This window comes from Calonectris borealis, chromosome 1, assembly GCF_964195595.1.
Source record: "Calonectris borealis chromosome 1, bCalBor7.hap1.2, whole genome shotgun sequence".
Classification (NCBI taxonomy): Eukaryota; Metazoa; Chordata; class Aves; order Procellariiformes; family Procellariidae; genus Calonectris; species Calonectris borealis.
Window position 1 is genome coordinate 102,370,030 of NC_134312.1, and position 70,183 is coordinate 102,440,212.

General features: G+C 47.3%; 2 protein-coding genes and 1 long non-coding RNA gene across 6 annotated transcripts in view; 2 read left to right on the forward strand and 1 right to left on the reverse strand.

Annotated features, from left to right (window-relative positions):
• Positions 1-258: 258 nt before the first annotated feature.
• Positions 259-42,215, forward strand: ILDR2 (immunoglobulin like domain containing receptor 2). Its single transcript, XM_075169714.1, has 9 exons — positions 259-399; positions 11,840-12,172; positions 13,228-13,347; positions 27,526-27,672; positions 28,415-28,591; positions 33,743-33,856; positions 35,646-35,856; positions 36,782-37,472; positions 38,332-42,215. The coding sequence occupies exons 1-9, from the start codon at positions 354-356 to the stop codon at positions 38,365-38,367; spliced, it is 1,875 nt and encodes a 624-aa protein (XP_075025815.1). The 5' UTR covers positions 259-353; the 3' UTR covers positions 38,368-42,215.
• Positions 42,216-51,057: 8,842 nt separating this feature from the next.
• LOC142091020 (uncharacterized) lies at positions 51,058-56,888 on the reverse strand. 2 transcript variants are annotated; one of them, XM_075169749.1, is made up of 4 exons: positions 56,831-56,888; positions 55,804-56,023; positions 53,364-53,450; positions 51,058-52,910 (listed from the first exon to the last, which is right to left on the reverse strand). In XM_075169749.1, the coding sequence occupies exons 3-4, from the start codon at positions 53,413-53,415 to the stop codon at positions 51,991-51,993; spliced, it is 972 nt and encodes a 323-aa protein (XP_075025850.1). In that variant the 5' UTR covers positions 53,416-53,450; positions 55,804-56,023; positions 56,831-56,888; the 3' UTR covers positions 51,058-51,990. The 2 variants fall into 2 exon arrangements, with proteins under 2 accessions (XP_075025850.1, XP_075025841.1); XM_075169740.1 differs by having other exon boundaries at positions 53,364-53,453.
• A 12,006-nt stretch (positions 56,889-68,894) lies between these two features.
• Positions 68,895-70,183, forward strand: part of LOC142091088 (uncharacterized) — a 9,998-nt gene continuing 8,709 nt past the window's right edge. For 2 of the 3 annotated variants that reach the window (XR_012676706.1, XR_012676709.1), the window contains exon 1: positions 69,810-70,126. This is a non-coding gene — a long non-coding RNA (uncharacterized LOC142091088). Of the gene's footprint in view, positions 69,072-69,809; positions 70,127-70,183 lie in introns of those variants that run through there. The other variant, XR_012676708.1, reaches the window with a different exon arrangement.

Sequence of the window (70,183 nt, forward strand, 5' to 3'; positions counted from 1 at the left end):
CTCCCGGCGGCGGCCCCCCCGCCCGCGTCCCGCCGCCGCGCTGTCCCCGCCTGCCGCCGCGCCCGGACAGCCGCGGGGGCGGCCTTGCGAGGCGGCCCCCCAGCCGCCGCGGGAGCCGGCAGCGGGGGAGGAGCAGAGCGGAGCGAAGCGCAGCAGAGCCACACGGCGCGGCCCCTCGCCACCAGCCCGGCCGGCTCTGCGGGGAGGCGGCTACCGGAGCGGGTTGCGGGCGCGCCGGGCGGGGCCGCCCCCGGGCCTCTCCCGCCGCCCCGCGGCATGGTCGCGCCCGCCCCGCGGCGCCCCCGCCCCGCGCCTGCCGCCCGCCCGCCCGCGCCGCCTGGGCCAGCGGGAAGATGGATGGGCACGTCCTGGGCTGGATCGTCCTCCTGTGGCTCGCAGGTAGGGCCGCGGGCGGGGGCACGGGCGTCCCGGCGGCCCCGACGTGCCTGAGCCGTGCCATACCCCGCGGGCTCTACGTCTTTCTTTAGGGCGAAAACGGGAGGTTTGGGGAAATGCCCCGGCAGGCTGCGGGAGGGCAGCTGCGGAGGGAGCCAGCGTGGGGTGGGGGTCTTTTCGGGGGCGTCCCGCGGTGCAGGAGACTTCGCGGAGACGGCTGGTCCCGCTGGGGCCGGGGGCAGGCAGCCGGCGCCTCCTGCCTGCCCGGGCCCGGCCGGGGGGCCGTGGGGGCAGGTCCGAGGGGCCCCCGGCGCTTCTGTCTGCGGGGGGCGCTTGGGCCACGGTTTACCGCGGCGCGGGGAGGGGGAGAGGAGCGCGCCTATAGCGGGGGAGGTGGGAGCCGGCCCGGGGAGGCAGCAGGAGCGCGGGGGCGCCGGAGTGTCCTTGGACGCGGCGCAGGGGGGATGGCGACAACCCTCGGCTCCCCCCGCCCGCCCACGCCGGGCCGGGAACAATTGCAGGAACTTCTCTTTTCCCGGTGTCCTGGCCGCACACGCCGTCTAACAGAGGTGTGAGAGGAGGGGGCTGCCCTGCGTCTGCCCCGGCTTCCAGGGGGGCATCACCGGCCTTCCCGGTGATGGTGCAGCTGTGCCCACGCCTTTGTGAGCGCAGGACGGGACTGCCTCCCCCAGAGCAACTCGCCAACCACCTCTTGCCCGGCCGGCTCCCAAAGAGGTCGGGCAAGCCCTCCCTAAGCAAGGGGGAGGGGAGCCGGAGTTGAGAGCAGAGAGGGCTCTGCAATGGGGAGAGGGCAGGGGGAACAAGCTGAAAAGGGGCTGGGTCTGAGAGCTGGACAGTGAGGGAAGGAGAGCGTAGGGATTACAGCGGAATGAGAGCGGCAGGGCAGCCGGCAATCAGGGAGAAAGAGGGAACCCTGTCAGGTCAGCGGGAGGCTTTAGGAAAAGCTGCAGCAGGCTGACTTCGCCAGGCAGGCTGGTTACAGGCTGAAAAAAGAAACAGGCACCCTTGGATTAAGTGGCATATATTTCCCACCACCACCAATGTATCCCACAAAAACGACCTCAGGCTCATCCCTCTTCCTATTCAGATTTAGGATTCTCAAGCAGTAAATTCGGCTTTTAGTCATAACACCTCTCTCCCACCACCCACCCACCCCTTTCCTTGCTTTTTCACTCTGAGTCATCTTCAACACCGGTGCCTGCCTACTGCTCCCTTCCAGGGTTTCACGGCCTCATCTGGGGCTTTGGCAGCTTCCAGCTCATCCTCTCTCCCTGCCTCTCTCCCTGCCTCCCTCCCTGCCATTTGGCTGCTTCTGAACGTATCCTGCTTCACTGAGTTGGTCTGGAGTGCCAGCGCAGCCACAACTACCACTCCTTTCCTACTAGCCATAGTAGTGTGCTGCTAAATAGCATCCAGGGACTGGTAAAGGAGTACAGGGTGTAGATAAACATGGCATTACATTCCTCCCTCTTTTTAAAGAGCTTCATTATCTGGACATGTCTGGCTAGGTCAGGACTTTTCCATCAAGCTAAAAGGCTGGGCTGTTGACATCTTTGTCCGTCCGTTAAAGGTAGTTCACGATTACTGGCAGCGACCGCCGTTTGGAGAATGCAAGGTCTATGCAGAGAGAGAGGTACCGCTGCAGTAGGAAGACCTTCCAGTCTCCTCTAGTCCTGAGCTTTTGAGGCAGGACTGCCTGCCGCTGGTGCTGTCGACCGCCGGCAGGCAAAGGCTTCCGGCGGGCAACAGGTTAGCCGTAGCTGTGTACTGAGAGATGGAGGCAGCCGGTGTCAGCTTGCTCCCCTCCAGCCTCCCGGCCGCTGCCGCCCAGTGATAGAGCAGGCGCTGCTGTCCTTTTTCATGGCTGAGAGAAAGCAAATAAGCAAAGGTGTGTGTGTGAGTGAGTGTGAGCATGTACTTGTGTGCACAGAAAAGGGAGAGAGGCTAGCAAACATGGATTCAAGCTTTTCCTCTCCCCAGTGGCTGTGCAAAGGAACGAAAGGTCCACACCAAGGTAAGGAGCCCTAATCCAGCCAGAGTGGTACACTCCACTCTGGGAAAGAGAAGTGGGGGTTGGGAGGTGGAGGGGCCAGGGTAAGAGACAGAGTGCAAGATGGGGAGGAAGCAGGGAGACAAAAGGGAGCAAGAAAGAGAGAGAGGCTCTCGCCCCCTTCTCTTCCCCTCCTCCTTCCTTGAGGTGGGCTGAGGAATTTCTAATCAGCACTTGCAGTTCTTTTCCTCCCAGCAATAATTCCTCTCTGCCTTTGTTTGTCTTTAATTTTTGGCTCTTGCATTTATCTTTTGTTTGGTTTTGTGCATTGTGACTTCTTACTGCAATTTCAGAAAATCCTGTGTGAGGTACAATGGATTTGGTTTGGCTTCTCTTCCTCCTGCCCTGATCTCCCACGTGCCTAAAGCCAGTGTTTTAATAACAACAGCAAAAGGATGAAGAGCAGTTCGTCCGTTATTCCTTCCTGTGAAGTGACACGGGTTAGGATATGTGTGGGACTGGGTTCTTCCCATTCTAGAAAAAGAAGGTACAATTTGTCAAGTATCCTTAAGCCCCTGTGTAAAGCTGGTTCTTGTAAACTACCAAGTGCAGCTTGATTCAGGAATGAATCCTCCCTTTGTGTTTACCATTATTCTTATTAATGGTGTAATTCCTAATGCATTTAAAACTAGAGAGAACTGTTGCACTGGAGACTGAAATCCAGTTTTACCTACAGAACAAGCAGAGCAAATTTTTTTCCGCCTCACGACTCAGGCTAAGCTTGGAAAGATTATAGTTAGAAGACTGTCCACATTAAAATGTGATCTTCTCTCCCTGTTAAGTAATTTTTCCACCGATAATTTAGCACTCTTTACCTGTTTACCCTCCCTATGCAGAGCCACTGCAATGCAATGGTATGGTACAAAGGTGGGTAGATTTACTACCTCTGCTTTCCCAGCCACAGTTTAGGAGAGGGGGCATGCTGGAGCACAGTTGTGCTTTGCTGTTTCCTGGCCAACTGAGCAGACTTCTTGGGAAGGCAAGGAAATGGATGGACTGTTTTATCTGCCTTGATTTAAAGTATTCATCTGACTTCCCTTGACTGGCTACACACAGTATAAGCGTAGTGTAACTGGGAAGAAATCTCACATTTTTCTTACTTTTTATTCCTGTGAGATCAGCTTGAGTGGGACTGGCACCAGTGGAAATCCCAATGCCATCCTGAGGACAGGTGTTATGGCTTGGTGTTATAAGGCTTGGAGAGACTCTTCCCATTTATTTTCCTTTGTTCTCAGGCTTCTGGTGGCAACTGCTTGCTGAGTGATAATTCTGGGAATGATTTCTGGGATGCTGAATCAAGACTGTAAACGAGGAGCCCTCTGACAATTGTAACAGCTTTCAGACAGTGATAAAACAGAGCGGATTTGATCTGGTGGCCAAAGCTGAGATAATTCACCTGAAAACATCCAGCGTGACTTTTGTGAGTGTGTGAAAGGGGCAAGTCGTAATAGAGTGTAATGAGTGCAGGGAAGCTGCTGAAGAGAGACCAATACCTAGAAAAGCCCGTGAAATGTCCTGAGCTCTTGTGAAAACCCTTACACAGTCCTTGCCATTTCAGGGCTGTGTACTTCCCTGGAGAAGTCAGGAGCATGGGGCAGCTGTGGGACAGCATCACAGAGAATGGGGAAGAGCAAGGAATAGTCCAATGTCTGCTGCAGTCAGTTTGCAGAGTCTGGGCTGTGTCCTCCATGGAGTGTTTTCGTATTGAGGTTCTGTGCTGCGAGTGCTGGGTGTGCAAGGCCATGCTTTTCTCGGACTGCCTTGGTTTTGCCCTTTTCCAGGTTAAGCCGTTAGGGAGCTGAAATTCTGAGTTTCGCTATGGAGCTGTAAAAAGCAGTACCATGCTTTCACCTGAGCTGCAGCTGACCTATTTAGGTACTGGTTTCTCGCTGGCTAAAAAAGCTGACAATTAGTGGCCACGGAGCTAAGAACACGAGTCTAATAGGAACCAGACCAAGACATCCAATTAATTTCCCATAAGCCACTCAATACAATCTGATGGTGATGGCTTTTGCTGATTAATTGCGTGGATTGGATTTAGTCCAGCATGAGTAGGCAGGAATCTGTACAACACAATCTCAGTGATCCCACTGGCTCTTTTTACACATCTATTTATCATCTCTGACTTTTCAGTCTCAAAGCCCAGATCTTGCACTTCCTGATTCAGGCTTGATCCACATTTGAGAGCGTGGATGGTGTGCCTGTATTCAGCAGTGGGGGAAAGAACACTTTTAATTGATGCAAAGTAGCCAAGACACAAAAAAGAAAGATACAGCATCCTTTTGCCCAACAGTTTAGTTTGCGGAAGTGATATAAACTACCCTAGGAGCACTATCTCTTACCAATGAACATACGCTTTTCTGCCAGAGCCCTTAGGTATAGTCTAGGAGTCTATAGTTTTTCTGAGGTGCCTGGTTCAGGGCCCAAGGGCTTCCACTCTCCTATGTGCACAACTGCCACTCCTGTCAATAAAGGTGCATAAAATCGGGGGATGTAATTTTTGTAGTTTCATAGCATCAGCTGTACTGCCTCAGGCAAGTGGTAGTGTAGGCCAAATAATTGCAAAGAAAGAGATGTGATGCATGCACAGATAGGGAGACCCATGCTGACTTGAAGAATAACGTGTACTGCCTTCTCTTGGACTCAAATCTTACCTTACGCGCTAGAAGAATTCAGTCTGAGACCTATTACGCTGAACTATAGTATTTGGCTTTGCCATTATTTACAGGGATTAGTGCTTCAGATCAACTTTATTCTAATTAGACGATCTTTAAGGTCCCTTCCAACCCAAACCATTCTATGATTCTATTCGTAAAGGCTAACTTAAGGCTGTGTAGTGAAGCTAAATCTTCCTGGGATTCTTCTAGCCTCAGGGAGGCATAGACTCCTCTGGAGAGCAACTGAAAAGCAAAAGCCCAAGTTATCACCTCTCAATTGCCTTCTCTCTTTTACTCATGGAAGGCGCTTATGAAGATCAGGCTCACAAGGCTCAAATGCGCCCTTACAAATATCCCCCTCTATAATCACTTCCTGGAATTTTCTTTAATCACCATTAAAATGTATTAGTGATAGCTTTGTGTAATATTGATTGCATAGTTTGAATGCATACTCTGAGGATAGTTCAGGAAAAGAATCTGAGAAAGGAGACAAATGCACATTGCCAATGAGAAACAGACAAAACCCATACAATTACGTTTCTGAAGTGTGATTATTTTTAAGCTCTTTCTCTGGAAGTGTATATATACACGTACAGACACACAAAAGGCTTCTTTTTATTTTCTGAGAGTAAGGATATCTGTGTTTTTAAGATGCACTTGATTAATATTTGCAGACCTTTTTCTGGGGATTTAGGAGAACAAGAAAGAAGGAAAGCAAAATTGTCACATAGTCATGAGACTCCCACGAGCTAGATTTTTCTTGTGAAAATTCAAACATTGTGAAATTCACAATGAACAGGTTGCTTCTCTGGAGTGCAGAAATTACATTTCCATGACGATTGTGAAATAAGGGCTAATCTTGCCCTGTCTGCATTAGTCAAAACATAGCAGAGCACAATTCAGTTTCTTTTTAGTCCTACTTGTATTAAACTAGACAAAGAGCTACCACGGTAGCTAAGCTTGTCATCGTTTTTCACATCTTTCACTCTTTTTTGCTCTGCTGTATAAACAGCCCAGAGTTCTGTCCTGTGATACAGCTTTTCTTATCTTGGCTCGTCTCTTGAAGATTTTTGAAGTCAGCAGTTTCTTCTTGAAGTTGAGGAAGTCCTAAGCAGACCCGTATAGTTCATGTGCGTGGACATAACTGATAGGTGTAAAGCCACCATCTTGTCTTCAGGCAGTCGAACATCCTGTTGGTCTTTCTGATGGACGCTGTTACAGCAGTGACGTATTACATGAATCAATTCGGATCATTTTGTTTTGGCAGAGGAAATAACAGGTGTATAATTTCCCAGTTCAGCCATATATAATTATATATAATTTGACGTAAATAGATCTAGAGTTTCCACTGCTCCAGTCTCTCAATTTGAGGCACTGTGTTGCTCTTAAAAGTTATTTCTGGAAAGGATCTGAAAAGAATACTTTAGAAGTTAATAAAGAGCTTGGGATAGGATATAGAAGATGCCAGATAATTGCCATCTCCCAAATGCTTTTGGGTAGAAAAAGAGTTCCTGTGTTTTCCCGAAGCTGCTTTTCTTTTCTTTTCTTGATAGAGACATTCACATGGGGGTGGGGTGCGGAAAGTTAGTCAGATGAGAATTTGCTAAAGCTCAGCTAATAATTTATTAAAGCATTCCCTGGCTTGCCAAACTCATTAATCTCATTAACAGGGAAGGAGGGCTATAGTGCGTGGTTAGCTGAAAGCACTGTGTTTACTAAGCAGTGTACTTCGTTCACAAGGGAAAGATTTAAATATTCACTGTGTCACTGTTTTATCCCTGAAGCTGAAGTAACGTGATGAGTCACTTGACCAGCCTGTGTCACGTGCTGGCTTTGGCCAGAGACTGCGTGGGGTCAGGCACAGAGTTGCCAGATACAGGTCTGACCTGGACCCATTAATTTTTCAAGGTGTTTGTCATATTTCTTGCATTCAGATGCAACCTGGGAAGCTTGGGTCTCTGGCGAGAAGAGAATAAGACAATGTCGCCACTTGGTTCACCTTAAGAAGCAAGTGGTGACATTTTCTTAGTGCCGCATGGCCCCTCTTGTCCTTGGGAACAGGAGGCCTGGCAGAAACGTCCCAGCTGCCACTTCTTGAGTTATCTCTCTGCCTATGCCTTGGGAAAGTGGAGGAGCTGCGTCATGCCCCTGCCTCTCCTGTGGGAGCATCTTGTTGGTACCTCAGCTGTGTTTCGTGGTACTCTGGAGTGTTTGGGTCTGGGTCCAGGCAGTTCTGGCGAAGCTAATGACATCTCCTGTGCAACTTCCACATGGCACAAATACGATACGCATAATGTCATGCATTCATTATATGCATAATACAGCATTCCTGTGCAAAAGCCATAGCACCCTTGTGCGCTGCAAGCCTTCACATAGTAGTCCCCAGGATCAAATCCTGCCTAGATCAGTAACTCTTTATTAGTATCAGTCACTGTCTTGCCTCTCTGAAATATGCTTTCCCCTAGGTTCTGTCCATACTGTGTTTTTATCCCGCGGCTGGTGTTTATAGACTTCTTTGTGATTTATAGTTTGGACATTGATAACTTGTTGAAATGAATGTTCTGTGTTGGTCCAACCTCTCCAGTTTCCTTTGGTTCTGGGTCCTGATAGTGAGATCTTTGCTTGCTTTTGCTTTTCAGGTCTGCAGCTGTCTCCAACTTGACCTTGTCCCTTCATGCCTGCTGTTGTCATACTGTTGATGCAGTTATTGCTCTCTGTCTGCTTTAAGCTCCAGTGCTTTAGACTATGCCTTTTTTTTCCCCATCCTAAAGATATCTCCTGTCATTTCACTTTCTTTTGCCAGCTTCCATCTCCTTTTCATCGCTAGTTTCTGGAGTCGGTGGTTTATTTTTGCTGACTCCATTTCCTCTCATCTCTACATCATTTCTTAATCTCCTGCAACCTGGCTCCAGCCCTTTGAAATTATTTTGACCTAGGCTGAGACACCTTCTTCAGCTTCTTCCAGCTGAATGTATGCTTCCATGATTGTCATCCCGCTTTTCCTTCTCCTTCTTATACTTACCTTGATACTTTATCCTTACTCTGTCTGTTTTCTTCTTTCTTGGCATTTGCCCTTCTCTCCTACTGCTTCCCGACATCAGGAAGCCTTTCTTTGTCCTCAGTCTTTCATTCCTCCTTAAGCTTCCCCTAAGAATGTCCCTCCTGATGTTGTGTAAACATCCACTTCTGCTTTATTCTCTTGAATGTTTCTGTGTGTCTTTTCCTCTTTTTCACTGTGTGCTGCTCTGGGCCTTGGAGTGTATGGTAACTGAGTGTAGAGAGCTGCCATCATCAACATTTCCCATACTGAAACTGGTTCCCTTTTCTGATACGAACTGCCACCGTCAGGCCCTGCTGCCCCTTAGCTGCAGAGGGTGTCCCTGGTTACAAACGCCCTCTTTCTTACATGTCCCCCCGCTTGCTCCCGAGCTGTTTCTGTGCCTCCACAGGCTGCACGTCCCTCCTTGGGAAAGTGTCAGTGTGTGTTTCCAGTGTTGTGTAAGTGCGCTCCGTCATTGCTGCTTGCAGCGCAAGAAGGAGGGAAGCAATGAAGGGCATACTGTGCTGGTTTTGGCCGGGATAGAGTTAATTATCTTCATAGTAGCTAATATGGGGCTGTGTTTTGGATTTGTACTGGAAACAGTGTTGATAACACAGGGATGTTTTTGTTAGTGCTGAGCAGTGCTTACACAGAGCCAAGGCCTTTTCTGCTCCTCACCCCACCCCACCAGCGAGGAGGCTGGGGGTGCACAAGAAGCTGGGATGCGACACAGCCGGGACAGTTGACCCCAACTGACCAAAGGAATGTCCCATACCATATGACGTCATGCTCAGCATATAAAGCTGGAGGAAGAAGAAGGAAGCAGGGGACGTACAGAGTGATGGCGTTTGTCTTCCCAAGTAACCGTTTATGCGTGATGGAGCTCTGCTTTCTTGGAGGTGGCTGAACACCTGCCTGCCCATGGGAAGTAGTGAATGAATTCCTTCTTTTGCTTTGCTTGCATGCGTGGCTTTTGCTTTACTTATTAAACTGTCTTTATCTCAATCCATGAGTTTTCTCACTTCTACTCTTCCGATTCTTTCCAAAAAGGACTGTTGTGGTTTAACCCCCAGCCGACAACTAAGCACCACACAGCCGCTCGCTCAGGTCTTGGTTCTTCAGGGAGAGATAAGAAGTGTGCTAAAGCCTCATGCTAGGATTCAGTTCTCCCACTTCAACACGTGTGGATTCAGCCTCAAACTAGCTCAACCTTCTCCTTGTCCTTTATGACCAGGTTCCCATTCCCATTCAGATGCACCCACAGAAGTCCTTCTTGTTGCCCTTCATGTGCTTCACCAGATTTAGCTTTGGGTGGGCTTTGGCTTTCCTAACCCCACACCTGCACACTCACACAGCATCTCTGTATTTCTCCCAGATCACTCATCCCTGCTTCTACCTCCTGTATGTTTCCTTTTTATGTCTGAGTTTTGTCAGGAGCAATTTGGTCAACCTCTGCTTGTTTTCCTGTTTATCTTGGAGGTGGTGATACTTGAAAAATCAACAAGCTCACCTGGACCTCTCTTCTCTTCTGGACCATATGCCACGAGGTTCTTCCAAGCAGATCTCTGAACAGGCCAAAGACTGCTCTCCTGAGGTCCAGGGTTATGATCCTGCTTTTTGCCTTTTTCCTTCCTCTTAGGATCCCAAACTCCACTATCTCACGGTTACTGAAGCGAAGTTTGCCCCCCAGCCTTCACATCCCTGACCAGTGCTTTCTTGTTTGTAACTATGAGGTCCAGCAGAGAGTGCCTGCCCTGCTTGACTCCTCAGTCACTTGTATCAGGAGTGTCAGGCTTCTTGCAGTTGCTGAAGAAGGCTTCATGTACTTCTTCCTGATAAGGCTGTCTACAGCAGACACCCACTAGAATGTCACCCGTGTCGGTCTGCCCTCTATTCCTGTCCTGGGAGCTCCCGACTGGCTCGTTGTCCCTCCCCAGGCGGAGCTGTGTGCATTGCAGCTGCTCTCTCACATAAAGAACAACTCCCCCTTCTCACCTCCCAGGTGTGGGAGAAGAAGCTGGACAGTAAGTGATGTGTGGGAAGGGAAGCCTCGTAATCTCTTGGTTCTTGAGGCCGGTAGGCTCAACATTTGTGCTAGTTTCAGGATCTGCATTGTAACTAGTTAAGTTATCAGAGAGTGTCTGCTGTGTCTGAAGTAAGATTAATCTCTATTACATCTTTAGCGATATGTCAGTCTCGTGGTTTAACCTGGCAGGCAGCTAAACACCACACAGCCGTTTGCTCACTCCCCCCCTGTGTGATGGGGGAGAGAATTGGAAAAAGGGTGAAACTCATGGGTTGAGATAAAGACAGTTTAATATGTAAAGCAAAAGCCGCTCGCGCAAGCAAAGCAAAACAAGGGATTCATTCACCACTTCCCATGGGCAGGCTGGTGTTCAGCCATCTCCAAGAAAGCAGGGCTCCATCACGCGTAACGGTGACCTGGGAGATCAAACGCCATCACTCCGAACGTCCTCCCCTTCCTTCTTCTTCCCCCAGCTTTATATGCTGAGCATGATGTCATATGGTGTGGGATATCCCTTTGGTCAGTTGGGGTCAGCTGTCCCGGCTGTGTCGCATCCCAGCTTCTTGTGCATCCCCAGCCTCCTCGCTGGTGGGGTGGTGAGAGGAGCAGAAAAGGCCTTGACTCTGTGTAAGCACTGCTCAGCAGTAACAAAAACATCCCTCTATTATCAACACTGTTTCCAGTACAAATCCAAAACACAGCCCCATACTAGCTACTATGAAGAAAATTAACTCTATCACAGACAAAACCAGCACAGCATGTGTGGGAGGTTTTGGCCATTCCTCTGTGGGTAGAGGGAGTACCTCACTCCCCTGCGAGCTCTCTGCTGGCATTGCTCACTGACTCTCGGCTTCTCCCTACACAAGGATGTGGCAGCAGTCCCATGCGTCTTCTCTGAGGCCTTAATACATCAGCTCCAGGCTGCAGCTCTCCTGTCAGCTGGTAGATAAACATTACGTGTTGAGGTCCATCTCCTCCCTGGGAATGTGAAAAACTTGAGTGTTTGGGCCATTTTTCTCCGCACGTCCCACATGGAGCAATTTCTCTCAGTGTTACATGCCAGCCCTGGCAGGAGCTGTGCGATTTGGATCCACTCCTTGATGCATCTCTAGAGTTTGGCAGAGCGAGCAGCACTAACTGGGCACCAGTGCACAACAGGCTGGGCCAGGCACTGCGTGCTGCCTGACTTCCAAAAAGGAGGTGTGATGCCACTGAAATTGGGAGAGGGGTGACTTATTCTGCATTGGGATTGTTGTGAACTCAGGATCTGGCCCCTTGGCTGACCTGCTGTAGAATTGGAGTATGGCCATCCCTAAAATCTCTCTTCCTTATCTGTGAAGCTGCCACAGAAGCCCTGAATCATCACACCACTGTGTTAGGGTCTCTACAGAGTGTAAGGATACTACATTTGAGCCTTCAGCCCCATTGTGCTGTATTTTTCCTTGTGGCTGCAGGCTACGAAAAAAGCAAACTTACTTCTGCTGCCAACATCCGTGCTTACATATATTGAGGAGTATTGCACCCTAGCACCTGAAACAGATGGTCATTTTAATTTTATGTATGTGGGGAGAATGATGCTATGGTAAAATGCAGTAGCTCCCTCTTCAAGCGATGCCAAGGCATATGATACTCATGTTTTTGTTTTTTAGCTGAGGTGGAAGGATTGCAGGTCACCGTGCCTGAGAAGAAGAAGGTGGCCATGTTGTTCCAGCCTGCTCTGCTTCGCTGCCATTTCTCTACTTCTTCCACCCAACCAGCTGTGGTACAGTGGAGGTTTAAATCTTACTGCCAGGACCGTATGGGAGAAGCTTTGGGTATGGCGACTTCTGGTTTACAAACGATGAGCAAGAGGAACCTGGACTGGGATCCCTACCTGGACTGTGTGGATAGCAGGAGGACAGTCCGTGTCGTGGCCTCCAAACAAGGATCTGCCGTCACTATAGGGGACTTTTATAAGGAAAGAGATGTCAGCATTGTCCACGGTAACTCTCTTACCCCAGTGATGCTTGGTGGGTGTTGGAATGGACCCTTAGCAATTTGGGGTACTGGAGGCTGGCAGTAATTGTTCAGTTAACTGCCTTAGAAAAGGCTGCTGGAAGGGAGCTGTTGTATGTTAGACATTTAGGATTCAACCAACCAACCCTAGACCCAAAGGTCATTTCCTTTGGTGCTTCCCTTCATCTGACTCCATGTAGGTCTCCAAACCTGACACAGTATTCTTTTCCCTTTGATGAAGCGGAAGGTTTTTATTCCTGGCTTCTGCATATTGCTCTGTCTATAGATTTTCGTTAACGAAGGGGTGCCAGCAAGAGAGGGATGAATTCAGTCTCTGCGGGTTAGGTTTTTTTTCCTTGCAAACTCCACTGATTTTACCCAGTTCTAAAATACCAAAATTATCCTATACCTCATGTTTGCTCAATTCTGGACTTCACTAGCTTACACTGTCATGAATCTAAACCCACACAGCCTTGGGCAATGTGAAAGGAAGAGATTTCCATGGGGCGAAGTCAAGTTGGTTTGGTCTGGAAGGCTGTGTGAGAAACCTTGTCCCTCAAAAATACAAGGCTTCTGCTTGACTCGGGAGACCACCTAGCCAGAAGTGGAGGCTCCTTGGTGTGGAGAGCATGTGATCAGCTGCAGCAAGGGGGAGTGTTTTCCTTTGTCTCTGTGTAACCTCTTCGGAGGATGGCTGAAGAGCTGTAGAGGAGACACTGTCTAAGCCCTTCTTGCATCACACGAATACTGTTGGGACCCCAGGCCTTAGGTGATAGGAAGGACAGAGAGTGACATTAGTTACCCCTTGTGCTCTCGGCACTTGCAGAGTGAGCTGCCTCTGCGGCATTCCCACTTACAGCCACAGAGTCCTGAGCCTGTTGTTTTTTCCTGAATACTGTGATATTCTGGATAAAGTTAACCCCTCTTCTTAGTAAGGAAATGAACTGGATTTGGGACATGGAGACAGACCCAGTGCTTTCATCACTTCACTTTTCCTATAGATGTTGGAGGGAAAGCCTGACGTTTCTTTTTTGCCTTTCAGATGCAGACCTTCAGATTGGGAAGTTGATGTGGGGAGATAGTGGGCTCTATTACTGCCTTATTATCACACCGGATGATGTGGAGGGCAAGAATGAAGAATCGGTGGAGCTGCTTGTGCTTGGTAAGCCCTCTTGCCAGATTGATTTATCAGCAGATAGCTGATTTATCTTTCCTTCTGCTCTCTCGCTCTCTCTACATATCTGTGCACCATATTACTATGGGTGTAAGATCTATGTAAAACAGTCCCCGCAGTACCTTCACCATTGCCTTGCACCTTGTGCAGTCATTCACACCTAGGCAAAGTGGGTGGCAAACGCTACCAAACCAGAATAGTAATGTTTACACCCACACTGCTCACACGTTACACAGGCGTAAATGACTACAGAAAGTGTAGGGCTGTGGAAAGTTGGAACCCTTGTTTTTAAGGCATAAAACAATAAACTTGCAGCAAAGTGAGCACTTGAGACAGTGTCTTTTAAAAATAGATACCCAGAAGACATCAAATCATATGCTTTTTGCAGTCTTTTAACATTCCCTTCGTCCCACTCTTCTGACCTGTGAGGATGTCAAGAAGCGCTGTGTTTTTCTGCTTGAGTGTGTCAATTTGGAAGATTCTTCTGTCTGCCTAGTTATACTTGTCCAGTTAGAGGTGCAGTTTCACAATCACCCTAATCAGGTCTAAGCTGTTGCTGCCACTAAAAGGACCTGTCTTTTCCGCGGTATGCATGCTTGGCTCTGTGTTTCTTTTAAGCTCCCTTGAGCATTGTGGTGAGCAGGATCAGTTTCTTTCCAATTTGCAGGGTTAGCTTTCAGTGATGACTTCCACAATCCAGCTCACCATAAAGGTCAAAAAAGCACCCATCCCAGCTAGGGGAGAAAAGCAGAGTGGAATGGGCATTCCCCATTTCAGGGGAATTCCCCCCTTTCAGGGGCATTTGTTGACACTGCCTTGAGCCAGCTTTAGTACTTCACCCCTAGACTGCCCCAGTAGAGTAAGATGAGTTTTTTCCAACTTATCTTAAGACCTGCTGACAGCAATGTTTGTCTGGTCAGCATACTTGCATGGTTCTTGGGTGTATAGATTCTCTACATCCTGTGAAGGAAATGTTAAAAAGTTTGGGTCTATAGTGTGTAGGTGATATGTAGAGGCATACGATAGAACATGTCTGTCAAGTGCCCTTGCTCTCATGGCCAAGGTCAGAGTTTAATTGGCATTTATATTTGGAGCTGTAGTTGTCATCACAAATTAAACCAGATTGAATGGCTTGGGTGAGTGACTATAACAGTGCCATCACCTCCCCTCACTACTTCAGATGTCAGTCAAGCAGTGGACAATTGGAGAATGGGTCCCTGCAGAAAACAGTGTCATATCCCTGTCTAAATCCACAGTGTGAGTATATATTGTATGCTAGTTAATAACAGGCCCAAGACTGACCTGTGTTGGTTCAGGTGAGGTTGTCTCTGCCAGGTGGCAGTTGTAGCCGATACGTAGCCTTTCCAGAGGAGTGACTGTGGCTGTGTGGTGATGGGCTGCTGAATTTTGTCCCTTCTTCACCTTCCTGTCCAGGATTTGGTGTCTTCTCTTATCTGTGTCTACAACTGTGCTCAGACACCAGTGATGAAACAGTGCCATGGTAACAGGAAGGATCTGTTTTTCAGTGTGTACAGAAGACTATGTGGGGGGACAACAAAGAAATCGCCACCTTTGAGGCTGGCTTGATGATGTCCCTCGGCCCCAGTTCATTGTGGTTATGTTGGGAGGAAACATGTAGCTTAGGCTGCATTACCTTTTCTGTTAGCTACAGCCTGTGGGTCTGACCTTGCACTTTGTGCAGCACTCTGCTAAGTTTGGCAGCAGCATGAAAGCATACTTGTCGTGGGCATACTTTGTTCTGCCTCATGCTGTTTGGTGCAGCTTGTGTGTATTTCTTTTCCTGGGTAGTGTGTATGGAGCCAACATTCCAGCTTTCAGAGCGATTCCAGGTTACTTACCCATTTTCCTTCCTTCCTTCCCCTTCCCACCTTATTATTTTCCTTCTGTCTTTCTGGTATTTTTTCTTCCTTTTCCTTTACCTCTCCCCATTGATGGCTAAAGGACAAAGCAGCCAGTGGTGGAAATACCATTTCTTAATATTCTGGCATCTTCTGGGACATTTTTTATTCCATCTCCCTGCTCTGTTAGGTATTAGTGACTTGCAGGGAGACACTGAGTACAGATGTAGATCGGAGCGGTTCCACAGTCCTAGGGGACATGTGGTAAAAGGGTTTTGTTTGCTGTTTTGCTCTTTGCTGCTCTTTGGGTGGAACCCAGATTCCCTGTTAGAGCAGTTAGAGCAGCAGAGGGATAGTGTCTGTGAGAGACACTGTGATTCCCACAGCACATTGCTGTTTGCTCCCTGCTGACAGTGGTCTTTCAAATATAATTTACATTGCTTGTTTTGGGGCTGCTGCATGATTTAAGCATGAATAGATTATTCATGACCAGGTTGGATGGGGCTTTGAGCAACCTGGTCTAGTGGAAGGCGACCATGGCAGGGGGGTCGGAACTAGATGATCTTTAAGGTCCCTTCGCACCCAAACCATTCTGTGATTCTATGATCAGAATTCTGAATAGAGCAGAGGTTCTACCCACTCATGTTATCCCTGGGGGAAGACAGAAAAATCAGAATGGAAAAGGAAATAGGAAAATACCCCTTCTAGTGGTTTCATACTAATGCCAAGATGAAAGGTGTGTTTAGGTTAGAGAAAGATACTGCTGGACGGGGCGGTTTAATATCACGTAGAAACCTGAAAGGTCTTGAGAGGCAAAAATGGTAGATACCTAATAGCATCAATAAATCAATGGAAATTTGCTTAGCTAAAAGTGGAGGATCCTGCTTTTATACAGTGAATTGCACCATTAAAAATTAATCAAAAGTTGCTTTATCACAACTTGGAGCAAAATCCAAAATCTGAGCAAATTACAGCATTCCTTTTTCCTTAGGGAAGCAATTACAGAGACTTCCAGTGAAGTCTAAGTAGCCACTCAGCGTGGGTCATGATGGGATTGCATGTTGAGTTTTGTCTCCTGGATGTGTCATGTTAACACACAAAGAGGCTGGAGAACTCTAGGTAGCATCAGAAAATCCCATGTGCTGTCTTCATTTCAGGCCTATTTCAGAAAAGCATATAAGCATTTATTTATATCCATTTGTGCTCAACAAAGATGATAGGATTTATAAAGCATGTGCTTATGTGCTTTGCTGACAGGACCATTCAGTAGGTTTTGCTTAGTCAGGGACTTTAACCCTGTCTAACGGAATCAATGCAGGCAAGGGAAGAGGGATAGTAACCTCTGTGCCTTAGAAACACAGAAGGAGGTTGGCTGGTAGTGAACCTCCTGTAGAGTAAGGAAAGAACTTGAATTAAAAAATACATTTTTTTGGTGGCATTTGGAATCTCCAAAGGGGGTCTAGCATGCTGGAAACTGTATGAACTCTGCTTCTGCTGCAGCAGGACCAGACTAGTACAGAGCTTAGCAATTCCAAAACAGGAGTCAAGTGATGCTCTCTGCACTCATGTGTTTTACTAGAAATGTAGAACCTTTTGCTGACATTACAGCTCGGCTAGTGAATCCATTTGCAACTTTATACATTTTTATTTTTTAGAGCTAATGTGATTGAATCAAAAAGGCTGAATCCTCAATTTAAGAAAGTCACGTTTCTATCTTAGTAGCTTGCAGCTGAGTGTCCTGCTTCTTGGAACACAGACAGTGCTATTAATCAAATTGTTATTGGTAGCTCCTGTGCACTGCATTTTATATGAGAATGTCAGTGGGCTTCAGTAAAGTCATTCATTGCAGCCTTTGTTGAAGTGAACTGCAAGTGTACCAGTGCACTGGATGCAGGGTGCCTGGAGTAACCCTTGAATCAAAAGTACAGGGCAGTGTCAGTGGATACCCCATCCTAGCTTCATGTGACCCAGCTCACATCAGGACGCAGTCTAGCTGAATTGCATGAGATTGCATATAACCCAGTAAGCCTTTCCGAGAGCTGGAATTTATTAATCAGGTGCAGGGTCCTGTGAAAGCAGCTATACTGCTCCCTTCCGAAGCTGGTACAGCCGTAGAGCAATGGCTGTAGGTATAGCTAGGCACATCTGGCTACCCTGAAATGGATAGGTCTGTGCAAGCTCCGCAATGTTTGCATTACAAGATTTTACATAGCTTAGACATGCTTCATGAAACAGTGGCTTCATTCGCAAGGATGTGTCAAGTTCCTGGAAGAGGCAGGAAAGTGATCCGCTAATCCCAGTTGTTGGTTTGATACTTTGGTTAGTTATCCATGTGCTTTGCTAGACAGCTATTGCTTGCTTTTTTTTCCATCCAATTGAGCACCTAATAGTACATAAATGATATATTAGTGAAATATTATTTTATAATTAATCTTTTAGAAGCTTCAGCTTCTACCATTGTTATGCTTGAAGTAACAACAATTAGCACTTGAGTTTTTTGTTAATTTCCAAAGTCAGCTAGCACTTAACATTGGTAAACTGACATCTTTGGTAGTTTGTATTACCAGCCAACACTGGTATAGGCTAAAACCAAAATTTATCAAGTCTAACACCCATAGGTAGGAAAAAATGTAGATACGTATACACGCAGCATATTGCACAGTAATTAATGTACTAACAGAGACATGCGTTGGCTTTCAGAGAGGATAAATCTCTACTGGGACATGTGTGTATGGCGTGCAATGCTAATAAGACAGTTCTTACTCAGCAAAGTGACTCAATAGCTGGTATAAATATAGCCAGGTTTGGAGTCTCTTGTGTGCCAGGAGAGACTGTAAAAAGTTGATGTGGTTTTGCAGACGGAAAAGTTCTTGGCAAAATTTTCCCTTACAAGATGATGGTTTTAGGATTTCACTCTGTTTCACTGAAAAGCTGCCAGTAGCATCCGAGCCAGTACTTGGTCACAGCGGTTGGCAGAGATGTCAGTGCTATTGGCCATGTGTTGGGGATGAGAGGGCCAGATCTCACCCGGGGAGGTGTCTGTGAGCAACTTCATGGCGAGGGCTCTCCAACCTTGAGCTGTGCCTTTGTGACCGAAGGCGTGTAGTGCCAGCAGGCGAAGGAAGTGATCGGCACGGGAGCCCTCCACTTGAAACTCCAGGAGAGGCGTTGGTGCCAGGAAGGCTGCTGGTGTCCTCCCACCTCCAAAGTGCTTGTCCTGTCCTCATCAGGTGCTGCTGCCCTGCCCCGGGCCACTGTGCTGCCACCTTTGTAATCTGGGTCCAGTCCCCCTCGTCCTAGCCCAGGCTACTCCTAGTTATTAATTTCATGCCATTTGGAAGTGTTACTTGTTGCCAAGGTTTTTTACCCCTCTTTTCCTCCTCATTTGCCAGCGACAGCCACACGCTGCTCACAAAAGGAGACTGGCGTGATTAAAAGACCTCTGTTACTAAGGCAGCCATGGCAACAGCCTCCTTGGAGGTCTTTGTTGCCTGCTAAAACTTTGATCTCCAAGAAGGGCTGCTGCTGTTTCTCACTCCAATTGAAGAGAAGGATGGGAAGAAAGGATAAAGTTTACTCTGAGCAGAGGGAGCACGGAGGAACTCATTGCAGAGCCATACTCCCAATAAATCTCACAGCACCTTCCTTGGAAGAGTATCTGATTTACAAGGGCCACACTTCATCTCCTGTCCTTTCCAGCCTCCTCTCAGGGCAGCGTCCCGTGCCAGGGGCCTCTTGCCGTGGCATGGCCTGGCAGATTTTTCTGCCACTGAGGAAGAAATAACTCCCTCTGTAGATGCTGCCTCCCATGGTCCCACTGCTGCAGGTAGGGCTGCAGAGACAGCCCCCAACAGGGAAACCAATCCAACAGTTACACCCATATTTACCCAGTATTTACCACATTTATGCCATTGCCAGTATTTACCGTGTTCCCGTATTTACCCAATTGCCGTGTTCCTGACTGCACCTGCACCTACTTTATTCATGTCATCATTTCTTTTCAGCTGCACCACTTACCCTAATTATTTTTGTGTCTCTTCTCTGCAGGCTGTCTGCTAATTGTCTGCTTGACTCCAAGTCCTCCCTGATCTGCTGCTATTTGCTCTCCCGCTCTGTCACCCACCCTCCTGCTGCCTATTAACTCCTGTCCTCGCTCACCTCTTCCGTATCTCTGCACCTTCTGGACCCGCTGTGCACCGCCTCAGCTTTTCCCTCTCCCATTCCTCCTCCCCGTCCTCTCCTGCTGCGCTCTGCCGGTGCAGACTGGGGCCTCGCAGGCTCCCTTGCGCTTTGGGGCTGGCTAGGGCTGGGGCATGTGTGGGGTGCCTGGTGAGAGGCTGCTGTGGGCGGGTAAAGCCCCACAGCAGCACGGTGGGAATAGAGACAGGAGCGTGTCCCAGATTGGTGCTGGAACAAGGACGAGGTCCTAGCTCCAACAGAGCCGCTGGGGACCACACTAGTAAACGGGGCCATGGTCTATTCCCTCTTTCCCCTGGGGATGTCTGCTGGGGCTCGGTGGCGAGAGCTTGCACAGAGGACACGTAGCCCTTGCAGGGGTGCAGAGCTGCGACTCGGCAGCTGTGCCCAGCCATGTCTCAGAGTGCCAGCCGTCCCCTTTCTCAGGCAGGCAGAGCTGCGATGCAGAGGTGGAGCAGCCAGGTCGTCTCTTGGCCGGACGTTTTTCTGAATTGTTTTCTCCCCACCAATTGCTTCGTAGCCCCAGCCCTCCACCTTCAAGTTTCCTTAAAAAAAAACAAAAGAAGAGAGAAGTGGGGTGAGCTTAATGCCCACAGAAGGAGCAGCCTGGGCACAGAGAGCCAGGAGGTTGGTAGCCGTGATCGCTGTGGCCTCCTGGCCTTGCCCACTGAAACCCTGCCCTCTCTGCTCCGGCTTCGGGCACCATGCCGGCCTGATCTCCCCTCAACAGCTACCGCCTGGCTTTGGGGTGCGCCCATGCCCGGGCCAGGCTTGCAGGGGGCAGGCAAGCGAGAGTCAGCAGTGGCCCTTGCCCCCCCAGAGCCGCCCTGTCCCTGTGCCCGCTGGCTGGCTGCCAGGCTGGGTGCTTTTGCTCCACTTGTTGCTGGCGGCGGCGGCGGCGGCGGCGGCGGCGGCGGCGGCGGGAGGAAAGTCTTCAATGCGGGGCAGTGGCGGGAGCCTCCCGTCGCCGTGGCAACCGCGGGGCAGCTGTGGCGGCGAGCAGCCCCAGCCTGTTGGCTTCACCCGCTAAGGGGGAAGCGCGCGGTGGGGGGAAGGGTTATCAGTGAATTAATGTAGCCCAGGATGGGGAGGGGGGAGAGCCGGGGTGCCTTGAAAGCTGGTAGGGGCCCGGCAGTCCAAAGGCGGGCTTTGTGCTTGCTGGCTGTCAGCTGGGCTGGTCGAGGCGGCAGAGTTCAGGCTGAGCCGTGGTGGGGTTTGCTGCTGCCTTGGGCCCCCCTGGGGTTTGTGCATCCCCCGCTGGTGGCTCTGGGGCCCCCAGGGCTGTGCGAGCCCCGCTGGCAGGGCAGGGGGAGCAAATTCCGCAACCAGATACTCAGCAGAGCCAAGTGAGGCTGCACAAGCAGGGAAATATTTGACTGCTCATAGGTAGCACAGAGGAACTACTTTGGCTGTCTTTGTAACGAGTCACCAAGTTCTCAAGCACTGTTACTTTTGAGGGATGCTTCTTCCCCCTTGAACATGTGGTTCCTCTTGGGGATCAGGAGGCACCATAAGACCCATTGCTAGCAGGTATCGAGGCTCTTCGGGTAGGTTCAAAATAAAGCAGGCACCTATTTGGACTCGTAAGATGGAGCTTCTGCTCTTTGTAGGTGTCACTCCCTTACCTCTGGTACCACAAATCCCAGCCCTAAATGAGCTATATACGTCCAGCTATTTGTCCATTGGCGCCTGCTCTCAGACTAGGGCTGCACGTGAGCTTGTGCAGAGATAGTAACACATGGGAGGCAAGCTGCATGCCCGTGTCTGCCCATATGTTCTGCATGCATGTGGTTCACATGTACATCGTTCACAAACGCAAACACACAGAGAAGCCTATGCAAAAATTGTATATTTTTTGTGCATGCTGGGAAAATAAGGAATATATTTAATATGCACGTGGAACGTAATGTAAATCTAGCATACTGTGATGCAAGGCATAGATCTGTTGCATGTGTTTGTGGCACCCAAGACTTAAGCCACACATATATTGTATACGTGCCTATATCTTGTGAGCAGAAAGCATACATGAGTACTTTCCCATTAACAAGCCTAGCTGTGAGCCATTTGGACACTTGATTCTTCCAGAAAATGGACTGCAAGGAATGTCATGAAACTTTTGTATATGTAAATGAAAATGTTGCAGTAGACTTGGTGGCAAGAGTCCTCCTTCAAAGTAGTAAATTATCTGAAGGATCAGCATTGTATCTTTTGCTAAGGCTTCAGGACCACCTCATCATGATGGCATTACTGTGAGTACTAGACAGCTTTGATGAGTTGCAACTGGTTGCAAAGCACTGCCTGCATTCAGGGTATGTTTATTATGGCTCCAGCAGGCATCCTTGTGGATTTTTGATCTCTACAGAACCTCTGCTGAAGCACTGAGAAAAAACGGACAGAGGGAATTTGATTGTAACACGCTTCAAGGACAGACTAGAGGCCAAAGAACTTGGGATCCAGTTCATCATTGTGTCTGAGTGCTGCTTAGTGCAGGACCTGAAGGGCATGTGGGGAGGTTAAAGGTAGCTTTCTACCACTTTTGCACTGGCGTACCCTTAGCTGCTTCTGTTATGTTATATCCACAACGTATGTCTCTCTTCAGAGTGCAGCTCTCCTACCTTATGCATGTGTTTAAAAAACCTAGCATGATCCTGGTACTATATAAGTACGCAGCACAGCTGCGCATAGGGCTGTTCTGCCGATGCACAGGTGTGTGTAAATTATACCTGAACACCATGCAGGATGTTTGCTGTGTATTAGAAATATCCCAGACATTCAGTGCCAAAACAAATAGGCACCGAGCTGCCTTTGGGCTTGGATTTTGTTTGTATTCAGTTATAAATTAGAAGTTGACTTGCTTTTTTTTTTTCCTTTTCCTTTTGCAAAGCGATTCCACAAATTTCTACGCGAATCCTTCCCTGGTTGGTTTGCTTCGCTTGAGAGTTGGCCTTATATCACCCAATCTCACCAAATTGCTCGTGCATCTTGAAAGAATTGGCACATACTCACTTCAAGATTCCTTTCCTGGAGCTGTCTCTGCAGTTGCAGAGTCCCACATAGAGAGCACCACCCACGGGTGTTGGATGCACGTGGCTGACTTGTCAAGAACCTTGGGTTAAAGATGTTTCATATCCATCCAAACTACATCAGTACATTTTTAAAGTAAACTAAATCCTTCTGTTTGAGGGCTGTCGTGCATTTCCAGGAGCTTTTTGCATGTGTAGAGCATAACTCCAGAAAGATGTTACTGTGTAACCATGCTAAGGGGACCTCCCTCTTCTTGTCATTTTGTGCCTAGATCGGAGAAGCTCTGTTCCAGATTCTTTCCCCCCAGTTCTGCTGATAAAGATAAAATGCAAGGACACAGAAATGCAGAATTGCAGAGGCAGACACCAGGCATCGAGCAGGATGACATCTATGGTTGATAGGAATTCACTTAACAGAGTGCAAGTGGGCTGATGAGGAAGGGAACTGGAGGCTAAGGCAGGGGCTGGGGAGTGTGTTTTTCTTGCAGTAACCTCTCTCCTTGTTCTCCTCCTTCTGTCTTTTCTAGGCAGGACAGGGCTGCTTGCTGATCTCTTGCCCAGTTTTGCTGTGGAGATTATGCCAGGTATTCAGTCATTTCACCCTTCAATCACCCAGTCCTCTGTCATCTTGTCTGTTTATCCTTCTACAGCATCTTTATGTGGTGTACGTTTCACTCTTACATGTGTTTTATCTGGGGTTAAAAAGGGAAAAGCCTGTTGCTTACTGGGAAAGTGTGTTGGATTGAGATCTGAGAGAGCTGATGCTGGGGGAGGAATGGCCATGCTGGGATCCAACGTACAGAGATGGTTGATGTCATGCCAGGATCAGTGTGAGAGCAGAACTGCCAACACTCTTCAGGGGCAGTTTTATGTCAAGCTCTCTGCTCTCCCCCTGCTAGCACAAAGGTAACGTCGCTCCAGCCTGCGAGACTTCGGCAGCCTCGTGTGCCCGTATGGCTTTGTACGTCAGCTGCTCTTGTGCAGTAGTAACTTCCGCTCCCCAGACCCTATCCTGTGGGTACCGTTATAGCCATCACCACAGATGGTAGCACAGGAGGTGCTAGAAATAGAGCACTGGTTAGCAACCCATCAGTGGCACAGCCTCTCTTGTGCTGCATGGCCAGAGCATTATCTAGGTAACACCAGGTGGTTGGACCAGACATGAAAGCTCTCTGCCCATGATAAATCCCTCGCTAGCCAAACTAATGAGAGCCACCAGTTCTGGCACTCCTTGCAGAGGAAACAGAGACTGTGCAACAGATTGTCCTTGAAAGGGAAAAGCTGTGAGAACATTTAGCCCTTGAGTCATCTGATCATCCCCTGACAGTGCCCAAGGAGTGTTTCTTTCACACGTTTGTGGAAAAATGCAACTCCACATAAATGTGTGAAGCTATTTGCAAGTCTGTCCCAGAGATGCAAACGGAGGGAAGGCAGATGCTCCCCCGCCTCCAGTGTAACCCAAAGCTCCCTGGAAGTTCAGCATGGCAGGAGAGGGTTTGGTCTTTTCAGCAGAGACAGAAGTTGATTCTCTGTTGCCTAACACTTTTTTTCCCCCACTATTTATAATTTTATTGAATGGGTATAAAATTCTTGTTGGCCAGGTAGCTTTCTGGTACCCTCACTGCATGGGTATAAACAACAAGAAAGTGTAAAAGGCAGCGGCAAACCACATTTCAGCTGTTAGCATTGCCTGTTACCTGGATAAACAAAAGCAGGTGCTCCTGCAAGCACAAAACAGTAGTTTCCAGACAGCGAGGACACATAGCATTTCAGCTTGGTAGTCATTTGAGTCTCAGGGTTACACGGTTATATCTGGAAGGACTGTGACAGAAGATAACAGTTGTACTGGAGGAAGGATTAGGGAATTGCAGGTAAAAATGGTTGAATCCCGGTTTTGTGCATAAGGGAGGAAGCCAGCAGGCTCTTTTGCTGTTTTCTTAACCTCATCAGAGAAGCAAATGGTCTAACTTCCCATGAAGTAAAATCCTTCGTGATTCATAGGTCCCTGTGACTGGGACACTGATTTCAAACATCCACTCCTGGTCCTGAGTGAGTGTCTTGCAATGTGCAATGTACATACTAACCTGACCTCCTTTTATACTCCTGGAACGTTTTCAGAAGGACCACAGATACACTTACAATGGACTTGCTGTTTGTTTTTTTCCTCTGCCAGGCTTTTATCCTTTATGGAGCATTTGTGAACTGTTCACTAATAGCTCTGGAGATCTGACACTTAAGCTTCATTGCATAGCTGTGGCTGGCCACTTCTGTCATGTGGTACTATTTCACCTCCTTCGCTGTATCAACGATGGTCATAGAGAACAAGATGAGAACATGACAAAAGAAAAAGCCACTGAGCTGTTGCCCTTCTCAGATTGGCATAGATTAGGAAGTACAGGACTGGAAAGGCTCACTATCTTGCTTGCTATCCCAAGCGCCATGTAGTTTCATCCTTTCCATAAGCTTAGCAAGCTTAAGAGTAGTCTGGGTTTGGCCTTTCTCTCTCCCGTTGGATCACTTTCTTTGATGTGCGTCTTCTAGCTTCCATCTATATTACTCATAGCCTGTTTATGCCCATTTATGTAAGACCTTTAACTATAATACCTGCTTTTCCTCCTAGCATTCATCCTCCTAGCATATTTACGGCTATGTCTGCTCTCAGCCTTCTTTTTAATAGACTGACGCAGCGAGCTTCAGCTCTTCTGCTGCCAGGCAGGCTACTGAGTCCCTTCATCCCCTCAAATCCCTGCTTCGCATCCGCTCCAACCTGAATTCATCTTTTCTTATACAAAGATGACCAGAACTGTATAACATCAGTAACTTCAGATGAAGTTACATGGAGGCCTTGTATGATGGCATTAATATTTCCTTAACACTACTGGAAATTCCTCCTTTACTGGGCATGGGGTTACATTTGCCATTTTTGTGGCTGTATTGCATAAGCAGTTACAGTTGTCCTATGATGGAATAGTATACTGGATCATTTCTCTTGTTTTTCAGTTGTTTTCAACTAATGAAGTCCTGTTCAGAACAAATGGTTCTTAATCCTTGGATTAACGTGTGACCTTGAAAGTATTGCTGCATACCTTGAAATTCAGTATATTGCTGCATTTCATGTTTCTTATTGCAGGCCCAAGGACCAACTAGCCCTTTCTATAACATATCCCGGTCTTCATCTTTAGTGACAATGCTTCCCTACCTCTTACCCTCAAGATACATTAACACATCCTTATTTTCTGTGTAAAGGTCATTCGTGAAAATATTAAATAAGATGTTTCCTAGAACCGGCACTTGAGGAACTGTATCAGTAATCTCCTCTCAGCTCTTACTTTTCCATTCATGGATGCTTCCCTCTAGCTGTTTCCTTATTCGTTAGCTGAATTTTTCTCAGTATATAGTAACTTCACCAAAAAAAATTACTCCACAAGGACCAAAATTATCTGCAAATTTAAATGAAATTCATCTGTTTCAGCCAAAAAAGAAATAAAATATTCAAAAAATATAAAACATTTCACTTGACACTTCTGAAATGAAGTGTTTTGATTTGTAAATGCCAGATCTTTCACTGACGTTTTTTAAAGGAAATTGTAAGTTCTGGATTAAAAATGGGATTAAAAAAAGGGAATTGTTTGTAGAAGAGTTAAGGAAAACTCCAACAAAGCAAAGAATTTTACTTTTGTTCAAACAGAATGCTGTGGATGAATCAAAAATGACACTTCTTATTTTTGCGTTTTATTAAGAACTAGAAAAACCTTCTGGTTTGGTTGTTCCAAGCTGAACGTTTTTCCTTGCCTTTTCAGCTTAGCGACGCAGGTGAGAGGTACGCTATTTTTCCAGTGTGATTCTGTACTCACATTGCAATCCTTGTATCAATACTTCTTCATCTTAAATAGTAATGTATCAGGAGACCCGTTAGTGAACGCTGGACTTCTCTTCAGAAACAGTGGTCTGCTGCTTTTTTCTCTCTGCAAAGCAGCCCTACCACTTCTTTCTTTGCTTTCTTACCATCTTTCCAAGGTGGTTGAATAACCACCTGGGTACACCTGGAGTCTTTCCCCACAGATTTTCCCTCACCAGCAGTCTGACTTCTAGATAGGTTGGTGCATCTCTCTGACACAAAACCGACTCCAGGCCTCCTGCACATTCAAAATCTTGAAATTTCTTGGTCCGGATGTGTTCACTGACCATTCTCTTAATCTGGGGAATTGCCATGTGGCGGTAGGTGCAGCCCTGTGCACCTAATTCCCTGCAAAGCGCAGGGTGGCCAGGTGCAGAGCTGGGAGCTGCCCCGGCACAGGCTGGGCACCTGCTCCCACCATGGCTGCTGCCGCTGCAGATTTCCCAGCCGCGAAGTTTGAGAAGGCTTCTCTTGCTCCCCTTTCTGATCAAACCCCATCCTGGTTTTTGTGGACCAGCTCTTCTGTGCTTTCACCTGTAGGGTGTTTTTCAGCTATTGCCTTTCGGGGCCTGACAGACATCATCTGAGGCTTCAGCGGGGAGGGGGGAGGGTTGTTAGGTTTCCTGGCTGGCTGCAGCGCCTGAATAGGATGTTCGTTCGGCACATTCAAAAGAATAATTGCATGCGTGGGCCTAGTTGCGAAGGGGCAGGCCTGGCTCATTTACTGGGCTATTTATAGCATGCTTTTCACCATCATTTGTCCCATTAAAACTAGAATGTGAGGGAACAAACACACAAGCAGGGCACGAACATGGCTGGGAAGAATGAGTCTTTGATGAGATCCAAATGCTAATGGAGTACATCCTGCGGTGTTTGTACAGGTCTGCCGTGGGGCGAAAGGTTTCTGTACTGGGGAACCAGAGCTCCTGCCTCTGTGCTGCTCGCCTCTCAGCCAGCCAGAGACGTCGCAGGAAGGGACCACATTTCTGTAGCTCCATTTCTGATTGTCACGTGCCATTTCTGCTTCGACACAGGCGGGGACGTAGTCCTAGACCAGCAGGAAGTCCATTTCTATTATTCACCTATCTGTTTTGCCCCTGTGCTCTCCCCTGGGAGGATGTTGCTGACGTTCCCTTCCACAGCAATGTGCAATCCTGTAAGTATCTTTCTTTCTCCCCTTGTTTTCCAGAGTGGGTCTTTGTGGGCCTGGTGATCCTGGGGGCGTTCCTGTTCTTCCTCCTGGTGGGGATCTGCTGGTGCCAGTGCTGCCCACACAGCTGCTGCTGTTACGTCCGCTGCCCCTGCTGCCCTGAGTCCTGCTGCTGTCCCCGGGCGCGTGAGTGACCCTGTCCAAGCCTGGCGCAAATCTTCTCCTGCACTACTTCTGCTCCCTGGCAGAACAGGAGGAGAATCTGCTAATACTGCTTCCTTTGCCCTGAGCACTTTGCTTGACTAAAGAACTAGTTCTTAGGGAGTGAAGCATCTGACCTATTGCTCAATGGTTGAGCGCTCAAAGTTAATTGCAAATGTAATTCCCTGAGCCCTCCCTGCCTTGGCAGCTGTGCCTGCTCCTCCAAAGTGTCATGCTCCCCTTCCAAACTTGTCGTGTCAGTGAATGTTGTGGGTCAGAGCTAAGAGCATCCTGGGAAATTTCTTCCTGGCAAGGCAAAGCAACTGCCCTCTACAACAGTGCAAAATCCTTGCAACCCAGCAAGGTTCCTGGTCAGGCTCAGGCAGATCTGTCAAGTTACATGAGCCTCATCCCTACTGTTTGAGTCATCAGTTGTTTTTAAAGCTGAACTGCCACTAAGTCATGGCAACGGTAATACTGGCGGTAATATGCTGAATGTCTTCCAATTGCTGGGCATCTTGCAGGGCTCATCTGACCTGTTGTGTGTATTTTTTAAACTCCTCTCAGTGCCCTTTGAGGCTCCTACAGAAATTCAGATTGGTCCTTGTCATTTCATTTGTCCAGTGGTCTCCTGCTGGGTTGTCACCAATGTGATGTGCAGGTTTCGGCCACGTGCCGTGTGGGTCTGTGGGAGGCTGGTGTGATGCTGACTGCTGTTCTTTTTCAGTCTATGTAGCAGGCAAAGCAGCAAAAGCTGGATACCCTCCTGCAGTCTCTTCCATGCCAGGTCCATACTACATCCCCAGTGTTCCTGTAGCTGGTGTCCCATCTCCTGCTGTGCTGATGGATAAGTCACACCCCCCTCCCTTAGCCCCAAATGACTCCAGCGGAGGAAGCCAAAACGGTAATTTGCAGTGCCAGGCACAACATTCAGTCCTCTTATTGGGAGCAGGGCTGGGAAAAGGAGGAATGATTGTTACTGATACTGTGGTATGAACAGAAGAAACACAGAGAAACTGCATTTTAATCCTGGCTCTGACAATGACATTTGCATCCCTTAAGGCCACATGGTCCAACTTTTCTAGTGCCATCAGGACAGTGTCAGTTTGTGGGTGCCTCACTAGGTCAGCAGGGAATGGGAGGCAAGTTCATGCTCAGGACCCGTCTCATTACTGCTGCAAACGTTTACTTGCGGAGGACAAAAGGATGAAGGTGGTTTCAGGGGAGCAGAGGCAGTGGCCATTTTCCCCTTACAGATGATGCCTTGCAAGCGGCTCTCTGTTGGTAAAGTGTTCTTGCTACCCTCTGGGGCACTGCTTGCCCTCTGGCAGCAGTGTTTGCTGCAGCGTGTTTTACTGTCCTGGTGGCATTTTGGGCACGGGGACATGCTCCCTCAGCATTTCTGCCCAAGAGCATTTGGGGCTGGACCCCCTCCACTGCCTTACAGAAGTCAGTAGGTCACTTTTTTTGTTCAGCCTTTGCATTTGTGAAATGTGAGCGATAAAAGGCTTCTAACTAGAAAGGAGTTGTGGATCAATGTCAGACATAGAGTATCAGTATGATGACTCTGTCTTGGTGAGGGTCACTTCTCCCGCTGCAAAGGAAGCTGCCATCAAGGAAAAAGAGGGTAGCTATTTAGCCACATGCTAGCATTTCAGGATCAGAGTGGCTGTTTAAATTTAAACGTGCTGCAGCAGAAGTGACTCTCACCAATGTAGAGTCACCATACTGAGACAGTATGTTTGCCATTGATCCAGCCGCCATGTCTGATTTTAAAGCACCACACTAATTATCAATTGTTAAATTTGCTCATGACAATGTGTTGATAAGACACTTCCGAAAAGACAAGATCAAGTAGCATAATCAAATAATTAAGCTTTTGGAACAACCCTAACATTCTTCCACTGCCCCAGTCAGTATATTAACCTTTCTGGAATTACAAGAAGTATTTTCCTTCAACAATCATACTTTTTTTTCCCGCTGAAATCAAAACAGAGCTCTGGAATGGAGCATTTTGCAATAGGAAATAATCACTGATCCAAAGCAGAACATACTCAATTCAAAAACCTTTGTCAGAAAATGGTGGACGACAGCCCAGTGCTTAATTTTTTTTCTCCTGTGAAAAATGTCACTGCATGTAGAGTGTGGTATTGGCCGTGGCAACTCCAGGGATTTTTTAAGAATCAGATCACAGCCCCAGTCTCGCTCTGCTGTACGTTACTAGCAGAGCACAAATGCAGAATGAAAAATTGTGGTTGCGTTTGGTAACCAAATGGAATGGCTCTTAGCATCCCATGTTTCATTACACAGAAAGATGCGTTTATTATATAATCCAAATCAGCTGGCTCAACTCAGGACTTGACAGGAAATACTACGTATTGCAAATAAAACCATTATTACAGAGTTCTAACTGTTGTGGCAAGACAACAGAGGTTCTTAAGCTTTTTTTATTTTTAATTAATGTTTTCTGCAATAATATGGACAAACCCTTAGTCTGGATCATGCACCTGTTGTTCAAGGTGTTCCTTGAACTGTGGAGCTAAGGAAGGGTGATACCCTGCACCCTGTTCCTTTTCTCTTAAGGTCCTCCACAATGAGAATATCCCCAAATTACAGGCTGTAGAAGAGAAGACATTGTGCAGCTGTTCTAAGCTACTTATTTGCTGGTTGGCCAGACAGCAAGCTAAACAAAACAGGTAATGGTTGAGTTTATAATAAAGGCCTTTTCTCAGAAGGAGTGCTAATTATGGTCTATGTGTCCACGCAGCTGGTGTAGGTCTGATCTGAAACTTGGTATCTTTGAGACCTCAGCCTTTCCGTCAAGTTTATTTAAAAAAATGGGGTCAGAAGTGCTGGAGGACAGAGACTGGAGGATTCTGTAATCCTGGCTGCCAGGCTGAAAAGGACAGCCTTTGCCCTAGATAGTTTCTGTGCTTATAAGTGACCCCTGTGAGGTGATCTAGTGAGTGAACTCAGGCATGAGGATATTTAGAAAGTTTGTCTAGGGTTACATAAAAGCCATGTGACAAAGCTCCAGTGAAGCCTAGGAACTCCATCCTCAACTTAGGGCTGAATAGGGAAAAAAATAAACTTTCAGCTCTCTTATTTAGAAGAGTGTTGGCAACACATAAGTTAGGATGTATGCTCTGTCTATTTTAAATGCAGTGGTTACCTGGAGACTCTTGCATAGTTTCCTTAAACCATGTGCACAGGGAAGCTTTTGATCTGAGAGCTGGACTCCAGACCTTTAATATGGAAAGTGTATAAGGATGAGACATCATTTACTTCCTAACCACACTTGTCTGAAAAAAATAGTAGTGCTGTCCTTCCTGGGGAGGGAAACAGCTTACAGTTTTGGCTGACTTGGTTCCACCCACAGAAGAATGAAAAAAGTATCTAGTTAAACATAAATTAAACACTAGAAATTTATGAACTGTTCAGGAGAAGAAAATACGGTCTAACAGGAAAGAATGTTCCATTCCCTTTGACTTCAGTGAATGGTTCTGGACAAGTGGTTAACGTCTCTGCATCTTTGTTCCCTTATAATTAAGATGGGCCTAAAAATATTCAGACCTTATTAAAGGGTTATGGCAATTTACAGATGAAGAAGGGTGTGAGGAGGAAGCAATAATATCTTCTCACACGAAGGAATAATAAAGAGATTTAATAAGTTGAACATTTAATATCATTGCGAGAAGTATTTAATAAATAAACGTAGAGACAAAATATGCTTCATCTATAATGGAAAATAATTTTTATGAGCTGTTCACGGTCGTCTTTGCAGATTTAAATCCAAAGTTAATTTCTAGATGCTTACAGAATTAACCTAGAAATTTATTTGCCTTTTGATATACAGCTGCAATAGCAAGTCCAGCATGAAGCTAGCATGAAGCTGAGCTAATTCTCTATCAGTTCCAGCAGTTATAGATGTTACCCAAATAGATATTTGGCACAGCCTCAGCGTGAATAGTGGCTCTGGAGAGACAGAGTCTGGAAGCTGCCTGTTCAAGTTCCCCAAAGGTTATTAGTAGGTCAGAGTAATTTCCAGCTGATGGTTGTTTGCTGGCCTGTGTATAAATGAGTGGCAGCTTCGCTGAGCCCCTAGTAGACACATTAGAAGAAAGAATAGCGAGAGGCCTCTTTCCTGGCAAGGTACCAGAGATATGTCAGCTACGATGGTGAGGTGAAGTGGAGAACTCACCTTGCTGTTGCTCGTGCAGTGCAGCAGGAGTCATCGCTTCTGAGGCCAGTCAGTCCAGCCCCTCTTCATAGCAGCAGCCTCACTTCAAGAGGCATGATGGTCTTCCACTTTGGAAGGCAGAGGCAGGGTTCCTTGTGTTCTGTAAATCACTGCGTGCATTTGCAGTCATTGTGCACATATTCATGGGGATAATAAAACACAGCGAAACTCCACATTGCTGTCAGCTAAGCTATCTGGAGACATGTTGAAAGCAGGACCCTGATAGACCTATACTATATTTTAACATCTAATACCTTTCCCAAGTACAGGTACACAAGGTAATATTTCAAGATGTAGTTACTTACCTTACATGTGCACAGTCAAAACCCTCTTAAAGCAATTTGCGGGATTATTACAGGAATCATTCTACCCCTTTCTATGGCACAGCCATTTCTGAAGCAGAGCATGGTTATTTAATAGTGCACAGACACATGCACAGCAGTTTAGGACAGAAGGAGCCTAAGAATACCTCTGCCAAGTCCTTGTTCAGCCCACACAGCGCATACTATGCAATGTACTACCAAACCCATATGTTAGTAGCTTGATGTATCAGGGTGTGGGATAAAACAGAAAGAACAGGTTGGCTCAAAACCACCATCCAAGTATTTAAATCGTGCCACAAGAGGAGCACTCATGCAACACTGCAGTATTCACACAAGGGAACATATTAACCCCATGCAAGGCAGACAGGTTCCATTTTGTAGTGCTAAGTGAATTGTCCTCACAACAGTTCTCTAATGAGGCTGAATTTGAGGGTTGTAGTCCTCTTTTGTACTTAGACCTGTGTTTCTGTCAATCTTAAAATAGCCCCAGGCTGAGACCTTTCTTAAATAATCTGCTATAAAAGCCTTATTTTCTTCAAGGTCGTGATAGGTGGAGTTCTCTGTTTGCTGACTATAGATATGCCTTGAGGTAGTCAGGCTGTTCACAGGGTTAGCAGGTAAAGTGTGCATGGAGTCAGCCTGCTGGAGCTAGAGCTGCTGTGGCTCCAGGTGTGTAAGGGCTTCTTTTCTACACACAGGAAGGTGGAAAAGCCAAAAAAGCTGTCCAGACTTCCCCTGCAAATGGGGTAATCCCAGCAGTCAAGCACTTAATGTATGTGTAAGACATACCTTTTCTGTAAAATAAAGCATGTAAAGAATGCCAGAGCAGGCAGTTTCACAGTTACCCACTGACCTGATTGGCCCCATCATTGGATTCGGTATAAATCTCAAAGCAGTGTGATGTGCTTTGTGGGACTTTCTGTGTTTCCTTCTGTATTCTCTGGAGCTTCTCCTACCACATGCTCTTCAACCTGCGTGAGCAGAATTCATAGAGATGGGAGAGTGGAGTGGTCCTGCAGAGTGACAGCTCCCAAATGCTCAGCCACCTGCTTCCCCTGCAGACTGGGAGCTTACGGCCCCTGCTGCATAGAGGAAGCATGATCTTCTGGGACTGCTTCTCCCATACCATGACAAATCCTTTCTGTAGTGCTGAGGAAGGGGAAATGAGTGCTACTTTTCTCTCTGCCATCCTCTATGGGAGGTGGAATCACTCTGTGGCAATGACACCACTTGATGCATTTGGTTGTACAGATTGGGCATTTCCAAATAATTTTTGCTGTTACTGCAAACTTTATAATGATGCAGCTGCTCACAACTTCACATCCCACATTACAGACAAATTTCTTCTGAAGCAAGGACTGACTCACTCTGTTTTGGAAGACGCAGCCTACCTGCCTGCAGACGTGAGCTCAACTATAGAAGCAATATTGTTGGAAAGTCTCCTTGGATTTAAGTGTGTTTTCCTCTAATGCTTTTCTTTTCTCCCTAGCAGTGCGCAAAGGGTACAGGATCCAGACTGACAAGGAAAGGGACTCCATGAAGGTGCTGTACTATGTCGAGAAAGAACTGGCTCAGTTTGACCCAGCTAGGAGGATGCGAGAACGATGTGAGGAACAAGCATGGTTCGGGTTTTTTTTTTTCACTGACCTGAAAAAGACTGCAAATTCATAGCTAAAAGTTCACTGGCGTTGCCTTAGAGGCAGCCTCTAGGATATGATGTCCAGGATATGGTACTTGGGGCAGATAAAGTCTAGATTTTATACAGGTATGTTCTGATTTTAAAGATCTGCTGCTTACCTAATCATCCTTAATAAGAGCAAACAAAGTGAGGGATACTCAAATGCTCGTGAAAATTGTCCACTCGGATAATTAAACCTTTGGATCATCAACATGTGAAAAGCCAAGTCCGTACTCATGCCTTCTACAGCCTGTGGTGTGATAATAGCTAGGATATTGTCTTCACAATTTCTGTATGTCTGACAGTGTGGTGCCTGTAAATTCCCAGCATGGCAAAATAGGAAAGGGATGATTTTATTGAAAGCATGTTTTGTGGGCTGCAATGACCACAGTGTGGTTTGAAGGATGCAGAAGAGTAGTCTGGAGTGGCTGCTGCCCCGCGGAAGGAGCAGAGACTACAAGAAAGATTTAAGGAACTAGAGGATCGTCAGATTTTGTGACACAGGTCATCTTAAGATCAGAGGCGGTACACGCATCAGTACTGACCGCTCGGCAGTCAGACACCTGCAGGCGAAGGGGAGGAGGGTAGTGATTAGGGACATGATGCAAACTCAGAAGTGAGCTTCTGTGTGGAACTCGTCACTGTCTTCCGATAGCCTCTTGCAAGCTTTATTTTCCTAAATAAAGGCTGAGGCTGCACTTACTGGGTGTCAGAATACAAACCCAGGTGGGGGTCTTTCCACATTAGGAGGCAGAGGTGCAGTGGCGGGATAAGGTGTGTGCGTGAGGAGAGCTTGCAGTGCTGCTCTTTGTCCTCTCGCTGTTCTGTGCGGTGGACAGCAGCAGGCTGGGGGCTTGGTTCCTCCAGGCAGCATCCGACTCGCGCAGAGCTAACCCACTTCAGGCACTGGTAGAAGCTCATTTGAAACAGATGCGTGAGATCCTGCAAATCAATGAAGGTAAGGGCTTTAGGGAATGACAGTACATCAAAGCTCTATAAAGATGAGGTATAACTAACAAATTATATATACTTCTAAACCAGTCATTGCTGAGCACACTGTCTTCTCCACCCACAAGATTTACTATAAAAAGACCTCTCCAGATTGGTATGTCAGGCCTCCAGATGTCAATGTGCTTGACGGGGTAGAGACTGACAGTGATTCAGTCAGTCTCTTACTTTTTTCTTAATCTTTTTTTGAGGGGGTTGTTTTTGTTTTAGCTGGGCAAGTCAGGCCAAATCCAGAGCCAGCCTGTCTCACACCAGGAAAGGGGGAGGTGGCACAACTGCTGTGACGATGTTCTACCAAGCTCAGTGCCCGCCTCGCGAGGGCGGAGAGCTCACGTGTTACCGAAGCAGGACTGAGAGGGGATTTCTGCATGAAGGCTGAACTCAGTTATCTGGAACACAGGCAGCTGATGCCATTTGCGATACCCTCAAAATATCCCACCTGGCTGCCAGCTACCAGTTCAGGCGACCTGTAGGTCTAACAGCAGCTCTGTAATGTCCAGAGTGAGCCCCAGGAGTCTTGGGCAGGATCGCTCAAGGCTTTGGAGAAGGGCCTTGGATTCCATTTTGATTTTTTTCTAATGGGCAAGCTGAGCTTCTTTCTGAAAAAGCTGCAGCTGGGCTCACCACAGCCTTCCTGTCCACTCCTCCCCTCTCACACATGCTATCAGGTGATGCCTATCTCATTTCTTTTCTGCAACCTCCCCTGCAGATAACAACACCATCTCTGAACTCAGCTCTTTGCATGAAGAGGACTTGAACTTCCGGCAGCCCTACCGCCAGGGGCGAAGGAAACCTCTCCCTCCTGCGGGGGACCTGGATGGTGATGCTGAATACTGGGCAGGAGTGATCGGCGGGGGCAGCACGTCAAGATCACAGGCTGTCTCTGATTACAGAGATGAGCGGGATAGTTTCCGGCACAGGTGAGGAGTGCTGTGTTGGGAGGCAGCTATATCTGGCAAAGTAGTAAAGAAAGGAGAAGCGACAGATGGACTGGTAGCTCCTCTCCATTTCCTGCTGCTTTGCTTCTGCTTAGCAGGACAGAGGGGTTAGAGAGAAACATGAAATCTGGGGATATCATTAGGTAAGGTTGGAATGAATCTGATTCCGACAAGCCTGCTGAAGCCTACCCAGCTGGGCAAAGCTAGGTACCAGCCCCATTCCAGGTGGGATGTAAAAGTGAGATCGATAGGAAACCGAGCCACCCTTCCCAAAGTGCTCGCTTGAGATTTGTACCTGATCCCTCCAGCACTTCCCAGTGCTGGTGTGCTTTATTAGGAGTCACACCCTGTTCCTTTGGTGCAACAAGATCGGTACTCCAGGCCTAAAGGACTGGCATTCTGGTGCCTAGAAGAGAGGTATCACATCCTTCCCTCACATACTAGCAGCCCAGTCTCCTGAAAGCAATGGCAGGGATTTCCTTCCCTCAGTACTGGGCTATTGTGCCAGCTCACTCTCTTTAAACCTGCTTCAAAATTCTCCTGCTGTGAGCTTCTGTAGCCGGGTTCTTGGGTTTTCCCAGTAGGACATACTCCTAAAAGCTTTGGGGCCAAGGAGAAGCAGGTCAACCCTGCATACTGGAGGACAAGGGAGGTGCTCTCTGGGGTTAATCTCGGGTAATGTGAGACATGTAGGGTCCAAGCTATCCACACTAAGCTGCCTTTACAGTCAGCAGAGAGAAGCAGGGATTTCGAGGATGTGATACATCTCTTCCTACAGAAGATGATGAAAACAGGTCAGATGATTCATGCCCCAGGAATGCCTGTTCCCCTCCATTGTCTGTGAAGGCAGCCGAGGGGATGAGCGCAGCTGAATCCACCCTCTAACACTATCTCTTCCATCCTCCAGCCAGCAGAGATCCAAGTCCGAGATGTTGTCCCGTAAGAGTTTCTCTGTGGGAGTGCCGGCCGTCTCTATGGACGAGCTGGCAGCCTTTGCAGAGTCCTACAGCCAGCGGACCCGGCGGGCAGACAGCCAGGAAACTCGGCGTTTCGAGCGGTCAGAGTCGCACGGCGGCCGCGGTGGAGGGCTGCCCCACCAGGATAGCTCCATGGAGGAGTACTACACCAAGCGTAGCAGAGGGAACCGAGAGCCGCTGACAGACTCGGATCGGGGCTGGTCATACAGCCCACCCCGGAGACGGGCCCATGAGGAGAAGCACCTGCCCAGGCTGGTGAGCCGGACGCCCGGAGGGAGCCAGAAATACGATCATTCCTACCTCAGCAGCGTCTTGGAGAGGAAGTCCCGGAGCTACGATGAGAGCGGTGACCGCAGTGAAACCCCCTCAAAGCTGAGCTCGCAGCCCAGCCAGAGAGGAGGGGGAACGTATTATGCCTGGTCACCACCCTCTACCTACAAAGCCGAGAAGTCGCAGCAGCAGTCGCAGCAGCCGCCACCACCACCTCAGCAAGAGGAAGAGGAGGACACCCTGCCCCCGTATAGTGAGAGGGAGCTGAGCCGAGGCCCTTCATACAGGGCCAGGGAGCAGGCCTACCTCAGCACCTCTGACAAGAAGAGGAAAAAGGACCCCAAGAAAACAGTGAGGCCATGTCTGGTGTTCCTGATCCAAATAGGCTGAGCGAGGAGCCACCAGGGAGGAGTTACTAACCAGAGTTTAGGGGCAGGGGGGCTCTCCAGGAAGGTAGAGCCTGGAGTCTGAGTGTGGGGAACCCCAGGTAAGGGGAGTCAGTGTGGGCAGAGGGCAGTTACCAGGTGTAGGAGGCCAGAAAGGGAAATAGCTCCTGCACAGGACTCCATGATGGAGGGGAGGGACAGATGTGCCTGGAACTGGGGAGGTAAGGGATGTTTTTGGCATCTGTGGCCTGGTGATCCAAGGAAGTGGGAGTTCATCTAGGGTTTAGGAGGCTCGTGGTAGGGAAGGGAACTTACCCAGGGCTTGCAGAAATTACAGGGCATTGCTTTGGCCTTGATCCTTGTTAAGGAAGGGTTGAGAGGCTCTGTTCTTCTGGACTGGGACAGGGTTAGTAGCAAGGCATGGTGTAAGAGACCTGAGGTCTTTCTGAAAGGGGTGAGATGGCGGACTCCTGTGGGTGCATGCCCATGGGCATGTGTAGGGGCCATGCATGCCAAAGGCATTCCTCACGCAGGATACCAGCAAGTGCAAAACATCCTGCCACAGGCCGGGCCCGTGAGGACTGATGAGTTCATGGTTGTTGGGGAAGGGGGGCTGGCTTAAGTCTGCTCTATGAGGGAGACCTTGTCACTAGAGCAGCTTGGCTGTTAGCCCTGAGCGTAAGTGGCGTGTGTGAGAGAGGAAAGGGGTGTGGGCGGACAAAGCTGTTGCTGTTTGGTTGTGTCTCTGTCAAAGCTACATCAGTCTCTTTGTCCATTCCATGGGTGCTTTCCTGTTGACACTTCTCTTCTCTCTTTCCTCTCAGAACGATTTCCCAACAAGGATGTCTCTCGTGGTTTGAAGTTGTTGTGGACATGTCATGTCGATGGGCTGGATACCGTGAGGTGACTGCGGTGGAAAAGATACAAAGCAACGAGCAAGACAGGCCTCCGTCAACCTTCACAGCCACCAGCCACGGATTCTTTGTTTCAATTGTTTGTTTCATCGGGGGAGCAGAGGCTTTCATAAGAGACAGACTCCCATGAACAGCACTCGCTCTCAGAGGCTCTGGGAGTCTGCCAGGAAAATGAGGCCAGGGCTCTCTTTGGCACCCTGCTTTCCAGTGCCCTCCATTCTGCGCTGGAAGGCAGCCATGTCCCTACTGTCCCTGCAGCCCTGAACGACAAGCGAGGCTGCCTTTGTGCCTCGTGTCCTGTCTTATGTGCAGAGAGAGGCCTGTGTGCATACCTCTTGCTCTCTCTGTCTCCTCAGTTCTCTGTTTGGATCAAAATTGTCTCCGTACTTATACTTAGAGCCTTTTCTGTATCATCCCCATGCTGGGAGGAGGCCTTGTTCTTACAGCTGCAGACTGCCTCCAGCTGATCAGGCCCTAAATCGTGAAAGAAGATCTACATCCTTTCAGACACTCTAGAAAAGGACTGATGAGGTGTTACTTTGGCAAGGGCTCAACAGAGAGACAGAGAGACTGGTTTGTTCAATATATTTGGTTCTGTTCATTGTGTGATGAGAGTTGCAGGTGAGATTGATGTATTGTTTTGAAAGTGGATCAAAATAGCTTTTATTGTGATGAGAGCATGATGTGGTTTTTCCCCCATCCCCAACTGTGATTTGTTTTGATACAGTTGCATTTTCTTGCAGCTGAGCTGTGACCCTGTAGAGCTTCAAGCTAGAATATCTACTCCACCGTATCATAAGCAGTGCTCTAGCCCTGCTGGCGCTCTGCTTCCAGGACCACCAGACGTCTCTGGGTAGTGAGTGGCCTTTTTATTTTAAAGAAGCAAAAAGGGGAAAGTCTCAGTGAGAGGGCAGCTGCAGATCTTAGAATCATAGAACCATTAAGGTTGGAAAAGGCCTCTTAAGATCATTGTGTCCAACCAATCTTCATTTATGCTACTGGTATTACTCCTTTCTGGTCATTGTTCCCAGACATTGAAGAGAGCAGTAACAGCAATGGAAAAATTAGCACTGTGGCTGAACACAAGCTTTGAAAGTCACCTTTTTTCACTTTCAACCATTTCGTTCACTTCAGTTGTGACATGGTTTTAGTGGCTGTTGTCTCAGGAACAGCTGAATTGAGAAGTGAGTGCTTCACACCATCTGGAAGCCTAACATTCTGGTTTTCATAGGGTATAATGCAGTCATTTCTTTAATTTTTAACTGCTGAAATCATAATGTGAAGGAAGATGATAGGAACATTTTAAGGTCCAGTATCTTGATCCCTATTACACCTAGAAACAACTTAGCGCCCTATTGTGTTATGGACATTGTCAGCCTCTGAAATGCCATCTCTGTTGTTGCTCTGGAAATTTGGGGAGCTGTCTGGCCTCAGGTGCTCACCCTGGCAATACTGTTTTGAACACAAGATTTATTAATGTCACTGCAGTTCTCTATAAAAATAACAGATTCATTTCTGTGTCATTCCTTTGCCGTATCAGTTCACCATGAAGAAGAATAATCATCTCCACAGACTTGATGGCAGTGCAGTTTTCGTGCTAGAAGGTGAATTGATAAAAGGATGGCTTTCTTCTCCTCCCATGCTCCTCTAGCGATGAATGTAGTTTTGGAAATCCCAGCCCTGGGTCTTCCTGGCCAGAGAATAATTAGCCTGCAGGGGTAAACAATCATGGAATCACAGAATGGTTTGAGCAGGAAGGGACCGTTAAAGATCATCTAGTTCCAACCCCTCCCACGGGCAAGGACATCTTCCACTAGATCAGGTTGCTTAAAGTCCCAGCCAGCCTGGACTTGAGCACTTCAATGATGGGACATCCACGACTTTTCTGGGCAACCTCTTCCAGTGTCTCACCACCCTCATTGTAAAGAATTTCTTCCTTATATCCAATCTAAATCTACCCTTTTTTAGTTTAAAACCATTGCCCCTGGTAAAAAGTCTCTCTCCGTCTTTCTTATAAGCCCCCTCTAAATATTGAAAGGCCACAATAAGGTCTCCCCAGAGCGTTCCCTTCTCCCGGCTGAACAACCCCAACTGTCTCAGCCTTTCCTCATAGGACAGCCGTTCCAGCCCTCTGATCATTTTCGTGGCCCATCGTAGGGGCCTCCAGATAGTCGGGCACGATTTGCCCTTTGTGAAGCCATACTGGCTGTCTCTAATCACCACCCTGCCATCCACATGCTTTGACGTAGCTTCCAGGAGGATCTATTCCATGATCTTACTGGGCACAGAGGTGAGGCTGACTGCTCAGTAGTTCCCAGGGTCCTCCTTTCTACCCTTTTCAAAAATGGGTGTGATGTTTCCCTTTTTCCAGTCACTGGGGACCTGACTGCCTGACCGCCGTGACTTTTCAAATAGGGAGAGCAGCTTAGCAACTACGTTTGCCAGCTACATGCCAACTACATCTACTTGTATTACGGCTGGAGAGACTAAATTTTACGTATTTTCATCTCTTCTCATCTTTAATGTATGTTCCTAGGAAAATCGCAGCACAGTTAACAAGAGGTAGGCAAGTGGTTGCCATGGCCTTGAGAAGTCTACAGAGCTACATTACACGGTATTTTAAATTAAACATTTCATCCCTGACATATGATGATACTAGCAGCAAGAACTGTTGATGTTTTGTAAGTTTGAAAACCTCGGGAACGCCTATGCCATGAATTTCAAGGGAGTTTGGCCTGCTATCTTTTCCATCAGACGTCCAGCAGACCTAGGAAACATTTTACATCATAGAAATTTGAAAGTGCATTTGCAACAATGACTATGTCGGAAAGGGGCCAAAACAGTGACTGACTTAACAGACTGTTAAGTCTCTGAATACCTATATCTTTTAAATCATACTGAAAGCCAGAGCGTCACAATCTCCTTCTCATTTCAGTTATGTCTGTCCCTCATCTCACTCCCTGTAGTTTATTTGATCAAGCCTTCAGGAATTAGTTGTGTGTATTAAAAATACAAGCCTTCCCCTCATTAATTTGAATCAGTTTTGTTTGCTCGATGCTGGTACTTCAGGGCATTTGTACACTATGTGTAGGAAGTTGCCATTTTATGTATCTAGCTTATATAAGTAGTTGCAAGCTAATTCTGTTAAGAAAACTATTTTAATTGTAGAAACAACTATTCATAAGAACTATTCCAACATTTCTTTTGAATCCAAGTACCTGGAGAAGCATTGAAGATTTTATGAGTAGTGAATCTACCAGATGAATTTTACCACATGATAAAAATTTCAGCCTCAAAAAAAAAAAAGAGCAGGTCTTAATTCCCTGAAGTCAGATCTGGGCAGCACCCATCAGTTGGCTCACCTTTGCTCTCAAATTTTAGATTTCATATCTCCTTATACAAATCTGAAGGAATTTTCAGTTACTGATAGTGTCTGTCCTCAGGCCATCTTTATTTTTCCCATTAGAAATGTGTCTGCAGCAGCACCAAATGGACCAAATCAAAAAGTGAGGGGTGACGTAGAGTAGGGCTTCCATCTCTGTAGCTAGAGAACCCTACTGATCTGTGACTTGCAACAGAGAGGAGCAGGGGGCCAGAGGCTGATGGAGAGGCTGAGAGGAGCCTCTTGTTTTGGAAAAGAAGTAATGGTTTGTGTCTGCGCCATCTCTCAGAACACCTGCAGAGTGCTGGCACTGGAAAATAACGAGCCTGATTATTACGGGGTCTCAAATTATAAATTTTCCAGTGATCAATTTTTATTGCTGGCATAAAATTAAAATCCTTTTCATACAGGATATGGATGTCTGGGTCATGTCAAGGACAAGGATGGTTTTGTGGCCTTAAAATGAAGCATCACAACGGTGATTTGCTAAGAAGACAACCGAGATGATGAGTGAATCCTGTAAAAAAAAAAAAAAAGAGCCCTTACAGGAACAGCAGGATCAAGTACACTGTAAAAATTTCAGGGGATGGCTTCAGTGCGAATATCCTTAGACCACTCCCTTTCCACTGAAATAGAAAATTAACAAAACTAGCACTTTGAGTACTTAGAAATTTTGAGAAACTCCAACATATATCACCTGAGACAAGCAGCCAGAATTATTCAGATCTTTGTGCTGGCACATAATATAGGGAACTGGAAGTGTAAGCGTCCTAGCCTTTGTAACTGTTATTAGGTCAGAGATGTCCATTGGCAGCGCGCCCCAGGCCCACCTCACCTTCCCTGCAGCCAGCATGGGCAGCTGTGTGCTGAGTTTCCCTGAGGGGTCCCAGCTCCTGCTCTGATGTCTGGGTCCCTCCGTAGCCCACTGAACTGTGGTTTTCATTCTGGCTTGTGACTCTGGGTACCTGCTGCCCGTCGATCAGCAGTTGCACTGCTTTCCTGACCTTTTCCAAGGTGGGCCACCCCCTCTAGGCCGGCAGTACCAGTTCACCTGTAACATAAGACAAATGGTTTTGCAGTCACCAAAGAGACTTTCACATGCCGATCCTCTCCAGAGAGTTACCTAAAACTGGCCAGAGAAATTTGTGGGAGGGAGTAGCAAAGAAAGTATCGGGCATTGTAAGATGGAACTGGCCTTTTGCAGGGAGGAGAGAAGGGGCATTCTCGATGCATTTTTTTCAGGGGGTTTCAGGAGAGTTAACAAACCGATGCCACCACTGGGGTGTGACCAGCCTACTCCAGTAACAGCGATCTGACATTGCGCAGAAGAGCTTTGCTTGGCTGAGTTGCCGGCCTACTCCTACAGTTCCAGGTTGTCTTGAGCAAAGTAACAGGTAACTCTCCATATACTGAAAGAGGACTATGTCTCTTTTGACCCAAGGTCCCTCTCAAAGCTGCTTCTCTGAAGAGATACAGGACAGCCCCTGGGCTGTACAAATACAGAACCCTGAGAAGGAGCAATCACAAAACATCGTAGAAGGCAACCAACCACAAACTGTTACAGGTACATAAACACAACACCACAGTGATTATCATGCCTGGGCTATTCTGAAAATAAATTTAATGTTGTGGAGATCGTTTTGCTGAGAAACCGCTTGGAGCTATCTTCCATTTTCTCCAGGGAGTGTTCACACAGGGTTGTGGGTGAGGATCTGTTCTGTGTCACAAAGTACAGGGTTTGGGACATGTGGAAATGGAAGCTAAAGGGGCTTTAGCTCATTTCTTGACTGGGTCCAGGAGCAAAGAGGCCTTTGGCATAAGCCAGATGCTGCAGATCTGACCCTATAACTCCAGAAATCTCTGTGGTACAGCATCTCCATTGGGCTATACTGGCCATACGTGCTTTCTACAACAGCTGTGACATTGAAACCACCCTCATCATCACTTGGGGCTCCTAAAGCCGCTTTTCCATTACCTGGGAGATCAGAAAAGAGATCCATAATGTAATGCGACGGGATGGCTATCATTTTTATATGATCTTAAAAATGCTAGCTGGATTACCAGCGTTAGAAACAGAAAAATCTTAAGAGTAAAGTTAGCTAATACTAAAGGAATGAATCTGCCATGATTCCCATATGAATTCTCTTGTGACCTTTATAATTGCTTTTTGACATTCACCCCTGCCTGCATGGGGCCTTTGCTGGGAGAGACCTTCACCTCCTCTCCTTTTCTGCCTGTCATTTTTTGTCATGCTTGTAATCCCTCTCTGACCCCTCTGCTTTCCTTGGCTATTTCCAGTTAACCTTCAATGTTGCGCCTAGGGGTTCCGGTCAATTTAGATGCAAGAGTGAGTGGCATTTTGTAAAAAGACATTTTTACCCTTATAAAAGCAAAAATTACAGAATACACAAAACAAAACCCCAAGCCCTCCAGATATTCTTTCAAGCCCAAGCAGGGATGTTACTGGAAACAATTTAAAAATTAAAGCTGAACATAATTTCAAAACAAGTAAGTATTGTTTTCAACCCCAGGGCAGCTGCAGTCAGAGCTCTGAAGTGCAAACAACAGAAGCAAATGCATTCAGTTTTCATTGTCCTTGGTGAGAGCAGTGGCAGAGGGAAGCAGCATTTCATGAGTCATAGAAAGCAAATGGGGTTCCAAGATGCTATTAGTTACATTTGAGTTTAAAAGTATGAATTAAAAGTTGACAGGCTCATTTTAAAAGCAAAATTCAGTTCAAGGAAATGGCAAGGTTTTAATCTCTAATGCCTGGTGGTGGCTCTCTACCACACCTGCTTACTATATATAGAAAAATACATTTTTTTCTGCAAAGCCTCTAGTGGTGCTCCGAGAACAACGTACTACCCTCTGTGCCCCAAGCACCAAAATGAACTCAGAGGTGAAAGGAGCCTCTTGTGCAGCCCTGTCCCAGCCAGACAGTCTGCAGAGCACCAACACTGTCCCCATCACGCATCCCAACAGGCTCACCTTTAGTTCTGTTTGTGCAAGCTACAGTTTGGAGACTCTGGGGTAGGAGCAAGGTGCCGGCTGTTGCTGACTTTTCATAGACCCTGTCGAAAGCCCCAGCCCAGGGGTATAGTCCTCTTGCTGTTGTATCAGTGAGCTGGGTTTTTTTTTTTCTGCTGCAGTTGCTCGCCTGCAACAGCCATTTTCCCGCCATTATGCAGTGAGTGAGTGGCTCTCTTTGCTGTACTCGGCTGTTGTTATTTTACTTAAATTGCCCTTCTCTCCTGTAATGAACTTGGGGGACAAGGACACAACAATACTCTGTATAATGAAAATACAATACTTTTATAGCTTTTTGGGACACATCCTCATCCCCAATCACCAAGCATTATACATTTGCCGTGCTTGCAGTTTCAAAGTTGTTGCTTTTGAGTTGTCACCATGGAGAATAAAAGCAGGAAAAGCTACTGCCAATCTGCCTTATTATCCTGCAGGCAAACAATTTGCCCACTTTTTGCTAAGAAATGAGCAGTTTACATGGGCGGTTTTCAACTCTTTTTTGATTAATGCACGATAAACCAAACATTCTCCAGCAGAGCAGCAGACCCCTTCATAAATTTCATACCCAGCTCACAGGATAACGTATACAAGCACATTCTGCCCAGCCTCCTTTCATGCAAGAAATCCCCAGAAGTACCCCATGGAGCCACACTATTTACCTCTCCCCTGGTTTTGCAGACCTAAAAACTAGTTCCCTTTGGATTTTATTGGAAAACTTTATCTTTTTTCTACAGACACGTTCTTTCCTTTTGGCAGTTTGACCCCTTTGTGCTTATGACTGCAGTACTCCGGATTGATGTTTTTCCTCTCTCATAAACAAGTAACTTCATTCAGATCCTGTCTCCATGTTATAAATAATGGATGCGGACGCTCACACTGTTTGCAGATGTAATCTGAACAGCATTTACACGTTTAGATCCACATCCGCTAGGCGTTATCGGCAGTCGGGTGCAGGAGAAGCGCACGCGGCTCCCAGCTCTGGTCTGTATTTCCCTGTGCGAGGCACGTCATCCCTTGGCTCTTTGGTTTGCTCCCTGTGGAAAGGGAAGGAACCCAGGGCCACCTGTTTCCTAGGGCAATGCTGGTCAAGCCCCAGCGAGCTCAGCCCCGCTGCGGACGCCCCTCCCAAATACCAGGTTGCACCACAACCCCACTCGGATTTTCTGCCTCTGCGCTGAACTAACGCCCCAGCTTTATACCCCTGGCAAACATGGATCCAGACGCAAGTGCTACAACGCAGGCTCGATCCTCACATCCGTACCCTACCAAGCCAACAGCCGTGGCCCCTGGGCCAAAAATTCCACGTAAGAGAGCTCCCTCCCCGGAGACCCACCAGGCCCCTCAGCTTGGAGCACAGCACTGAGGGGCACCTCCCGAGTAACCCGAAACAATACCCCCTCCACACCCTTCCGTGCTGGGGAGGGGAGAGGAGAGGGGGAAGCCGATTCGGCTCCTGCTTCGCCCAGAGGAGCCCGCGGACCCGGCCGGGCCCCCCCGCTTGGTTTTAATCGGCCCCTCAGGGCGGGGGGGGCGGCCCGGGCCGCTCCGCTCCGCCGGCGTCGCCTGTGGGGGGGCGCCCCCTGGCGGCCCGCCCTGCCGCTACGAAGTAACGGCCGCCGGGCGGAGCGGAGGGAGGGGAGCGGGAGCTCCCTGGCGCTGCCAGCCGAGGCGGCAGGCTCTGGGGCGGTGGGAGTCGGAGGTCTGGTGGAAGGGTGATCCAACGGAGTGTGTAGCTTTAAAGATCTCTAATCTTAACAGTTGCCTCTGAAAATCGTCATTAACCCTTTTTTTTGCATTTGTGAAGGTGCTCAGTGTTTCTTTCGGCCTCTTTATTCCTCCTCCTTCCCTCAGACACGCTCCCCCCCTGCCAAATAGAGACGTCTCCAAACCTACAAGAAGAAGGAAAGGTGCCCATACCTTGAAGACAAATGGGGGTAAGAAAGACGTGACGACAGGAACACTGAGCGGTCACCTAGCTCCGTGGGAAGTCCCTTCTGGCTGGGGAAATACAAACGCTAGTAAGGCAGAAGCCAGCGGCACCCCTCCAGATCCCACAGTAACTTCTGGTTACCCCTCACACAGGTAAGGCTCTTCTGTGTCCACACCCGGTTGGCCCAGAGCTCTTGGCTGTGGATACAGGCTTGTGGTTCAGGGCCATTTCTGAATTAGAGAAACGAGCCTGAAAAAAATGGCCTAAAGTCGCACAGGACCACTTATTCCAAGAGATGTAGAGCTTTCAGTTAGTCCTCACTGTGCGGTAGAAATCCTTTCAGGTTACATTTCAAGTTTGTTTCCATCAGCCCTGTAGAGCAGGTGTCGGTGATTTTCATGTCCCAGTTATCACATCTTCTCTTTGAGCAACAGATTAGTCAGCACGCTTGTCTCTGTATAGGTACTCCAGGGTAGTGAGAGTTTGAGCATCAACTGGATGCATTTTCCACTCAAGAGCCTGCTAAATGATTAATTTATTCAGTCTTTTAGAGTTCCCTGCTTCCTGGCAAAGCTAGAATGTGTGTTTCTACAGGCCTCAGTCCAGCTCACCTTGGAACTACAAGTTTTGGCAAGGACTTCAACCTCCAGTACGGTGGAGATCAAGTAAAACTTTATCATAAAAAGCTAAAGCCTTTACCTCTAATAGATACACTGCCGTGTCCTACCTAAGGACTGCTGCATCTATTTGTCAGCACTAAATCTATGTACAATCACAAAAAGGACACTTGTGGTCCACGCAAGTGGCATCCCTCCCTGACGGGAGGATGTAGGGGTAAGTATAGTTAAAGCAAGTCAGCTAAAGAGAACTGCCCAGGGGCCTCTGGCACTGTGGGATTGTGCCCTGTTGGGGAAGGCGTAGCCAGCATGGCTTGCTGCTGCTGCTGCTGGCCATAGGCTCCCCTTAACGGAGCAGCCCCGCTGCTGACAGCAGCCTCTGTCAGCATCCCCCACAAGGGGAATTGGAATCCCTCTCTCATCTTCAGCTCCGTCAGATTCTGCAAGAAGGGTGAGGTTACTAAAATGAAGACTACCTTAGCTATATAAGCTCTTCCTGGATTTCTCTTTCAAGTTTTTGGCAATCATCTTAGACATTGAAGGGTAGGCCTGCACAGTCAAAGTTTGAGGGATACCTGCCTGAAATGCAGATCCTACGAATCTTTATGTGTGGACTTGGCTACTATTACTAAGCGCGTGCAGAAAGGATGTGTGGGCCTGGTGCCTGGAACATTTTTCTTTATAACTTGGAGCCCCGGCAGTTTAAGCTGAAACCATCAGCACAGTCTAAGTGCTCAGGATTTCTGAGAAAGTAAAACTACTCAAATTAGCAACAACATAGTCCACAAGCATCCTGGTGCAGCCAATTTACAGAGACTGCACTGTGCACCCCTGGCCAGAACCGACTGACGCAACTCGGAACCTGCATCTTTGCTGAACTGACCTGCCAAGACCAAGGGGAGAGCACTTGGTCCCACGCGCAAATAGGCCTTCACCTAATGACCACAGTGACAGAACATGTGTGGGTAGCAGACTTGGAGCCTAAGGTATACTTTAAGTAGCACTGGGGGAGTGAAATGTGGTTTGTTTGCTGGTTTTTTTTTTAAATACAAATATATATTTAGATATAGTAGTTTTTGTTTCCACTTCTGAGAAGAGAGATCTGAGGCTGCCTTCTGTTTGGGCCAGTATGGTGCCTGAGCGGAAAAATTCACTCCCTGGTTTCAGTGAGATGCAACTTAGGCTGGTTCTTGTAAATTTGCAAAAGAAAATTACTGCACCAGAGCTCTGTAATCAAGAGGTCTCCATGGACAGCCTGTCATCCTGATGAGAGACACTTCTTAATTAAGCAAAGATGCCGCACTGTAGCTGCAACAATTCCCAAGTGTCCCAACTTCCCTCATCATACCAATGAGGCTGGAGTTACAGAGCTCCCAACAACAAGGGGTTTTAGAGGATTTCAAACGAATTGTAAGTCTAAAAGTTCAATGCTCGAGCACATGCAGCATGCAGAGGACACATTTCAAAACATGTTTGAAGAGCATTAACACAGTTTTGTACTACTGCAAAGATGTTTGAAAGGAAGAGTGCGGGTAGCATCCCAAGTATTGCTGGGGAGACCTGAAATCCACGCATTTCTGTGAAAAGCTCAACTTTACTTGCAGGCAAATCAATTAAGAAGCAGCCCTTGCAGCTAAGCTTAACTGAGTTCCTGTTTAAGCACCTCAATTACACTGATTTCATGATTAAACTTGCTCCGATTAATGGGAAAAACAGAAGGGTCAACATATTGGACAAACTGTTAAAGCTAATGAGGGAGGACACTGGTGTTTGTGAAGCGGCTAGTAGTGAGAGCCTGGAGGAGAAAAGGGAAACAGCTGCCTTCAGAAAAGAACTAAATTAAAGTACAGGAGCAAAAAGTAGGGGAACATGCTGGTGTGCTTCAACACGTCAAGTGGCAACACAGAAATGCTGCATGAATATTGATCATCTTACTCAGCTGATTAGTACCCTTAGGTTATGTCTATACCAGTGTGTAATATAGCCCCAGGGAGTGAACCTGGGTGCCCAGTCCCTGATCATCTGCTCTACAGAACGTATTAGTGTATTATATTCTATACTATCTTCTGGAGTAAAGTTGTTTGCGGTATCCACACTCAGTAACTAATTGCTCCTGAAGGACCACCATGCTCCTGAAGGACCACCAGTTGAACAAGGCTGTCCACTAGGGTACCCTGCAGGAGCTACACGTCTAGGACACTAGGGCACAGGCCCACCAAAAACACCACATGGTCTGGGCCATGTCTAGCTAGATGGCAACCTGGCATTTTTGGAAGGCGTTCACCTGGGCTAATACCACTTGGCTTCTGTGCCCCTGGCACTTTTTACTGTGCAGATGTAACCGTTCCGTTCATTGCATCGCTTTGCTCCTTCAGCAAACGAACACGATAGGCTGATATTCCGACTCCGAGGCAAGAGACATGTTTTCAGCCAGTTTATGGGGGAGAACTACCATTCAGAAGAAATACATATTTTGGTAACAGTATGTGCGGCAAGGGCACCACAGAAATGAATTGTTGTTTCCATCGTACTGTGGCAATGGGGGTATGTGTCTTCCTGATGGGGCTGGGGGAATGCAGAAACAATAAAGGCAATGTGTCAGGCTTTTCCAGGTCTAATCCTCCCTAGAAACATTAAAAAACAAAAAAGAAGAAAAGTAACAAATATCTTAAATGATGTGTTTCTTGGGAACTAACAGCAATACTGGCCACGTTATTTATTTCCTTTTTGGCCTGTCTGTTCTCCTCCGACACGAAGGCTCTCAGTAGTATGTACCCTACTGCTTGTGAGGCTCTGGTCTAGACTGTACTAATGCAGTTTAAAATGAACTCTCCGAAGTCTGTCATTTAAAAAACGTGGATCACCTTATGGATCTGACTTAGGGCACAGCCGTGTGAACAGTTAATCAGCTCAGCTGTATTAATTCAGGCTCTAGGGGGGAAGGTGGGAGTAGAGTGAGACCAAATGACTTAAACCAGATCTACTGCCAGTGGAGCATGAAGCTGTGCCCTCTGTGATGGCAGTTGGTGGCTAAGGGAGGTATGGATGTATCCGCATTACTCAGCCAGTAATTCCAGTCACATTGCTACAGTTCACAGCTTGCTTGTTTCCTCGAGATCCTGTGCTCTTCAAGCTGGGCGTTCTCTTTGCCCTTAGTGATATCCCCCATTTGGGAGCTCATCTCCCTGTGAAAGCTCATTGTTAGCATTAGGCCTATATGCGGTGCTGAAAATAAAAATTCTACAGCACAACAGATTTGATCGCTTCATTTTCTTGCCTAAAGCACGCTGTGATTTCTTCCCCTGTTTGGCTCCGTGGGTGGAACAGGCATTTCAGTATACACTGCCACGTTCATTACAGGGAGTTCTTCCGCGCTAGAGATATTAACATCTTTGTTATTACTGCCAGTTCTCTCCTCCCCCGTACCAAGCAGTCGCCTGAGCAAGAATTCCTTTTAAGGACAGACTCCCAGTAGTAGTATTCTCCTCCTCAAATTGAGGAAGATCTCTTCAGAGGTCAGTTCCTTCTGCTTTCTCAGAATCCTGCCTCCCCCATATTTCTTAGAAAGTCATTATTAAAGATGTCAAAACTACCTGCAAAAATATCACAGAAATTCTAGAATTCAGTGTCATAATTACCTCTTCGTAATCATTAACAACTCAAAACCGTATTGTTTGAGTTAAAAAGTTTTATGCAAGAAAAATGTTTAACATTTAATATAAAATCAAAGTTTGACATAGCTTATTTTTCAAATGTCATCCTTTTTCTGTTCATCAACTGACAATTAGAGGATCACAATTAAAAAAGTAATCCTAAATACTTTTAAAAGCCTTATAAAAACATTCATAAAGTGCCACCCACAAAAGCACCTAAACAAGAATCTGAGAGAAATACCTATTAGGATGTTAATTTACTTAATTGCTGCTGAGGACTAAGCTGACAGACAGCAGTGTAATTTGTGGAACTGCCAATTTAACAACCATACAACCCAGCAAAAACACCGTTCCATAGACGTGGCCCCACAGAGCATCAGCTGGGCCCACAACATGTACGCAGAGGCACCCAGCACAGTGTTGTGGCGTTTTGAAATAAATAGATGCTAACACCACCTAAACCCAAGAATACCGGCAAGTGGGAGATGTGGATTCTAAGGGGAGCGATCATAAGGCTGTGGCCTTACCGGGAGGGCGAAACCCAGGCAGCTTGTACAGAAAATGGGTACAGATTTTAGCTGGTTTTTACTGGGATAAAAATCACTCCCCACTAGAAATAACAGAAAAAGGCACTGATCCTTGGAACGTCTCTATGTTCTCCTCTCTGGCCTTGAACGTACCACGCTGTAAGCACCTTTCTTCTCCCCATCCCCAAAAGAGGGGCTCAGAACCACCGCACCGCAGTGAACATGCACTAGTTCGTTCGGCGGCGGCCTCCCTCTTTGCTCCACTGTCTGGGCGGTGCTGACAAACAGATTTACCCAGGAGAAGAGGGGACAGGCTCTGACGGCTCCCTCCCCCAAAATTCACGCCCCGTGTGAGGTGTCCAGGGAGCAGCTGTGTGTCTTCCCAACACCAGGTAGCCGCCTGTGGTCCACACGGCGTTCTCCTCTCCACCAACTACTCTGTGTGGTGCTTCTGGTGGCGCACCAGCTGGGGCTGGAACCGAAAGCTTTCCCCACACTGGCTGCAGCGGTACGGCTGCTCCCCAGTGTGGATGCGGGTATGCTTGATCAGGTTGGAGTTGCCACTGAAGCCCCGGCCGCACTGGCTGCATTTGTAAGGCTTCTCGCCAGTGTGGGTACGAGCGTGGTTAATGAGGTCAGAGCTCTGCCCAAAACGTTTGCCACACTGCCCGCAGGCATAAGGCCGGATGCCGTCGTGGGCTCGCTGGTGCTGAAGGAGGTGGGAGTGCTGGCTGAAGCTTTTCCCGCAAGCTGGGCACTTGTAGGGCCGCTCGCCTGTGTGCATACGCTGGTGTTTGATGCAGGTGGAGCTGTCGCTGAAGATCTTCCCGCACTCGCTGCACACGTAGGGTTTGAGCCCGGTGTGGATGCGCTGGTGCTTGAGGAGGTTGGAGCTCTGGCTGAAGCTCTTCCCACACTCGGCACAGGTGTAGGGTTTCTGGCCCGTGTGGACCCGCCGGTGCTGGATGAGGTGGGAGCTCTGGCTGAAGCCCTTGCCACACTCCCCGCACAGGAACGGGCGCTCGCCAGTGTGCATTCGCTGGTGCTGGATGAGGTGGATGCTCCGACTGAAGCCCTTGCCACACTCGGAGCAGATGGTGGGCCGCTCTGCACGAGGGGCTCGCCGTGAGGCTGCTGCCACCCTTCTCTCCTGTCTTTTCACCAGGCTGATATCAGAGCAAGGCAGCTTAGCCTCCTCTTCGGCCTCACAGTCACCTTGCTGCGCCTCTGGGGAACTGCGCCGACTTCCGTGGCTGTCCCCCAACTGTTCCTCTCCTCCTCTGGACCCTGCTGCCAACATGTCCTGCTGATCTGTGCTTGCAAGGTGATCTGGAAGGGGACCTACCTCACCACCTGGAAAAAAAAGTACGACTCTAACTGTGATTCTCGCTGGGAAGTGGCACAGCAGAGAATGAGCAAGCTGTTCTCCTAGGAAGCCTGGTCTGCACCACGTAAGAGAAGCAGTAAAGGGAAGACTGGGAGCAAGTGGAAACCTAGCTGCAGGAGAGGCTGTATGGCGTCATCATGTGACCCAGAGCAGACGTGCCACGAACAGCAGAGCCAAGGGCAATGCAGGTGTCTCCTTGCCCCCAAGAAATCTTCACATTTTGTCTTCTTAATATTCTGTCTTCTTATACATACTCTTAACAGCAGGTTGACAAAGGCAGGCTGTCTGCCTGCCCTGAGGGGGAAAGAGCAGGTCTCAATATGAGCTGCATGGAATAAAGTGGCTTAAATAACACGGAGGCAGCTCAAAGAGCATTTTGTTTGCTCTGTGTTTGTAAACTTATCTAACTTATTCCTCACCCATGCGTGTCTCCTCCAAGGCCTCATGATCTTGTTCTTCTCCTTGGTCCATCTGGGCAGTTACGTCAGGTTCAGCAATCAGGAATCCTTCTCACAAAAGCAAACAAAAGTAATCTTAGTTGAATATTCAGCAAAAGCTTGTCATATGTCTTAAAATCTACTGTCCCTGCTGAATATGGGGAACAAGCAGAGTGGATGCATAAAAGAATGGAATCAACTGAGCAAACATTTAAGGACATCCTAAGCACTGCTGAGGTATCTGGTGTCAGATACTTTCTCCTTCCTTATAAAGGACATTCAAGGTTGCCCCTCTTCTGATAAGTGATATACATTAGGACATACACCAGACGTGCTGGACTCAGAATTGGTTGACAGCAATCATAGATACAAGTGTAAGCAAACAACAAAACCCAGCCATATTTACATTTCTTTAATAATGACAGCCACAAGACTAATTACTCTCCTAAGATTATTTTAAATGGAAAATGACTCTTTGGCCACCAGAACCTGATTTTCTTACTTGCTACCTCATCTCTTCTTTCTCCTCCAAGACTCTCAGGCTGAGGCAGCAAAACCCAACAAAACAGGCAATTTAATGTTTTGTCTACTCCAGCTGGATTCTGTTAGTTCCCTGTCTGGCATCCCTTCTGAGCTCCAACAACCACCATGAATGCAACTGTTGGGCAGGGTCAGGGTGCTTTTACAAATGCCATCAGCACCAAAGACAAGAATTTTTCCTTCGGTATTTACTATTTCAAGGCCAAACCCAGCCAAACAGTAAGCAACAGCAATTAGCATCAAGAGGGCAGGCATTAGCAGTTGCTGCAGAAAAAAATGCAGAAGAACAGAGAAAATACAATGGTAAGAAAAATCTCACTTTATTTTAAAAAGTGAGAATCAAAGATGGCAGGGAAAGGATACCACGTGGATGAATCTAGCACCAGAGACAGATGTGCATCACAGCTAAAGCTCAGATCACTTACAGGAATATTTTTAAAGCATTTGAGACATGACTTTTTTTCCCCTCTTACTCAATATTAGTTTGCATCACTTCAGAAATACACTCCCTGAACTCTGCTTCAAGCTACCAATCTCTCTGGACAACCAATACCTCTGGACAACTACTGAAGCTCCAGATAGAATGGAGTAACTGGACAGATGGGCTCTGGTGCAAACACACACTGTAAATGGATGGGTCCTGGACCACTGCACCCATCACCAACAGCTAATTAATGGCAGGTAATGGGAACTAAGGGATTAGACAGTGTCAGAATCAAGGAGACAACTCAGATGAAGGGAACAGTTTTGGACCTCAGTTTCCAGTCATTATAAAACCACCAGTCTTGAAGTCTTTGATGGCAAAGTGGCAAAGTCTAAGTGGCAAAGCTGGACAGAAAGAAAGGGAACAAGCAAAAGAGAAAGACTGCAATCTTGAATTGCAGAACCACGAAGAAAAAAATAATCAGATAAGCAAAAATAAGCCTTAGCAAAAAAAAAACAAAAGAAGCTTTAAAGGTTAATAATCTGGGTCCCTACTCTAAATATTTGCTGAATGCTGAAGTGGACCACCCCTGCAGACAGATCATTTCTGGCAGTTCCAAGACGATATACAAAGGGAGATTGCCTTCTGCAGCCCTACAGCTCTCAGGACTTTGCCACTACCGAGAATTTCTGCTTTGGCGGTACAAGCCGGCCAAGCTATTTACATGCTGCAATACATACCAGATGGCCCATTGCCACTCTAGAGCAGGAGAAGTCAAAAGCCTGTCCACACATAGACCTTGCCTCCAGGCAGCTAACCACAAACAGCAGGGTTTCTCTCTGAAAGCTGTCAACAAACAGGAACTTTGGAGGAGCAAATCCCTCAGCATCTCAGAGGTGGTATCAGCATCTGACAAATGTCCAGTAATAACCACCCGGGGAAACATCTAAGCAAACATACAAGGTAGCAGGAAGAGTTCCCTTCTGCAAAAATTTCCTAGCTTGGGTTGCCATTGACACACTGCTGCTATGCTCAGATTAGCTGTGGCAGCTCAGCAGAAAGCAGATAGCCTTTATACAATTATCAGGCTAGTCCAGAGTAAGGTTCCTTTCCCACGATCACAGTCATGTCTCTGTGAAAGGAGAGGACAAACCTCATCAAGAGAGGGGACATTCCTTCAGGGATTTCATCTGTGACTGGCAGAAGCATATCCTTGAGCATATTGGGTTATTGCTTGAATGTGGAAACTGAAACAGGAAGAACGTCTGTGTAGGTGGGTGTGTGGGGTTACTGTAGGCAACATCCACAGCTTTACTAAAGCAAGATATGAAGGATATCTAATTTGGACCTCCAGCAGGGGCTTTGCAAACACACCATACTGTTCCTGGGGCCTTGGCTTTAGTATTGTGATAGCATATATAGATTTTGTAGCTGGGTCCTACAATTTATGTTCTTTACCTTAGCTATTTGCGAACAGCTACTTATTTTCTCTTCCAACCACTCAGCTCTGTATTCCTCCTGTGGTTGTACCAAGCTGTGGAACTTATGGGACTCATCCTAGTGCAGAGCGCCATACTTTCAGTTTCTCATGCTCCTCGGGATCTTGCAGTCTGCTCCTGAAGTGCTGTCAGGGGCTAAGCGCTCTCTGCACAGTCATGCCAGGCACAACAGCACAAACCTGCAATTCAGAAGAAGGCGTTCAAATCTTCCTTCCCCCAATTATTATAATAATGCTTGCAGTAAAGTCAAAAGGTGAAGATGTTTTAATTATGCAGCTGCACAAATTTGCCCAGCACATATTGGTTTTGTCTTGGGTGTGATGAGAAGCCCCTTCCATGTACCGTCAGATTTGTTCATAAACTACAGCGCTTGTCAGTGACTGCCTTCCTGCCCCGCTCTGTGCCCAGCTAGGGATGCTGGGGGGGGACTGGGAGACGGGCGCAGGAGGCGGAACGGGAGGGCCGCTGCGGAGCGCACTGCCAAAGCACCCAAAGGTGCGCAGGGCGAGCAAGTACTGTGTAGCTTTTGGGAACAAGGATTTTCCACAGACCAGGGGCAGGGTGCAAAGCTGCCTGTCTGCAACAGCCATCAGAGGCACTGGGTGGAAACTGGGCAAAGATACGCATTTGCTCTGCGGCAGGTGAAAAGGGATGGAACGGGGGGAAACTGCATTACAGGTATGGGATGCAAGCACACAAGGATGGCAACTACAACAGAGTGGGGTCTATAAAAGGGGCAAGTTGGCCTTCCCCTTCTCCGAGCCGCATTTTTTCTTCTCCTCCGGGTAGCTCTTTCCTCCGCAGTGCCGACAGACAAAGCCTCAGGCGCGGGTTTAAAGCCCGGCTCCCAGCGCGGCTGGCCTCTCCCGAGAGCCGGCACAGACCCGCGCGGGCACCCCCGGCCCTGCCCCTCACAGCCGCCCTGTCCCCCAGCCGAGCGGGTGCGGGAGGCCCGGCCCCGCGGTGCCGTGCCGTGCCGTGCCTACCTGCAGGGCGCCCGCTCCCGCCCGGCGCCCGCCCCGCTGCGCGCCGGCAGCAGCTTCCTGCTCCGCGGGCAAAGGGCGCTTCCTGGGCGGAGCGGGAGGCGCCAAGCTGGGAGCCGCGCCGGCCTGGGAGCCGGGGCCGGCCCCGCGGGGAGGCCGCTGCACCCCCGCGCCCGGGGCACCCCGCAGCGCTGCCGCCCGGACCCGCGCCTCGCTGCCTGCGCTCCTTGCCGGGGGAGCTACACCGCCCCGGGCGGCCTCTCGGCTTGGTACCCCGCACCTGCCTGCCCGCTGAAGCGCGCCGGGGACGGGCACTCGGCGGGGCCAGCGGGAGGAGGGACGGATTGTTGGCGTTTGTGGCCGCTCCGGAGCCTTCAACCCAGTACCGCTCAGCAGGCTGTTGCCCAGGGGCAGGTCCTCGGGCACCCCCGGGTTTTGGAACGGCACTGCTGTTCCGTGGCCCGTGTGCAGAGACGGGCATTTGCCGAGGAGCTTCCCTCCGCGCGGTCAGGTGCTTTGACATCAAACTGTCAAGCGTAACTTGAGGGCAGAAGGGAAGCAGCTGCGGCGGGGTGCGTAGTACTTGTCTGTGGTGGAAAGCAACAGCACGCAGCAGCTCCTTGTGAGGACGCCATGCCATGCAAGGTGGGAGAGGGGATGGGAGGTCACTTTGTTTGGAATTATTGCTCATTTGGAGAGTTTGCCCAGGGGAAGGAAATGTACACGTGGTTTTACCACACGGTGCCTGCTGTCCTTAATTTCTCTGTGTAACTTGTACCTGGAGGGAAGAAGGTAGATGACTGCTATGTTATGTTTTCATGAAATGTGGTAGGAAACCCAAGAGATCAGGTGAATAAATGAGTTATTCCCTCACTGATGTCAGAGAAGTTCTGCCAATACAGTAGGTGACACAAAAAGGGGTTAACTTAGGCCTCTGCAGTTCTGAACTTAAGCCCGTGCCTGGAGACCCCCTTCAGGGCACTGGAACACCACTGCTGCTGCTAGAGAGCCGTTGCATCGGGGTGCACCAGCCAGCTCTTTCCCCAGGGAATTCCTGGCATGGCTCTGCGCTTGGAGCAGTCCCCGCAGCGTTCCTGCTTACCAGTATAAACCAGGCCGTTCCACTTGGATATACCCGTGGTGGCACAGGCCTCCAGCGCTATCCCAGCTGGCTGCTTTCTTGTGCGGCGTCGGGGCATTCGTTCCCTCGGCCTCGCATGGTCGGAAGTCTGATTGCGGGGGGCTGCAGCTCAAGCCTGACAGGGACCAGCCATCTGTAAGAGCACAGCTTTTCTTGACGTGGCAATCTGGATGTTTGCTGTTTTCTTGCCATGGTGACATTTGGGTTTCCCTGCCAACTTACCAGGGGACTGGGAATGGGTTTGAACACGGAGGAAGCCACCCTGTGGCCACAGACACAGGCAGGAGACCGCAGATGTGCTTCACTCCACGAGGCCATAAAAAACAAGCAGCTTTTCACCGTGGCCCCTGTATCCCAACTGATACATACACTGCCTTTTTAGGTGGTGGTTTTTTCAAGCCACCACTTGCTCCAAGGTGATAATACAGAAGATTACCCCACCTTTCTGGGAGCTAAAACACCCAAACACGTAATATGTGCTTAGCTGTGGTACATGGCTGGCCATGAGATGAGGACTCGGATGAGGGCGCAGAAAGGAGTGGTTTTCCAGGAATCTGGAAATCTTTCCTGCTAACAAAATGAAAAATGTTCTCAAAGCTTCCAGACTCCCTTTCCACTTCAAGCTATTGTTAGCAGGGCACGAATGATTTGAATTAGTCAGAAACCTTAGTGACTCTGTGCCCTGAACTGTATGGGAATTGCAGTAAGAGAAAAATGAACGGGGTTCGGTTTTGTCATGCTGAGGCTTTGTTTATTAAGGTTTAAGCATCAGTTTGTGTTAAAGACTTGCTCCGTTGGAGCAGTGATGACTGATACGGGCTCATTAGACTCGCAGTCTGTAATTTCACTGGCTGTGGACAGGTGGAGAAATGGTCGTCAACAAGATAAGATGGGAATACTGAAATAGAATGAAAGGGAGAACATAGCCCCATAGATTTACAAAATAGTATGACAGGCCCATTGCTGTATCCTTGTCATGCCTGTAGCATATAGCACATTTGCTTAGAAGTGTGGAGGGTTGAAGGTCAATATGTTCACAATCAAAGTACAAATGTATGCAAAAGAATGAAAGAGGAAATTAATCCTGGTTGCTGGATCTCCATCCTTAGAGGTTTTTGAAACTTGGCTAGACAAAGTCATGGCTGACCTGATCTGGTGCCAGTGATAGTTCTGCTTTGAGCAGGAGGTTGAACACCAGAGGTCTCTTCCAATCAACATTTCTGTGATTCTCTGACCAAGATATGGGCAATTATGGGTTAACATACACGTAGCATCCTGCGGACAATTCAATAGTTAAAAGTTGGTAAGTTGGGAGAAATCTTCCAAAAAGGGTTTGGCTGTCTTAAAAATGCATAAGCAATAAAACACACAAATTGGGTAATGTGACCATATTTCAAGGAAAAGGGAAAGAAGCAAAGTGTCTCCAGGTTGATAAAAATAGTAAGCCAGCATTTACTAGATCGCTATTAAAATACAACTGCCTGAATCTAGACAGATGCCGTCAGAAAAGTTCTTGCATTTCAAAATAGCTGTATTAGTTCAGAAATGCCACCATGTCAAGACTTGGCTCCATTTTTTACTACTTCAGAGCAATTTCACTGATGATTTTGAACTTTATCTGGCTAATGATTTGCAAGTCTCCTTTCCTTTTTTTTTTGTTTTGACAAAGCTGATGTGTCAGTTTTAAAAGGTTCTATGCATTTAGTGTTAAAAGTATTTTGTCTTTAAAAAGCCCACAATGCTTAAATAGTTGAAATGACCAAAGCCCCATGTCTAATGAAGAGCTCGTTGGAGAAAAGCAATGAAAAAGCCCTGGTGAGAATGTCAGTAGGTAAGAAGTATGGGAGTAACATATGTACATATGGGAGTAACTGGTTTTCCATTTTGCAGTATGCTCTAGCTAACCTTCAGCTTTACCGTTCTGGTATTGTAGTGCCGAAAGGAATGCCATACCTACCCCGCAGCCTTTACAGTAATTCATTTACACCAGCAAAACTGCCACCTGAATAGAAGGAAGGAAGTTTACTAAAGACATTTGAAGGATTGTGGCTGCCCACTGAAGACTGTTTCTTAAACTTACGTATTGATCAAGTGTTTTCACCTGCACTGAAAGAGCTTTTGGTGCGGAGTGATACATTAATCGCTCAAATGTAGCGCACTGACACTCTGCACAGCTGCTAAAAGAGAAATAAACGAGAGCAATTTGCTGTTTTACTCTTCTTCAAGCCCATTTGATAGGAAACCGTACTCCAAGTATTTCAGCTCCATCAACACGTGCAGTTTTCCATAGCCTAGATAAGATTGCTTGTTAACACTGCAAAAAGTTAAGTAAGTGCAGTGCTTTCCAAGAAGAGAATGACATCCCTTGGTTTGGATTTGAAGTATTAAAGCTTCTCCCCCCCCCAATAGTTTCTGATGTGGGAATTACAGAATCACAGAGTGATTGAGGTTGGAAGGCACCCCTGCTCAAGCAGGGTCAGCCATAGCAGGCTGTCCAGGTCCATGTCCAATTGGGTTCTGAGTATCTCCATGTCTCCATTACATTTCAGGGAAAAAAATTACAGGAAGCAAACTAACACCAGATTGATTGAAAAATTGGAAAGCAAGCAGTTGCTATATCAATGCTAAAATGCAACTGCCCCAATCTAGGCATGTGCTCATGGAAGTAACGTGTAGCTGAGGAGACTTATTCTATTTGACGTTTAACCTCCCCCGTAAAACACAGTAATCATTGGGGGTTTGCCTTGGTACACTCTTGTAGACCAGCAGTCTGTAGCTGACATGCATGAAGGTTAGTGTCAGGAACCTGTGACAGACCCTTCCCTAAACGGAGAGTAGCTGTCCGTAGTAAAACAGAAAGAGATAAGGAAAAAAGCCGTTGTAGAGATAAAGGAGTGTAACAGCTGGGGGAGGAAAATCAACCAGTGAGTAAGCAGAGGCATTCCCAGCATTGAGTAACTGGAAAAAAAAAATAAGAGAGGACTAGAAGAACAAGCAAACACACCTGCGTGAATCTTTGCGTGAATTCATTGGAGACAACCCTCCTAAGGCTCCCGAGGTGGCCAATGGACTGGTGCAGGCTTGTTAATGGAGGTTATGTTTTATGTACTTATGTATGTACCCAATAAAACTTGCCAGTTAAAGGAGTGTCTGCCTTTATCTCAGTTACTGATTGCTTAATGTCCCGTTACCTAGATTTACTGCTTTGGCTACACTCTTACAAAGCCAAGTAGGGGCTAAGAACTGGAGAAACCCCAAAGACTGAAAAGCAACTGGGAAACTGCATTGAGGAGTCTTTCAACAGATGCTGAATTTTATCACTTCTTCAGAAGACAGATACGATTTAAATAGTTTGCTAGTTAAAGAGTCGAAATATTTTTTATTTAAGCGGCCTCTAAACCACTCTCTCGCGACAAATTTTACTCTCCTATGCAGCCTGTTTCCTTATACTGCAGGAAAGGGATACTCCCTTTCATGAGGTGGTGGCAGGTGATGCTTCTCCGTGCTGGCAGGGTGGTGCCCAAGGACTCGTTTGACCCTTTGAGTCCCCCTGGTTCATGGCTGTGGCCAGTTCTGCGCTCCTGTGTTCAGTCTTCCCTTAATGCATCTGTCACTGAAGGATTAGGAGTAATTGATGACCCCTCCGCCCCCCAATGCCTAGGAATAACCAAGAATTTTCAAGGACCTGTTACAAAGCAGTTTTCAAAAGCGGTTAGCCACGTGAAAGAACGTTTCTCACAAACAGGAACACTTGATGTCCGTTTCCCCCCACGACGAACCGTAGCCCTTGGCTCCCAGCTAGCTCCAGTGGCACTCCTAGAGCCAGCCCCTGCATTTCGGGCAAGGTCACTCGGCTCCCCTTTCAAAAGGAGGAGCCCAAACCTCCTTGTTTTTTTCATTAACAGCCGAAGGCCCCGCAGCGGGACTCGGACGCACCGCCTGCCGGCAACCGCAGGCTGCCCAACAGCGGACTGCCAACCGCCAGCCGGCAACCGCCACAACTCGCCGCCCGCCACTCATCCGATCCGCGGCGCCTGGCCGCTGCGCACCATGGGAAGTGGAGTCCTGCCGCCGCCGCGCCCGCCGCCCTTTCCCTTCTGCCCCTTGCTGGACTACAATACCCAGAATGCATCAGCGCGCGGGAAACCGCGCCGCCAACCCAAGGGGGCGAACAGGAGCTAGGCGGTAGGCGCGGAGAGGAGGGCGCGCATGCGCGGTAGGGACACGGTGTGTGTGTTGGGGGGGGGGTGTCGGGACGCCAGTTATTAAGTCTCCCGCGTGTGCCTAACGGCTTTTCGCTCCGCGCCCCGGGCCGGTGCTACTGCTCCTCTCTCCCGCCCTTGGGCGGCTTCTCTGGCCTTGCCGCCTCGGTGCGGGGAGGCGGTAGGGCTCCCCAGCACCCGCCGCGGGGCGCTTTGCCGTGCGCGCCCTGAGGGTGAGGGAGCTGACCCTGAGGCGGTCCCCTCGCCTCAGGGGCGGTGGGGCAGGCGGCGGTTAAGGGCGGCTGTCGTCCTGCGTCGGGGTTGTGGCACGGCAGGAGCCGGCGTGGAGAAGGGCGGAAAAGATTCGGAAGGAAAGGGGGAGAAGCAGTTCAGAGGGGCGGAGAGGGCCTGGGAAGAGACTGCCGGCCGAGGGAGCGTGGCTGTAGGGGGCGTGCGGGTCGCTGCGTGTGTGAGGCTTCGAGGAGCAAGAAGGGAGAGGGCAAAGTATCTCTTGCATCTGTGTGGCACTGATGGGAAGGGCAAAATGTAAGCCGTGAACTCTAGCTTTCCTTTTGGCTTACGCTGCCTGTTTCCATTAACAAATGGTGTTTGTTTCCACGGTCGCTGAAGAAGGACTGCCGTACCGAGTCCCACTAAATATCCACCTAAAGGCCTGCCTATAAGAAAGGCAAGCGTGGAGTGATGCTTCCTCTGCGATACCCTTTCAAGTCAAGTTTATCTGTGGCTTGACCTACAGGTTGTATCTGCAACTTTGCATTCACATGGTTGCAGCTGTGGTACTCTGATCCGCTTATCTCAGGAGTATAACTTATGTTATCATTTACATCAGTTTTACAGGGTTTTTTTATAGTGTTGTAGTTGCAAATGTCTGAACGTGATATTCTAGTAAACATTGTACTCTCACTCTCTTGAGTTTTCTGTATCTGCAAACAATACTACCTACTGATTTCTCGGTTTAAGCTGAAAATGTAATCTTAGTGGTCTAGAGGAAGAACTCAACATATATAGGGGAAAGCACCTCAAAAATGTGGAATTCTTTCAGTAAAGCACTGTAGTTTGTTCCTCACATCTTACAGTGAGGTGCTTCAGACTGCTCAAAGTATAATGCTGTCTCTCTTACTTAATTGACACTTCTGTCTGTGGGAAGAAGAAAGGCTTGCTTAAGTGTCATGGATGAAACACTTGAGAAAAAGGCAAAAGTTCTAGATCATGCCCTGCAATACTGTTTTGAGTCTGGCGTTGCTGAAGCTTGCAGTTGTCTACTAGTGTATTTTTAATACCCAGACATATTTCAACATTGTACTTGGTGATTTGTGAGTTGGTGCTCTCATTCTTTTATGTTTGTGTCAAACAGAGTGAACTGGGAGATCAGTTTCATTGGGGATGTAGAGTCTGTCAGGGCATTGATTAGGTATTTAAAAACATGCAAAAAGAGCATACTGAGCAGCAGAAGTTAGGCAAGAGGAAGTGACAGGTATGCATTCATTTTTCTAGTAGTTTTTTGGGAAGTAGCAAGATCGTGCTGATGTAGTCCTGTGTATGGAGGGACATCAGGCAGTTAACAGCATTGGGAAGCCTACCAGAGTGGGTGGAGTGAAAAGTCTTGTACAATTGTGGGAGAATTGGAAGGAGAACCACAAATGAAGTGCTTATTATCTATATTTGAAAGCTTGTTTTTCACCAGAGAGAACTCGCAACTCGTTGTTTGTACAGCTTTAACTAACTCTGCTTTGTTAATTTTTTTCAATTAGATAAATGTCCCAAGGTGTGCTAAGACAGCTAGATTTTGCTCTCCGGTATCTGGGGAATAAGATGTTTGTGTACTGAAGGGGGCAGCCTTTCCCCATTTCTTCCCTCAGGCAGCCTGGTGTTGCATTAACTTCATTTTCGGTGGTGGTTGATCCAGGAATTGAGCTATGTTAACATGGTTATTTGTTTAAATATGTATTTTGTCGCCCTCATCAGGGTAATTATGTTATGCAAAGTAAAAGATAGCAGCCTCGGGTCCCATTGCAGCTTCATTTCAATTGGAACTGATCGGCTGACAAGTTCTAAGTGAAACTGCATACCTGAAATTGGATGCACATGCCTTATCTGCCCAAAGGTAATGGTATATGCAAATTATTTGGGCTTCAGTGGTCTGTGGGGGCTGAGAAGAAATGATTAGCAAAGGAGACTTTTTAAACTGTTCAGGAAATTATGAGAATACTGGAGGCTAGCACTCCGTGAAGGTTTTCTGTGGCAAGCCTATCAAAGGGAGGCTGGAATCACTCCGCTGGTTTTCTCCTGAGCCTTCTCTGATTACAATGACTGCCTGAGGGTCAAATAAGCAAGATGAAGCTTAAAACAAAAAAGCTCAAATAGAGCTGCACATAAATATGCGCATAGATGCATGTATACCTGCACTCGTACACGTCTTCATCATAGCATGAGAATTATGAAGGGCACACTGATGTTAACAAGACTAGTGTGACTAATGGTGCAAGTCAACATCTTTCCACTTTGAACCCAGGATAAAGCTATAGCAAAAACGCAGACTACCACTATTCAGCAAGTCGTGCTGCTGTTTTGGGCTGTGTAAAGACTCAGCCACCTACTGACTACCTAATAAACATGCTGCCATTTACCACATAACAAGGAACATCACCAGTTTAGTGTGGCAGGAAGGAGGAGGACCTGTGCCATCACTGGTAAATCTGCAGTAGGTCGAATGGATGCCTTTGGTGGACCTGAACTGCTTGTGGAGCTCATTTAATTGGTCTAGATGCAGACTACCATGCAAGGATTGATACCAGGGAGGGTGCATCTCAGGCAGTGCGCTGTCCATCTTTGTTACGGCAAAAGATGTTGATTATCGGTGTAGCTGCTCTTCTTCAGAGATCTTTTGAAGCTGAATGATGTTTGCTGCTGATGGCGCTGACAGACATCTGGCTATTTATCTGGCTTCATTAAATCGCCCTATTCATTTAGAGCTCTTGAGTTGCTATAGGACTGTGCATGGTTTAGACTTCTTGTTTTTTCTGTCTTTTCGTGCTTGTTTCTTGCTATTAATTTGAATGCTTTTGTGTTGAAAGAAGCTCGTTTGCTGTTTTTCCTCCCTTTTCTTTTGAATGCGTAATCATAGGTTGTTTGTTTTCAGAGTGCTATGGTTTTCACATTCTCCATATTTGCTGAAACAAGGCAGTAAAGATGATCCACAAAGCTGTATTTTGTGGTCAAACACATATCCAATGAAGGTAGCAACAAAGGTTACGGAGGCTTTCTGTCAAAGTTTGCACACAAGAAGTGCTTGACTTGTTGATTGTATGGCAGCATATATTTTTAGTCAGGCTGAGGTCTTGCAGACAGTCGCCTTTGAGATCTCTCTCATTTCTATATGAGGCAAGCCACAGCAAGCAGTTATTTTGGATAGTCAGTGTGAGTCAGCTGACATTCGCTTCATTTTAAGGCTCTTGGATGTACGCTCTGCTATGACCCTGTACTTGCTGAGTTTGGGTCCATGGTGTTGCTTGACAAGCAGAAGGAGGCAACCTGCTCTCCTCCTCGGAAGTTCTGTCCATTTTCTTGCTCATCCTGGGTGTCAGCTCTGCCCTATGTGTGGTTTTCCTTGTTCCGTGTTGAAGTAGAGGCAGTGATTTGGGGAAAACCGTGAGACAGCAAAGACAGGTTCAATCAATAATCTGCTGCTCAAGTTGCAGCCTTGGTGTGGCGCATGTACTGCGCAGGGAAACTTCACCCTAATTTATGGGCTGTCTGTCAGACTGGGAAATTAGATTCTGTAAACTCCAGAAATAAATTTACTTTCTGAGGTGACCACTCAGCTGGCAGAGATGTGTTGGAACCACGGACTTTTCTAGAGACTTACAGGAGTTTGGCTTCTTCACATATGCTCCTTTGGCATATCAAGAAGTGCTTTGCCTGCCTGCTGTGGCTTCATTTGGTTAGTCACCTACACGCTCAGGCAAAAGTGGAAGCTGAGCAGGATGCACGACACTGCTTTGGGTTGCTCTGTGGTGTTGTGCTACTTTACATAAATTTTGTTTCCTCAGGGAAAGCTCCGATACTGCAGGTAACTGTAATATAATTCTCTGTTGCAGACATCATCATGCTTTTGATGACAAAGCTGTGCACCTTACCAAACACAACTAAGCTTTTGCAGTGTTGGAGTATTTTTGCAGAGAACAGTTGTACAGATGTGCAAGTCCATCTCCAGCAACAAATCTTCCTTTGTTGACCTGCAGCTACACCTTTCCCCTGGATTTCTTTTTGCTGTGAAAAGTCATCTGATAGTGCTAGCCTCCACTGTCACACTTGTGGTGTGGAAAAAAGGGAAGCTTACCCACAAGTTCGTAGTTGATACTGTTCTGACAGTGGTTGAAACCACAGGATTTTTTTTTTAAACCAAATAGCTTTTCTATCTGAGAAGTCTCTGTTCAGGTTCGGTAAGGAAATGATTAGCATGCAAGAATACTTCAAATTTCTCCTCACCTTCTTACTTCAAGGCACATAATTCACTAGGGATCTAAGCTAGCGGGATTTAAAGGTTTCCTGGTGAACAAGCCCATAAAGAAGTGTATACGTAATAGCAAAGAAAAGGTCGCTTGTGAAATGTTACCTATTTTCACCTTGCAGGCTGCATAGTGTACACTTGTTATTCTTGAAGGTAAGAAAATTTATTTAATTCTTAATAATTCCCTAGTAGCAGCATGCTTTTATGCTATACTGGGATGGAAACTCTGGTTTGATGTGGATGTGTTCTTAGAGGTTTATGCTGCTGGTTTTATTAGCTGCAGGATCAGGACAACATTTCAGTGTTGGGTTGAAACAAAATTATGTTCCCAAAGTGTTTTAGCTTGCTGCTGTAAGCTGACAGCTGCACTTGCTGTTCTAAGTAGCTTCTGCTTGAAATTAATTCCATTGGGAAATAAAAGATCTCAGCTAATGGAATTACGTCAGTATATTTGGAATATGAAAAAGCCAAGCAATTAAAAATAGAGTATTAATTAAGCTTACAGCTTCCTCTTAAAGATTTAATGTTTGAAGGAGTGCTGTAGTAAACTCTAGCAAGATAATACTAATAAAACAAATATAATTTGTCAGAGTTGCCTTTTTAGATATTATTGATTGAGTATGAGTTGTGTCTTCGTATTTACAAAGAATAAAAATGGCTGAATCATTAGCTGTCAGGAATACTTTTCAACATGCATCAGGTTATGCCATTTGTGGCTTTATTTCATCAAAAATCTCTTACAGGAGTTTGAAGAAATTTCTTACTTAAGCTTTATGAAACTGCTAAGGAGGAAGACCAGTACAAAACCATCTGCGCATAAGCTATGGCACTTGGACAAGCCAGGGATTAGTGATTAGTTTAAGATCATACATTTCAGTAGCTGGATTTGGAAGTGAATCCTAATTTTCACTCTTAAATCCCAGCTCCCAGGTGATGTTCTCAAACCCATGCCATCGCCAGAGTTTCAGCCTGATGGCTGTAATTATGTTGAACTGTTAGATAATGACTTTTTTTCTGAGTTTTCAGCTCACAGTGATGTGATGACGATAGATAGGAGAGTGTGCAACTATGTTATTTTTGACCTTGACTATCCCCAATTGGAGCGGCCTTTTCGGATCAGCTGGCACAAGGGAAATACAGCCTTATAGCGCTGGACGTGTGGCAACACCAGGCGTGGCCAGCGCATTCGTGTTTTTCCTAATGGGATGTTGGGGCTCCGCATGGTCGGGAAAGAGGATGCAGGATGGTACACGGCCATGGTGTGCAACAGCTCTCAGCATTGTCTCTACCAAAAAAAATTCCAGCTGCGTGTGCATGATGGGTATAAATTCTCACTTTAAAGTCCTTGTCTCTTTGTGTTAGGCTGCCTGGATCAGACACTTGTTTATGTTACAATGTATAGATTGTGTATTCACGGTTGGCAGCTTCTGCCTTTGTTTTTGAGTTCATGTGATAATCTGGATGAGAACACTTGCATGTTATATTTTTGATTAAACGTTTGTTATACTTGTAATTAGCATCTCTACTTGTGCTACAAGTCTAAAAACAAGATGTTTGACTTTTAAACCCAACGATTTAAATTCATAAGTGTGCTCAGTTCTTATTAAGCTTCCTTGTTTAGTTATTGGGTGCTAATTTTAGACTCTGTTTCAAACAGTTTTTCTGTCTCTTTATCCAGTGCTTGAATTTAACAGCTAGAAAAATTAGATCTTTATTTTGAAATGTGTTAACATAGCTATGGAGGTCAACCCAGTCCAGTGAGGTTTACTGAAAGCTGCCTTAGCCTTCATGAAGTCTGATCCACAGTGGAATAATGTGGAGATTTAGGGACCTACAAACTGCTGATTAGGACGCTCCTCCCTATTCTGAGCATCCTGGCACTTGAGATGTTACAGTTCTTCAGGGGTACTATGGCACAGAAGGTCAGTCAGAGTTATGCGTTGTTCTGCCTTCCTGCTTTCCTCACTCTCATCACCACCCTCTGCTTGTGGTTGCAGGGCTGCCAGAGGGCCCACAAAAATAAATATTTGCTCTCTTTTCCCAATAACCCCCTGTCTTCCCTGTTGCCTTTCACTCTAGTTTCTGCATTTCAGTCAGGAGTAGAGGATGAGAATGAGTTTCCTCCTCACGCTGCTGCCTTGATATTGTCGGTACCCAGCAAAGCACTCTGGCTGCCTTGCCCTCCCAATAGCCCTGAATGTTGAAGGCAATTTCATCTTTTGTGCTTCAGGGACTTGAACTTGCCGTCTCTGACTTGGAGCCAGAGCAATACAAGAACACGGAATAGAAAATGGATTCTGATGACACTGCTGTTTGAGGCAACTTGGTTTTTGTGCCTTTTAGTTAATGCCTTTCCTCTGTTTCCTGGAGGTAGGAATCAGAAAATTTTTTCTCCTTCTTTTCCATTGGGTGGGTAGACAGACAAGCAGGAGGTGTTTTAGGCTATTTGAGATGCGTTCTATCTTATTTTGAAATAGCTAGGCTACTGAACTATGTTATGGCAGGTGGTTTCAATGTAGGGCAGAATCTTTGCTTGTCAAGGCAAAACAATCTTTGCCGAGAAGCAGTTAGCTTTTTAGAAGCAAGCAATTATCATTTGCATGGGAGTTATTTTCGTTCAGAGCTTGAGACTACAGTAGTTTTATAACTCAGACATGCCAAATTCAGCTTATGACAAAAAGCATAGGGTTCGTTTCCACTTCTGACATAGCAGCTATTGCAAATGTCAGGATCCAGTTTTGTAGGGAAACTGTTAAAAGTTACTATTTGGGTTTTGGAGAGTGTCAAAGACAACATTTTAGATGTGTCCCTAGGCATTAATATATATGATGGATGCTGATTCAAAATACATTCTTGATATGTCTTGGGACGTTCCAGTAGGATTCTCCTTTCCTAAATCAAATCCAAGTAAAATGCTTCCTGGACATGACAAGGAAATGGACCTTCTCATGGTTCTCAGGGAACTGTTCAGGGACTTAATTTCTTACCTGCCTTCTGCTTAAAAGCAAGCTCTGGCTGCATGCAGGTTCCTGGTAGATAACTTGTAAGCCTGTGTGGAAATGCTTCCAAGGTAGTAAGAGATTTCAAAAAGCAAATAGATATGATGTCCTGTACATCCCTTAAGTAAATATGCATGTGCTCTCTTTTTACAGGGCACCTTGTCAGAGGGCTTGTAGGTGACTGTGTTACTTTTGACCTGAACTGCCTGCAATCAGCTGGGTATATCCATGTCATCTGGAAGACAGACAACCAAGATAAGACAGGCAGCGAATCCCCCTGTGATCTACTGCAAAAAAGCCCACGTGTTCCCCGACGGCAGCTTGAGCCGTTGCCCCACGCAATGGGGGGATGAGGGAGAGTATGTGACAGAAGTATTTGATCAGGTGTGCATTTGCATCAGGAAACTTTTAACCTGGAACTGAACAGTAAGTCTGGGTGTGGTATGCATGTGTGATGATGTATTTTCAGTAGGTGCCCCTGCA

What these genes read in the sequence shown, in the direction of transcription:
- LOC142091020 (XM_075169749.1), bottom strand. Translation starts at nt 53,415, where the DNA reads ATGGACCAAGGAGAAGAACAAGATCATGAGGCCTTGGAGGAGACACGC. An exon ending in CTTGGAGGAGACACGCATGG is followed by an intron (nt 52,911 to 53,363) that starts GTGAGGAATAAG and finishes TTTTTTTTCCAG; the next exon opens with GTGGTGAGGTAGGTCCCCTT.
- ILDR2 (XM_075169714.1), top strand. Translation starts at nt 354, where the DNA reads ATGGATGGGCACGTCCTGGGCTGGATCGTCCTCCTGTGGCTCGCAG. An exon ending in CTGCTGCTGTCCCCGGGCGC is followed by an intron (nt 27,673 to 28,414) that starts GTGAGTGACCCT and finishes GTTCTTTTTCAG; the next exon opens with TCTATGTAGCAGGCAAAGCA. An exon ending in TAGGAGGATGCGAGAACGAT is followed by an intron (nt 33,857 to 35,645) that starts GTGAGGAACAAG and finishes CCTCCCCTGCAG; the next exon opens with ATAACAACACCATCTCTGAA.